General features: G+C 33.7%; 3 protein-coding genes and 3 long non-coding RNA genes across 8 annotated transcripts in view; 3 read left to right on the top strand and 3 right to left on the bottom strand.

The window, feature by feature from the left end:
* Nucleotides 1-19,611: 19,611 nt before the first annotated feature.
* LOC107929634 (uncharacterized) lies at nt 19,612-21,401 on the top strand. The gene is made up of 3 exons (XR_001692868.2): nt 19,612-19,749; nt 20,370-20,562; nt 20,812-21,401. It is a non-coding gene; the product is annotated as an uncharacterized lncRNA (long non-coding RNA).
* Nucleotides 21,402-22,661: 1,260 nt separating this feature from the next.
* Nucleotides 22,662-23,603, top strand: LOC107929649 (UPF0496 protein 4). Its single transcript, XM_016861140.1, has one exon. It carries the CDS (start codon nt 22,662-22,664, stop codon nt 23,601-23,603), a length of 942 nt encoding a protein of 313 aa, XP_016716629.1.
* A 471-nt stretch (nt 23,604-24,074) lies between these two features.
* LOC107929682 (agamous-like MADS-box protein AGL15) lies at nt 24,075-26,988 on the bottom strand. Its single transcript, NM_001327305.1, is given in 8 exon segments — nt 24,075-24,141; nt 24,287-24,459; nt 24,543-24,584; nt 25,103-25,144; nt 25,256-25,355; nt 25,461-25,525; nt 25,750-25,828; nt 26,807-26,988. Coding segments are annotated over 8 exon segments (750 nt in total).
* A 1,425-nt stretch (nt 26,989-28,413) lies between these two features.
* On the bottom strand, nt 28,414-31,424 carry LOC107929632 (EEF1A lysine methyltransferase 4). 2 transcript variants are annotated; one of them, XM_016861129.2, is made up of 9 exons: nt 31,032-31,424; nt 30,587-30,700; nt 30,386-30,454; nt 30,242-30,261; nt 30,105-30,157; nt 29,905-29,935; nt 29,715-29,796; nt 29,130-29,207; nt 28,717-28,852 (listed from the first exon to the last, which is right to left on the bottom strand). In XM_016861129.2, the coding sequence occupies exons 1-8, from the start codon at nt 31,216-31,218 to the stop codon at nt 29,155-29,157; spliced, it is 609 nt and encodes a 202-aa protein (XP_016716618.1). In that variant the 5' UTR covers nt 31,219-31,424; the 3' UTR covers nt 28,717-28,852; nt 29,130-29,154. The 2 variants fall into 2 exon arrangements, with proteins under 2 accessions (XP_016716615.1, XP_016716618.1); XM_016861126.2 differs by lacking the exon at nt 29,130-29,207 and having other exon boundaries at nt 28,414-28,852.
* A 16,678-nt stretch (nt 31,425-48,102) lies between these two features.
* LOC107929639 (uncharacterized) lies at nt 48,103-49,444 on the top strand. The gene is made up of 3 exons (XR_001692872.2): nt 48,103-48,359; nt 48,598-48,987; nt 49,069-49,444. It is a non-coding gene; the product is annotated as an uncharacterized lncRNA (long non-coding RNA).
* A 10,625-nt stretch (nt 49,445-60,069) lies between these two features.
* Nucleotides 60,070-60,948, bottom strand: part of LOC121204495 (uncharacterized) — a 5,431-nt gene continuing 4,552 nt past the window's right edge. For both annotated transcript variants that reach the window (XR_005899413.1, XR_005899412.1), the window contains one exon: nt 60,070-60,269. This is a non-coding gene — a long non-coding RNA (uncharacterized lncRNA). The remainder of the gene's footprint in view (nt 60,270-60,948) is intronic.

Below are 60,948 nucleotides of genomic sequence, written 5' to 3'. Positions count from 1 at the left end.
TCGAAAAAAAAAGAAAAACGAAGGGAATGAGGAAAAAGAGAAAGGGAATTTTGGCAGTAAAGGGAAATTGGGAAAAAGAAACGGTAAAGAAAAACTTTTGTTAAAAAGAAGGGAATAACCTTAATTTTCCCTATACCCTAACTCAAATTTCTGATAAAGCCTATCTCTTACCCAAAACTTATAGCAAAAATAATCCCAATGCTACTACAGGGAATCGAACTCCAGACCTCCAACACACCAATACACATCTTAACCACTAGACCAGAAGACCCATTCTGTTACATATTTACTATCAATTCCTTAAAAGCCCACTGACCTAGAGTCAGGCTTACTCAAATAAAGACCAAATTTTAGCCCAAGTTAAAACTTGAACTTGGGACCTCCTAAACACACCCTAGAGCACTTAATCACTTAAACCAAAATATATATTTTTTAAGCAAAAAATAACACCAAGCAAAATTTCCAATATTTTCAAGTCCAACAAGCACATAAACGAAAACCATAGAAATTTGGGGCATTACACACAATGTCATCCTATTTAAAAGCTTCAACTTAGAAGTAAAATCAGAGACTAGTTTATACTGCCAGACGTTGAAAGGATTGAGACACATTTGGCATCAATGAAGGTACTCTTACGATCTATTCTAATCGTAACTTGCATTGATTGAGAATTAGTTTTTCTAAAAGTTTGTTGTTAATAGTGTATCTATGAAATTGAGAATTTAGGAATAAGGAAGTCATTAGCAATTTTTCTATAGATAGCCCCTTCATACAATCTTTTTAAGTAGATAGGAAATCCATTGGAGATTTAAGGTGAAGTATTGGAACTACATTGGAAACAGAGTTGCGCAACGGAAGTATGATGGTTAGTTTAGAAAGAAGAGTTATAAATTTTTTGGATAAGCGAATTAGCTTGACAATAGAATTTCAAGGACAAAATTATTTTTAAGGAAGGGAGAATTGTCACATCCCAAAAACTAAGTTAGTAGATATTGGGTTAATGAATCGAGACCGGTCAGGCCCAATTTTTTTTTAGTGATTGAGAAATGGTAGAGCTGTCATTGATGATGAATGTTTAATTCCTTCCCTCTCATTATTTTCTATAGGGTGCAATTTTATTTCCAACCTTAACAAAGGTCACATCATATGTTTTATTTATTTTCTTGCTAAAATGAAAACGAAAGAAGTGAATGGTAGAGTGGTTAAAAGCTTTAATTAATTTATTTAGGTCCTAGGTTTAATTTTCCTCACCAACACCCTTTTTATTTAATTTTTGTGATTTACCCTAAGTGCTTAAAGCCTCATTGCTGCCCAACCTTACTTGCCAAAAAAATAAAAGATTCTTTATTTCTTTTGGTCCACATACCTTATCTATGGAGACCATGATTTCTTTTCACTCCTCTGTCCCCCTAACTTACTATTCTCGCCATTTTTTCCATACGAATGGTTCATTGAACCTAGACAAGGTTTACCGCACTTTTGTCATCCATTCTCTCACTTTTCCCTCTCATTGCCGCACCAACCTTTACTCCTCCTTATTTTCTATCACTGGATCACCATCGTCATCGTTGTAGCACAATCGCCAACAGTTGTGATTTATTCTTCCTTTCTTCTTTAAATTTCAACCTTTGTTATTCTTTTTAATCATAAAAAATTATGCATTATTTATTTTAAATTAGTTCTTAATCTTTAACTCTTTCATGGACTTATTTTAAATAGTTCTCCTATTTAGATCTTCATTTCCTCTCCAATTCGTGTTCAAGATGATCTATTGATCTTTATTATAACACCCTATACTCGGCCTCGACGTAATGGCCAAATCCAGATATGTCATAAAGGATGGGTTTTGAAAACGGAGTTGTCTCATCAAATTATTCACATTTCATAATTCACATGCACTCACAATTTTGCTGGAAACACCATTTATTTAGTTCATTTTCCAAAACTTATCACAACGGAAGCCTTAAAACCGTTATATTTCGAAAATACAATCAGATTTTTAGAAAACCTTTGTCTGCATAAAATCATTGTTTTAAAATAATTACGTTTAGTTAAAGCATGCAGATTACCGAATGAACAAAACCAAAACCAACAGTTAAAAATACATACAGTCCAAAGAGTCCCAAAAATTACAAACTCCCAATTGGAAACCAAAAACCTTAATAAAACCATAAATGAGCTAGTTCTAACAGTTTACAATCGAGTGGTCACTGCTGAGTCTTTGCCGCACCAATTCGCCTAAATCTGTAGATTACCTGAACCGGACAGACAAGTAGATGTGAGTTTTTGTAAACTCAGTGTGTAACCCAACAGATTTAAGCATGCAAACATACATTAATCATATATATAATCAGATACAGATGTGGACTCATGTCCATCTTGGATACAGAAACGAATAAATATACAGATCAGATAATCAGAATCTTACCCCCATCCTCTATACACCATCTCCAACCATCCTATCATACCATGTGGGGTTAAAAACACATACCCAACACTACACACCATATCATACCATTACGACACATATTAGATAATACGCAACTAAATTGCAAGAATATGGGCGATGATCACCATACAAAACACTTCCTCCTCAAACAAATCCCACCCCAATAACAGATACAGATATAACAGATTAAACATGTTCAACATGCTTATAAAAAAATATAGATAAACATATTGTAGTACAGTCAGACATACATTTAGTATCCTACTCAATTCAGTCTATCAGAATATCATAACACACAAAAAATAGGATTAAATTAGCCATTATCGACCCTACAGTAAACAGTCGATCGGAGCGACCCATGTGACCCTAGGAAAAATTTCAAAAATATTGGCCCACATATCCGTCTAGCTTGCCCATGTGAGCCCACACGTCCAGATTGGCCTTACCCGTGTAGCCCACACGACCTGGTTCAAAAACTCACACGCTAGTGTGGAATGCCCGTGTGGCTCATACGCCCAACTTGGCCTAGCCCGTGTGACCCACACAGCCACACTCTGGCTGACACACGGCTGTGCCCTGCCCACGACCATGCCTTTGTCGACCATACGGCCAGGCACACGCTCGTGTGGCATCGACAATGGGGTTTTTCGGCTCTCGTCGAAGCTCATTTTTTTCATTCCAGGTACACACCTAGTATGATTTCAATGCAACAACAATCCCGAGGCCACCAGAACCTAAAAATAGAATACCCAATACCAAATTTAGAAGTTTGGTTAACGATTTGCCCATAAAAATCCAACCACAAAACTAACTTACCACCAACGATAATCCACTACCCATACTACTCAATTTGTCGGAGCGAAACCACCTCTCTCGTAGCTTTCTTCTATATGACAACAACAAAACGTCAACAATTACTCAACGCTAAGATATTTCAGCAAAACTTCTTCAAACACTTACAAACCAAAAATTAACACGAACCAAATCAACACACCACTTACCAATTCGAGAAGGAGTACCAAAAATTGAGACACGACGAATTGCCTGACAAGGAAAAAGTGACAGAATCATAAAAGAATAGGACAAAGAAACAAAAGAAATTGACAGGGCCAAAAGAAGAAGAAAAAATGTCAGAAACCTTTCTAGAAGAGAGAGAAATATTTTTCAAACAAAATAGAAATTAAAACAATATGATAAATCCTAACTCCACACTAACTCCTCAATCTCAACCGCATCAGAATCCAACTCCATCAAGACTCTATCAGGAAACTGAGCAAAAATATAATATCCACGCTCACACAAGGATTCGAACACAGGATCTCTAACATACTAACTCACTTACCACTCAAACCAACAGGCTCATTTTGATATGATTTTACAGACAATTTTATGTAAGCCCACTCAACAAGGGTAAGGCTTGGATAAAAAAGAACAAAATTAACAAAGGTGAGACTTGAACCCAAGACCTCTCACACACACCCAGAACACTTAGTCACTAAAACATATACACATTTGTGTCACATAATTACAGAATCAAAAATAAATTATTCAAGGCGATACACTTATGTTCCAGTCATAATAGAGTAAGTGTAAGGGTTGTGTAGAAATATTTTTCTCCTACCTATTTTCTTCTCTTGGCCGAATGCTTTTGAGAGCCTTAATGGTTTATTTTCTCAAATATTAACATCTTGTATGTCATGTTTACTGAAGGGTTGATCGACACCAACTCGAGAGATCATTAGCATTGGAATCGAAATCACTAATCTAAATTATTATTTTTCTATGGGGAAGTATTAATAGAAATCAATAACAACTATCATATCAGCCTTAATTACAATCATTATTAACGTAAGATCACTATTTATTGATTGATTAGGTAATCTAATTGTTAGATCCACATGTGGGCTCTTTTAGAGGGCTGTTACACATCGGATCTGCGATCAGGTATGGGTTTTAACATTGAACAAAATTAAGTGTATGTTTTATATTGATAAAAACGTTATTATTTAAATTATATTTTTTATTAGGATACTTTATGTGTCCATTAAGAGAGATAAAACCCATCGTTATGGATTATGACAAGTGATTCCAAACAATATATGTTGTGAAAAGCATATTTTGTGATATTGATGATTATTATTGATTTGAAAAGCATGTAAATCTCACTCTCATGTTATGTGATCTTATGGCATATGTGATTTTCACATAATTTATAAAATGTGAAATTTTGGTATCATGTGTACATATGTGATTTGCATATTAAACATGCCTATGTGATTCTAAATGATTTTGGTCATATCACATGCATGGGGTGAGATATGTGAAAGGTGGAAGTTATTGGTAGTTTATCTGCGATTTTGGTGGCTTCTCCACAATTTTGATTATTGACAGTATATCTACGATTTTGGTAGCTTGTCCACAATTTTGATTATTGACAGTTTATCTGTATTACTGTGACATTGTTCATAATTTGGTGTGATATTGGATGGACGAGTTCTTGAGAACTCATTTATGGTGTGCAGCGGAGTTAGGTAAGATCGTTTTATAAAAATCTGCATCGTTTTATGAAATGTGCATTGACATGATCATGTATCATATAAGTATGAAATACTGAATTATATAATTATCATGATTGTATAACGTATATATTTATAAGCATGTGATTGAGTTTATGTTAATCTCATATTGGGCTTAGAAAGCTCACCCCATTAATGTTTTAGACATTTCAAGTAACACTCAGACATAAGACTTGGATTCAAATTCAGTGGATCCTCTAGGGTGAATTTATATTATGGTTATTTATTGGATTTTAAAACTATTTGGGCTTTGGACTTTACTTTTGTTTTCGGTCGTGATTTATTTTTATAACTTTAGAACTATCATGCATGCATGAAAATTATGGGATTTCAAGTAATTTTTATTATGGAATCTATCTAAATTAACTATGTTTTTACTTGATTTTTAAATAAAATAATAAATCGTAAATTTTCTATATAATTTTATGAAAATCTGTTGCAAATTCTTTATAAATTATTTTTATAAAAATAATGCAAAGTTCTTTGTTTTAAGTAAGTTAAAACGATATTATTATAAAAATGATTTCTTTTTCAAAATAAATATTCTAATAAGTGCTTTTCAAAGAAATAAAAATCAATCAATCTTTAAAAATGTAAGTTTTTACAAAAACAACTCCAATCTAAATATTTTCAAGAAGTAAATATTTTTTAGCAACATTAATGTAACCTCTGAGATAAAGCTATAACATCTAGGTCGGATTTAGGGTGTTACAAATTAATTTAGTTAATTTTAGTTATTAATAAATCACTCAAATTTATCAGTCAAATAATAAAAAATAGTAAATACTAGTACTTTTAGTCTTCGTAGGAACAATATCTTTGCTCACTATAACTATACTATTAATTGATAGGTGCACTTGCCTTAGTCAGATTTTTAGTTGGTTTCATGGATATCATATGAATTAGGTTAAGGTTTATTGCTATAAATATCATAAACAGGGTCGGTTTTCAAAATTTTAATTTTTCGCTTTGCAAGAAAATCGTTTTCAAATTGAATTTTTTCCAATAGCTTTTTGATGAGTTGGCAACATATGTTGATTATGAACATCAAGTGTGTGTATTGTGACCTACATGAACAAGTCATGTCATCCATCAAACACATTGCATAAGAAAAGTAAAGTAATAAAGCCAAGGCAGATGACTTATTGGAGGGCTTTGGTCGATTTCCCCGTGGCCAAATTTCTTACATTTATTGAACTTCATTTGCACCCGTTTCTTGGTCAGATTTGTTGTTGTTTGTGGTTCATCAACTTCTTTCCTTCTCATAATAGTAGGTCGGCCAGGTGGCCTTTTTATCAAAGGAGGGAGTATTAGCAGCATGTCTGGCACGGGCTCCCATTGCTTAAGACCCCTTACTAGCTTGATGAAGTTGAAGTAATTGGAAAATTAGGTTTCCTTGGTGTAGAAGTTATCTACATAAGTTTTAGGGTTCTTATCTTTTAGATGAAAGAAAATCACCGCATGAATACAAGGGATGCCAGTGATCTCTCAATTCTTACAGGAGCAGGAATTTTCAACTAGGTCCATCACATGCTGGCTGCCTGGACCACATTCAACCTGATACCTCTCCCCACCAGCGTGTGATGGAAACACCTAAAAATAGTTTAACATATCAAGAGCAGAGGAAAGTTAGCATGTGATGGGCACCATTAGCAAGTGATGGGAAACACTGGCATGTGATGGTAGAATAAAGGCATACATGGAGCAATCAATGACAAATAATAATCTATTTACCTCATTGAATCTTTGATATTGGCATCGAACTTTTTCTTGATCTTTGGACACAAGTTTCCTTTAATTTTTTAGCTTTTTCTTTCTTGTACAATCAACAGCATAATTTTGGTCCTAATTGTTTTCATCATTGTTAGAATGAGCTTCCCTCTTGCTTTCAGTATCAACTTATGTAAGTAACAAAAAGGAATATCAATTACAAAAGCATAAAACAGTTCACAAATAACAAAATTAATTGCATATAAAAAAACAGTATAAGGATTTACCTTGTTAAAACATTCACACAAATTATTCACCAGCATGTCAAAATTTCTCTTAATGAGAAGTGGGACCTTGACCAGTGAGCAGAGTTCTTTCCCTTTAACCAATCATAAGCATCTTTATTGATATTCTTCAGTTCAGTCATGCCATCCTCAAAATCCCTTATAGTACTTGCTCTAGCAATTTTCCTAAACAAGTCTTTTAAAGCCTTTTTTTTTTAAAAAAAAAAGCTTTCCTGAAATTTTGATGTAGGTATCTAACAAGTGTCTTGTTTATGCATTAAGAAGCATCATGGATATTGCTTCTACAATTCCTTAAAAACAAAACAAAAATAGTTTAATTTTTTAACATCTTGGCAAAAATAGAAAAAAAAAAGAAAACAAATTGTGTTTTACCTTCTGTTTGTCAGACATGAAAGATATCTGATATGAGCTCACAATTTCCAAGTCCTATGAGAGAAACTCCAGGAACCAGCACCATGATGCTTGGTTTCCACTTTCAATCGCAACATATGCAATAGGATAGATTTCATTATTTGCATCTATCCCAACAATTACCAATAGCTAACCACCAAAGTAGCCCTTCAAGAAACATCCATCTAAACCTATTATCCTTCTACAACCAACCTTCTACCCATATTTGCATGCCTGCAAATAGACATATATCATTTGAAATAACTTGTTATCTAGATAATAAATTCTTGTTGTTCCAACATTTTAGGTCCTAACCTCTAACAAATACTCATAAATCTTCTCATGTTATGCCTCATACCCTCATTCAATTAATTCAGTGCCCTAAGTTTAGCTATCCTACATTTGGTTAGTGAGACAAGGCAAATGAAATTTGTTTTGACTTCTTGCTGCAAATGATGTCAAAGAATAATTAAGATTAACAATGAACTGTTCTTTATAATTTTGAGCTAGCAAGCTAAGGTTATATTCCTATTTTTAAAGACTTAGATCAAGTATGGTTAGTGTTTAAACTCCTAATTTCCTTCATTCTAAAAGCCCATATGTACGATGAACAATGTGACTTGCAAACTTCCTTTAACCTCTTGTGATAATTTTTTGGGAACTTCAGATAGTGATTAACCCTACCATACTGCCTAGTAGCTTCTTTTAAACTATCTTTGTTGGGAAATAACAATCCAACCTCAAGTTTTTTATTATTTATGTTACTTTCTATGTTGAACTCAAGCCAAGTTTTGCCATCGAGTCAAATTCGTGTGCACTATTTAATATTTTAGAATCATTACTATCAGAAAATTCCCCTACTTCTGTTGGATTTGGTGCCCTACGTGTAGTATTTTCATCTAAGTACACTTGTAATTTTTTTGAATCGAACGGTTAATAAAAATAAATTTATTGATTACATGAATATACTTTTTATAATTATCCTCACATGGTTTTTGCACGCAAAGCAAAATAGAAGCAAATGTTGCTCATCGGTTGCTTATTATTTAAACTAATACTAAGTGGTATTGTGTGGCTAAATCGTAGTACATAAACACAACTTGTATTAGTAGACGAACCTAAACATGCCATTAGTCTAATCGAAAATGACCAAATCGATTGAAAGACTTTATGTCGTCTATCAACTCTAACTAGGAAGATGTCTTATCTTGGGCATTGGAGCGGATGACTCCTAGAAGATAGAAACATAGATGTGATTGACTGGACTGACAGTACATCAGACAGAACCCAAGCGGAATAGATCCTGAATCTATTTATGAATTTATTCACTTGTGACATTCATAGTGTGGCATACCTAAATCCTGAATGGATGGTGAATATATATGCGTGACTCGTATACTTTGATATAAGTAAAAGCCTGAGTTCGAAAAAATAAGGAACCAAAAGTTGGTGCATTGGGTGTGCGGCTTTTGCAATACGTAGCGTCATTCAAAACAGTGAAATTCATGGCTCGAAACATGGGTAAATCATATCCTCTCATTGGCATTACATGGTTGATGAAAAGTAAACATAGTAATGGGTCTTTTGACTTTGTGATGAATGACTTAATTGCTATTCGATAGTAAAAGATGTAATGGTTACCATGAGATAAAATAGGATCATATTGGGAGAACAAATACTATCCTAAAAAGATCAATAATATCCTATGAGGGTAACACACTTATGACAAGGTCATTGGACGAGCACTGAATAGCTGCTTTCATAATGGTATGTCGTTGGGGAGAGCTCAATCACGATACTATAGTGGAATGACTTCATGACTAAATGAGTTTATAATTAATAGGTGAAAAGTCAAAACCAATTATAAATCATTTAAGCCTCAACTACATATGTCCAATCGATCCCTTCACTAGCTCATTAAAACCAGAAATGAATTGTGTGTTTGAATAGAAATAAACAACATGAATAGGAAAAATGAAATGGGGAATATTCAGGAATGACTATTGTTTCCTTCGAAATGTAAAAATGGGAAACATTTTAGGAATTATTATTGTTTTCTCTGAAATGGAGAAATGGAATCATTTGGAAATGAATTTAAGTTTCCAAAAATAAAAATAATCCATTTGCAATCTTATATGGATTACTTAGAAAATGGTTCAAATAGCGAAGAAGATTGTTTGATTGAAAGTCGGGAACAACGAATCCCCGTTAAGCCAAAAACACAAGTACAAATTCGATTAAGGTTTATTGCTATAAATATCACAAACTGGTTGGTTTTCAAAATTTTAATTTTCCGCTATGCAAGAAAACTGTTTTCAAATCAGGATTTTTTCATCAACTTCTACATCATTCATGTTTAAGCCATCCAAGTTAACCCTAACCTTATCACATACTCTCATTTCAGTATTATTAAACACATCATCACCTATTTCACTATCAGATATATCAAAATCACTTAGTTCTCTTCACTTTCATTAAATTCATTAAGTAAACTTGCCAAAAAAATTTAACATCAATGGAAAACAATTCCAAATGCCTGTTTCATAACACAAAACAAAGGACATCACACAATACAAACATACACAATGCACTCCTATTGAATTCAAATAGCTTATAACTCTAAATAATTTTTTAAAACAAATTCCAATAAAAAATCATAACCCATTAAATACAAACATACATAGTGCATAACCCCAAGCGAATACAACATATTTGAACAAAGAAATTCAAACCTACCAAACAAATTTAATATCAATGGAAAACAATAATCAATCACAATAAATGTAACAGCCCGATTTTGGGCCTAGTCGGAACAGTGGTTTCGGGACCACTATTTCGAGGCCAGAGAAAATTATTTTAGTATTATTTTATGTTTTATAATATAATTTTATAAGTGCATGTAAATTTTGGTAAGTTAATTTTAGCAATTTCTAGTCCAATTTCGAAAAGGACTAAATCGCGTAAAAGGTAAAAGTTGTGTTTTAATACCTAAAGGTGTTAAATTGCCTTGTATCTTAAATTGGGGGTCTTTAAAGTGAAATTAGGCAATTGAAAGTGTGATGGCAGGCCATGGGAGACAAAATTGTTGAAAAGTCAAATTAGGTGAAATTTGGTCACCAATTTTGACTAGTTTTATTATTAACAAATCAAAAAGAAAAAGCTATCATTTTTCTTTTCTCCTTCACCGAAATATGCAGCAAAGAAAGGGCTTTGAAGCTATAAAATTTCAGCAACATATTTCCCTTGCTTGTAAGTGATTTTAATGTCTTTGCTTGATGATTTTTACATTTTTGGAACCCCTAAAGCATGAGCTTTCATGAGGGGTCTATTTTGCAAAATGATGAAGAGTCTAGGGTTTTTCCATGAGAGTAAATGTGTTGTTTGCTGTGTTTTTATGGAAGATTATGAGTCCTAGTTGTCTAATAAACAACTTTTGTGAAAGAAATTGCATGAAAACACCTTAAAAAGGGCTAGATTGCTAAGTTGTAAAATGAGTTGTAAATGTGTGAAATAGCTGAAATTATGAGTTGCTATAGTTATGAAAATGGTTCATCTAGACTCAAGGAGTAAATAAATGTGATAAAAATTATTTTACGAGCCTAGGGGTAATTTGGTAATTTTGGCAAAATATAGGGGCAAAATTGTAAAAATTGCCCAAGTGTGTCAAGGGACTAATTTGATCAATAAATTGTTTTAATAAGTTGAATGTGATATTTTAGATGATAAAAATCGATATTTGGACCTAGAACGGAAAGAAATCGATTAAGGGATAATTACGTCTTTTTTTCACCTTTGTGGTATCGAGGTAAGTTCATGTGTAAATAATGTAGCATAATTGTTATTTTTAAGTTATTGATGTTAAATATATGATATGCTGATTTTTATCATGAAATATATGCTTTGTGGTTATTTTCGAATAAAATGCAAGTTATGTGTATTATCTGTTAAATATAAAGTGCTACCGAGTATTGGTTTCGGTATTTTACGGAAGATGGCAAGGATATGTGTTCGAGGAAATCCCGTTTGAACCTTAGGAATAGATTAGGATACAAGTGACATGTAACTAAGATGGTTGAGCATCCGAACTCGTTGAGTTGAGTCCGAGTTCACTTATGGATGCGAATGTTCGAACTCGTTGAGTTGAGTCCGAGTTCACTTATGGATGTGAATGTTCGAACTCGTTGAGTTGAATCCAAGTTCGTGAGATGTAACTAGGCATCCGAGCTCGTTGAGTTGAGTCCGAGTTCACTTATGGATGCGAACGCCCGAGCTCGTTGAGTTGAGTCCGAGTTCACTTATGGGCGGGTTACATGGTAGCTTGGCTACATATGTGGCACTTATGTGCAAACTTTCAATGTATCCGAATTATATTCTGATGTGTTCAACGGGTAAAATTCTACTCAAATGGAGGAATACTCGAGATGAAAGGGACGTATTGGTAAATGTTGTGAAATGGATACCTTGAACAGGTATGTACTTAACCCTTGGGTTGAAAACTTGACATAACAACAATATGGTAAGATGATAAATGAAAATGTGATATGAATGTCTTGGTGATGATTATACAAACGATGTTGTATTAATTTTGTGAACAATGATCATGAATGAGTAATTTAGCCTTGACAGATTTGAGTTACTGCAGTAGTGTAACTTTGAAAATACACTAAAAATAGTGGAAAATGAGTTAGAGGCAGAATAAAATATGGGATTAAAGCTTAATGAGTCTATTTTCACATGAAAGAAACAGGGGAAGAAAAAGAATTTCATATTGTGTGATATTTGAATTCTTGTGAAATAGGGTCTGAATGAATTTGAGATCCCCTGTTTTGACTTTAGAAATTCACCAAAAATTGTGAAAAAATTATTAAGAGTCATACCTTACATGAATGGATTCCTTATTGAGTCTGTTTTTAGGAGAAATAAATGTCATGGTCGTTGGAATTTTTTACAGGGAGAAATTTGGTTTTCAATGCATAGGGGTCAGAGTGGTCATATCCTGAAACAGGGGAGAATTTAACTAATAAACTGTACTAATTGGCCCAACCAAAAATTCTAGAAAAAAATTAGTAAGTATACATATGAATCTAGTTTCAAGAGAAATAGACGAAAACATTATTCAAGTCTTGTACTATGAGATAATTGAACTTTAGTACAGAAGGGTCGGAACTGTCAAACAGTGAATCAGAGGTAACTTTGATGAATAAACTGTACTATTCGGCTTAACCAAAAATTCTGAAAATTTTATGAAAGAAATGAAAATAAGTCTAGTTTCAGGAAAAATTAACAAAACTTAATTCGGAGTTTCGTAGCTCCAGATATAAATAATTTAGTGACCATTGCTCAGAAAGACAGCTTGTAGTGAACTTGAGAATATGTTGTAAACATTGATAAAACAAGTTAATGAGTGCTTATTGTTTTCATATGAACTTACTAAGTGAAAGCTTACCCCCCTCTTCTTTCCCATGTTTTCTAGAGTTTCTAGGTTAGCTCGGGTTGGAGGCCGTCAGAGATATTATCACACTGTCAAGCTAATGCTATTGGTGTAGTGATTTCAAGTACTTTGAGCCTATGACATGTATAGGAGTTTAAATATTAGAGTATGTGATATGGCTTTAACAATATGTGTTGGCCTATTTTGATTATGGGGTTGTAAATCTATTTTAATTATGCATGCATGTGCTATGGTATTATGTGATGAGTTTATAATGATTATAGTATGAATGTGGTAAAGATGTGAGTAAAATCTATGATATCTATTGCATGTGAAATTGCCATAATCATGACATGTTAGGAATGTTTAAGTACCTAATTTTGCCATGTTGTATGTTATTGTATAAGTATGCGTGTATCTATTGTGAGTGTGACAAAATGGCTTGGAAAATAGCCTTGTATTTGTCCAGGTTTTTGGACACGGGTTTGGGACACGGGCGTGTCCCTAGCACACGGGCGTGTGCTCTATACCCACACGGGCGTATGAAGCCTTGATGCAAGAGATTTTCTAAGTTTTCATGAGTTCTCGGTTGGGTCCCGAACCACTCCGGATGTATGTTTTGGGCCTCGTAAGCCCGTATATGGGACAGATTGTATGTGAAAATAAAAGTTTTTAATTATTTGAGATTTCATGGCCCTGTTTAGTATGAAAGTGTTAGTAAAAGTCAGGTAGCACCTCGAACCCCGTCCCGGCGTCGGATGCGGGCGAGGGGTGTTACATAAAGGCAGTAAGGTCTTTGACATACACAACTTAGGTCCACATGCCAAATAATTTAATACAAATAAATCCAGTTCTATCATGCACATGACAGACAATAACCAAGCAAAGGACATCATACAATACAATACAAGCTATACAAATCTAAGTCTGTCATAAACCTTAAACAAATTTTTTTTTAAATTCCAATAAAAATCATACACCAATTGAATACAAACATACATAATGCATAACCCCATACGAATGCAACATATTTCAACAAAAAAATCCAAAAAATCATAAACCTAAATCTCCCTAAATCCAAAAAATCATAAACCCAAATTGACAATAGATAGAACACCTTCGGCTGGTTCTCTTCTATTAACCATCCCAACAATGTTCTCCCGGTCTCTTTTTCTCCTGAAAGAAATTGACAATGGTTATCCCTTTACCTTCATTCTCTTCAATCTTACTCCATCACTTTTCTCTAAAAAGTTCAATTAATTCTCCCTTTCCCTAATTTTTAATCATCCCTTTTTCTTTTTCTTTTTTTTTCTGTTCATCCCTTCAGTTGTCCTTTTTCCCTGAAAAGATAAGTCCTTTTGATTGTCATGTCCAATACGGTAAGTTAACGGGCCATATCAGCGAGTTAAGGACCTACATCAACAGTCTCGTTAGAACTGTAATGGAAAATGGGCTTAGGTGACTAATTTGTCACTTTTTGAAAATGTTAGTGACTGATTTGTAATTTTTGTAAAGTTTAATGATTGAGTTCACTTTTGAAAGTTTAGTGAATGAAATGTTAAATTTGAGTGACTGTCGGTTTACTTTTTCCTTAAATAAATTATTAAAAATTTATAAATATTAAAAAAATTATAAAATTCGATTCAATCGTCAACTCAAACAGTTTTTTTATCTCAATTCATATTGATTCATAGATCAAACAACTCTCTTCCTTACTTCAAACTGGTATACCGGTCAATTTCAAGTCCAACTAAATGATTTCGTTAGGTTTCAATAACTATGGCACTTGTCATAGTTTAAAAGGTAGTATTGAACAAAAAGGTTAGAGGCACAGTCTTGTATGCAAGGCCGAAGATATCTACTCCAGCTAATCATATACAAGAAGTAACTGGATCTTCACGCATCTCATGCAATCAACAATCCCAATGAAAAAAAAGAGCTTCGATATAAATACTATCAACAACCCCAATGTAAAAGAAAAGAGCTTGGATATAAATGCTTACGTATATTTATTTTCAATCCAAGTCTTGTGACACGATTAGTTTAGTAGAATAGAATAGTCATTTGAAAAGATTGAAATAAAAAAATAAAGTGTTAATATGTTGGTTGAATGAAATAAATAATTAATAATATTATATTGTTTAGTTGAATAAATTAATGATAAAAAATATCATAGGATGTTAAGAGTTAAACCAGAATGTAGAAATTTGCAAAAATAATGTTAAGAGGAAGAAAAGAAGAGAGAGGGAGAAAAAACTTAGAAGATGAGAGGAAAATGTATAAATTGTACTGCTCGTCATTCCCCTTACATCCAGACTATTTAAAAGGAAATAAAACAAACAATTGACAATTTTCCTGCCAAAATAACTAATCGTCCGTTACTTAAAAGATTAAAACGCATCGTTTTCATTAAGGTTGAAACACTCCGTTTTTCTCCAAGCTAAATATGTACCATTTTGTTTTGCCTAGATTTTAGCTCTTAGCATCCACTCCCTTCCTGCAAAATATGCTTATCCTCAAGGACTAAAATGAGGAAACATGTTCTTAATCTAGTAAAAAAACTCCCAAGTTGCATCTTTTGGAAATGAGTTTGCCTATTCAACCAGGATCCTCGTAACTATGTTGTGGCCCCTCTTTACAATATGTCTGTCCAAAACTTAAATTGGTTCCTTAGTCTAAACTCCCTCAGCATCAATGACAGGTAAGGCTACCAAAATTGGTGTGGACCTAACGTGCTTCTTAAGCTGAGACATATGAAATGGGGTGTACTCTCGAACTAGAAGGAAGGGTCCAACTTAGAAGGGTCCAAAGTACCTGGGGGAAAGTTTCTAATTGAGTATTTTTCTAACTAAGTGTGCCTAAATGGCTGAAGTCTCAAGTAGACCAAATCACCTACCTTGAATTCTCTATAACTTCTATGCTTATCCGTTTATTATTTCATTCGATTCTGAGCTTACTTCAAATGGAATTGGAGCATCTTTCAGGCTGTTTATCTTTGTTGTAGGCTTCGGTCCACACTAGGCACCAAAGAATAACCAACCAAGTAAGGAATATGATGAGAAGGAGGTTGGCCATGCAAGGCCTCGTAAGGTGTAGTGCCAAGGGCTGAATGGTGAGTAGAATTATAACATCATTTTGCTATTGGAAGCCAATTCACCCATTCATTCAGAAGCTCCCCTGTTATGCACCTAAGCTACCCTTCAAGACACCTATTCAAAACCTCAGTTTTACCATCCGATACGGGATGGTATGCAGTGGATTGTTGCACTTTTGTACTAACATAGTGGAAAAGGTCTTGCCAAAAATAACTGATAAACACCCTATCTCTATCTGAAATGATTGAATTAGGCAGTCCATGGAGCTTAATTATATGAGTAATGTATTTCTTAGCCACAATCAAAATGGTATATGGATGATATAAAGCCAAAAAGTGTATTGTCTTGGTAAGCCTATCCACCATTACCCAGATGACGGACTTACCCTTCGACTTGCGAAGTCCTTCAATAAAATCCATACTGATAGATGACCAAGCTCTCTTTGGTATAAGTAATGGCTGCAGCAGACCCGATTTTGCTACTGTTTCATTTTTGCACTTCTGGCAAAAAATGCACTCTTTAACCCAACTTTTGATGTCTCTAGTCAGCCCCTTCTAGTACAATACTAATGACATTCTTTTTCTTGTAGTCTGAATACTCGAATGACCCCTTATGACACTTGTATGTTGAAATAGTCCCATTCTGATTACTTCATCTTTCCCTACCACTATCTTCTCCTTTCTTCTTAAAAACTGCCCATCCCATACATATTTAGGATGTTGAGAAGATGGTTGTTGAACCTCTTCACACAGTTTCTGCAGTCAGTTATCAGATAAATAAGGTTCTTGGATTTTATTCAACAATTTGGACACTATTGTGGAACCATTTAACTGCCATATTTGACCTACTAGAAGAGACTTGTTTCTAGAATGGGAGTCAGCTACAACATTACTGCATCATTTCTTATAAATGATTTCATAGTCGTATCCCAGAATTTTGGCCTCCCATTTTTGCTGAAATAGAATAATAGCCAGTTGATCTGACAAAAACCTCAAGCTTTAGTGGTCTTTTCTAATCTTGAAATGTTTCCTAACCAAATAAGCATGCCATTTTCTTATTACCAATAGTACTGCAAGTATTTTTTCGTAGATCGACAATGCTTGATGCCTCACACCCAGACCTTTACTAAAATATGCTACTGGTTTCCCTTGTTGCTGAAGTACAGCTCCCATACTGAAACCTGAAGCATCTGTATCAATGTAAAATTCTATCTAGAAGTCTAGAAGGGTAAGCACAGGTGCTGAGCAAAGGGCTTCCTTGAGCAGTTGGAATGCTTTAAGCATTGGATATTTCCAATTCCAAGTGTTCTTTTTCAAGAAATCGGTAAGGGGTCGAGCTAGTAGCCCATAGTTCTTAATGAAACGTCTGTAATAACCAGTCAGCCCCAAAAATCCCCTTAACTCCTTAGTACAGGTTGGCATAGGCCTGTTCATTACAGATTCAATTTTGGCTTGGTTCATGGCTACTGTTCCTTTGGATATAACATGGCCTAAGTATTCCATTCATTTTGTCCCAAAAGTACATTTACTTTCCTTTACAAAAAGTGTTAGTTGCCTCAAAATTTCAAAGACTATCCTAATGTGTGATAGATGCTCTTTCCATGACGTTGAGGACACCAAGATGTCATCAAAGATAACTAAAATTGGTTTTCTTAGTAATGGTCTAAAAATAGCATTCATGAGGGATTGGAAGTTTGAAGGGGCATTAATGAGGCTAAATGGCATCACTAAAAATTTGTACTAGCCTTCAAGGGACTTGAAGGTCGTTATATGGAAGTCTGATTCATCCATTTTGATTTGGTGATATCCGAATCTAAGGTCCAACTTAGAAAAGACCCTAGTATGACTTAGTTCATCCAACAGCTCTTCAATAATAGAGATAGGAAACCTATCCTTAATGGTCAACTGATTGAGTTGCTAGTAGTTCACATAGAGCCTCTAACTACAGTCTTTTTTCTTCACTATTACTATGGGAGATGCAAAAGAACTCGTGCTATCTCTTATGATACCAGCAACTAATATATCTTGAATTACTTTCTCCGTTTTAGTCTTTAGGACTATTGGATATTTATAGGGTCGAAGCTTAACTATCACATTCTCTTCTTTCAAAGGGATCTTGTGGTCTTGTGCTCTTTTCAGTGGTAAACCAATAGAAGTGCTAAAGATATCAGCAAACTTATCAAGATGTGCCTTTAAGCCCAAATGTGTTACTAAAGGAGCTACAATCAGGCAAACATGAGTTGTGGAGGTCATAATCATAGTGCAAGGATTCAAAGTTTGACCATTTTAAGCTAGACATTTAGAGGACTGGCTCGCAGATAAGATTCAGATGCTCCCAGGTAAAATCTCTTTCCAAGTGGACTCTTTCTAGTCCAACAAAAATCTCATTGTCAGAAACTCAAAGTTCCAAGTAATTGACCCCAAAAATGGTAGCCACTATACTCCTAGGACCATGTCACGCCCCTTCACCGATAATACTATAAAATCTGTCACAAAACTAAATCTCTGAGATTCTCAATTCACTTTTCTACAAGTTCCTCTAGTCATCAAGTTTCTATTGTCTGCCACTGTTACATTAAGCTGCTCCTGATTACGCAAAGGAAAATATAGTCTATTCACCATATTTGCATCCATAAAGTTATGGGTGCTGCTCAAGTCAATTAGCACAATCGTCTTGTAGGTTCTTCAGTAGTTATGATTTTCATGGTATGAGGGCCTTGAGACCCTTTTTGGGTATGTAATGACAGAACAGGCTCCTGGGGTTGTTCTATATCTCCTGAAAGTTCCTCTAGTTGCTCTCCGTATTCATGTAAATCTTTTCCTTCATCCTCAGACTGAAAGTCTTTCAACATTTGATAAAGTTGGCCCTTGACACACTTATGACCCACATAGTATTTGTTTCCATACCAAAAGCACAAACCTTTTTGCTCTTGTTCAACTATCAATAATAGGCTAATTCCCCTATACGGGGCTCTAGAAGAATTGGAAGTATTAACAAAACCATAGGCTAAAATAGTTCTTGTTCTAGTATGTGGAGGAGTGACAGGTTTAACAGAACCAACAAATAGTGTCCCTGAAGATCCAAAATGAGTTACCGGACTAGAGGCTACAAGAAAAACTCTCTTTGGAGTGCCACTCACAATAGGCCTTCGACCAATGTTTGAGGTTCAAATAATTACAAATATTAACTTACCTCATGCTTCAAGTTGCTATCAAAAATATCTAGGGCATAAGATTCAGAAGGCTTACAAAAGAGTTGTGGTAACTCTCAACCGAGCATTGTTGCTTTAATGAGACCAACTTTGACATGGGGTTCCTGAATGTGTTGGACCCAATCCTTTCTTTCAAAACTTCAGCATAGTTGGTCCAATTTAAAGCCTGCATTTCCCCCTATTTGTGCATAAAAATAGTGCCATTCTAGAGCCCTTCCCTTGAGATTTAACAACACAATCTTGATCTTGTCACCTTCAACCACAGCTTCAGCTTCGAAATACTATCTTAGTTTGAACCACCACACCCTGAAGTCCGAACCATTGAAATGAGGACAAGTTATTCTGTAATTTCTTCTTGACAACACCTCTGGTTGGGCATGATTTAGGTCTCTTTCCACTAGTGATGGTGTTTCGTGGTGAGAACTTCCTATTGTCTCTTTAGGAGGAAAACTAAGGGGAGGTTCTCTTAGGATCCTTTTTTCCTTTTTCTCGAGCAGCTTCGTTGTTGGCAAAGCCCCGACGAACCAAAGTACTATTCAAATAATCCGAGGAGTTCAGATCTAAACTCTTCCTTGAACCCAAGTAAGCGAGCTTCAAACTTGGCATCCAATCTTGACTCTATTTGTGATAGTTCTCCTTGCACCTTTACCATCTCTTGTTGCAGAACATTGACTTCCTTTTGAACACGAGTAGTTGCACCTTCCCCGACCATCAGAATCCATAACTCTGATACCCTATTAAGAGTTAAACCAGAATGTAGAAATTTGCAGAAACAAGATTCAGAGGAAGAAAAAAAAAGAGAAAAAAACTTAAAAGAGGAAAGGAAAATGTATAAACTGTACTGCTCGTTATTCTCCTTACATCTAGATAATATTTAAAAAGAAATAAAACAAATAATTGACAATTGTTCTGCCAAAATAACTAATCATCCGTTACTTGAAAGATTAAAACGCATCATTTTCACTAAGGTTGGAATGCTCTGTTTTGCTCCAAGCCAATTACGCACCATTTTATTTTGCTCAAATTTTAGCTCATATCGATCTGTCGATGATGGGAATAAAATTCAATGTTGGAAAGACCAGTGGATTCCTAACGTTGGTCCTTTGGTTAATTATTTACCTGCCTATGCTAATGTTAATACTGATTTTTTGTTTAGTGATTTGGTCACAGGAGAAGGCAACTGAAACCTTAATTTTTTGCAGGTTTGGTTACCAGAAGAGATTATTACTCACATTATGGGAATTCCTCCTTCTCACCCAGTTGAAGGACTTGATAGACTGTATTGGCGCCATAGTTCAACTGGCACTTTCTCTATTAAAAACGCATACAAGGTGTTGAAAGAGGATTCTTGGAGTTCTAATGACGAGTTATGGAAGAGAGCATGGAAATTTTCGGGTCCGTACAGAGTCCGTTTCTTTTTTTAGACAGTTCTTAAGTAGAGACTTCTCACCAATGTGAAAAGAGTTTGGCATGGCATAGCTGTAGATTCTTCTTGTTCAATTTGTGGACATGATTTTAAGGACATTTTGCACATTATTCGAGATTACACATTGGCTAAGGAAGTCTGGAAATAGGTAGTCTTGGAAAACCAACAAACTTTTTTTTTCTAACTCTCTATACAAATGGATCTTTTTTAATTTGCAGGATACTTTGATTCTTCTTGATGGGGAAATCAGTTGGGCTTGCCTCTTCGGATTATTAGCTTGGCGCTTATGGAAGAATTGAAATCTTTTCATCTTTCAAAGGAAATCATGGAGTTCTAGCGAGATCATTAAGGTTTCCATGTATTGGGCCAAACAATCTTCTTTAGCTCCTAGAGATGGTTCGATTAATAATATAAGCTTACCTTATGAGGAGCTTTTACCCAGGGATTGGACCTTTCTTAATACCGATGGTAATGTTCAAGTAACATCAAGAAGAGCAACTGTTGGAGGAGTGGTACAAGATGGTACAGGTGACTGGATGAATGGGTGATTGGTTGTAACATATTCCTAGGGAATTGTTCAATTTTTGACCCAAAACTTTGGGGCATTCTAGATGGCTTAAAACTCATCTAACGTAAAGGTCATAGCAATGTAGTTATTCACTCTGATAGCTTGGAGGTAGTCAAAGCTATTCATGACAATGTTTCGAAGATCTCAAACTCTATCCTAATCAGAAGAATACACCGTATTTTGTCTTAAGAAAGTCAATGGATTTTAAGATACATTTCCAGGGAGGAGAATCAATGTGCTGACTATCTTGCCAAATTGGCCTTTGAAACGGAAAAGGATTTACAACTGGTAGAGACCCCTCTAAATGTAGTGTTAGATTTCCTTAAAGTTAATAAAAGAGGAATTTTAGTTCCTCTCGAATAGTTCATATAATTTAATTTTGTTATGTTTGTTTTCAACAAAAAGAAATTAGCTCATATCATAGGAGTTTAATTTTCATTGGCCCAACTACTTTATGATGGGATTCAGAAGCAGCAAGCCACGAATGGAGTTTTAGTACATCGCGACAGAATGGGTCGGCCACCAAACAAGTTGGGGGCAATCGAAACGAACCCATCGTTGTTCTCTTTGTATCTATTCTTCTTTCAAAAGTTGTTTAGGATATTTTGGGAAATTTTCCTTTTTTTGGTTTTTGTATTTATTCAATGATGCTGAATAATAATGACTCCACGAAATGATCCAAACGCAGGATTCAGTATGGCGTGTTGAATGAGGTTTACCATCTTTATTCCACAATTTCCCCATGTCTTGACGTTCCACTAATTTCCTCAACCCCAAAAACAACATCCACCCCATCTTTCATTAAAATAGAGTATTAAAGAATTATAAAACCCGTGGAATTCATCCAACACGACTGCCGCCATACAAGTTGCGATGATAAAGCCCAGTAGAAAGCCTTTATAAAAACGTTTCAAGTGCAATTGTCTTGAAACCCTATTGGTCAATGGTCCCTACACAAGGCTGTGCAATCAATCACTTTACTTACCGTGTAAGAACAGAAACCTACAGCTAAGTCCTACTTGTCCTTTTTAATCAACTAGATCAACGGACAATATTAGTTGCCACTTTATTGCATGCATCACCCATCATCAACATACACCCCTTTAATTAATTCATGTGTCTAATCCTTAACAAAAAGATTATCGAAAGTAATCAACAACTAGAAATATTTGTTAAATTCAAGGACTAATATGAATAAAAAATTATTTAAAGACCAAATTAAAAAAATATCATACCTGCCCTCTCCCCCAAATTGTGCTTACAAAACCGTGTTTCGCATACACTAAAATAAAAACAGGATAAGAACATTTGACTACAACTAATATGGTGGCCTATTGTTTTGCAACATGTTGCTGTTTTATGTTGAGCTGAAGCAACACCAACCTCTTGACTTTCCTTCTTTCTATAAATAAAACAAATTTCAAACAATCTTACCCAAACTCAAACGAAACCTTATCAACAAAACTAAACCCAAAAAACCTTCTCTTTTTGTTGTCTTCAATGGTACTCTTGGTACAAAGGCTTAGTAAATTATACCACAAGCTGGAAAATCACTACCACCACCACCACCACCACCAAGCAGAGGTTGATGCTTTGTCAGCCTCTCTACAGGCTTTTCGGTCTGATGTTTCGAATTGTGTGAATCAGTTGTTGCATCCAGAACCTGGTTCAGAAATCTTGTCTTTTTCATGGATTCAGCGATGTTTTGAGTTACTTCCTGTTATCAACAAGGCGTTTTTGAAGCTGGTTGGGGATATAGACTACCCCATGAGCTGCTGGGATGTTGCTTCCCTCGATGAGTATCTTAACTACGGCTTGCATTTACTGGAGCTTCTCAACTGTGTTACTTCTTCTCTTTCTCACTTGGCACAGGCTCGGCTTTCCTTTGCTCATGCTTTGAACCTTGTGGAGAGTTCACCTTCTACGGCGATTGAACATCTCAAAGCAATCCAGTCCCAAAGTTCAAGCAAGGACTTAAAGGAACTGGTGAGAAACAAGGAAGGTGGTGAGGGGAAATTGTCTTCTTGCAAGGAAAGGGTAGTCCATGAAGCTTTGATGGAGGTAAAGAGTGTTGGGTTATGGGTATTTGGGGTTGTTTTGGCTACCTTGTCTGGAGAGACCAAACCATACTTGGAGATCAAACAAGTGATTGTCAGGTTCAATTCTGCTTTGTTAATTGATGTAGATTCATGTGTTTTTAAGGTTATGGTGGAGAAAGGTGAGACATTAAAAGAGGTTAAGGAGCTGAACAGTGCAGCAAATTCCCTAGTATCAGCAATCCTTTCTGGTAAAACCAGTGTTGCAGCCATGGATTTCGGTGGAAAGTTAGGTGTTTTCGAGAAGGAGATGGATGCTTTAGAAAAGCAAGTGGATGCCCTGTTTTCGAGTGTATTGGCAGCCAGAAATGAACTGCTTAACGGTGTTCGGCAACGCAAGCAATAACATCAAATCCCCAGTTTCTTATGTAAATAGAAGAAAAAATATGCACATACAGATTTGTGTGACATTTTTTTTATATATTGTATCTTCAAAATTATTAATGGAAATAGAACAGTTTTTCTTGCTAAAGTCCGAAAATAGAACAAAATTTTCTGAGTCACCAAATGAAACCTGAACTGCAACCTCACTAATTCATGTTGGTAATGGGAAATTGCAATGGAAAGCAAAACTAGGACCATTTAGATACAAAAAGGAAAGCCTATTTGCGAATATCCTCGCTCTTTCACCTAAAGTGTATCCATTACCTGAAAAGAAACATCTATAACTTCACTGTGTTTACTTCTGTAATTTGGACAAATGGTTCTTTAAAAAACTACCAAACTAGAGTCACTTGTAGCATATCCATATCTTGGTTTTGTCATCCCCAATAGAGAGGCAAAGGGAACAGTATTAAGGAAAGAATCATATTGGCCCCTATTGGCTCTCTGAGTCATTGGAATGGCTTTCAGGTTTCTTTATCTTGTGATGATCACTAGGCAACCTGATATCAAAGAGAGACATTGTATGGGACTAAACAATACAGTAAAAGATTTGACTAAAATAGTATGATAAGGGCAATACTTTGATAATAGTATAACTCAGTTCTTATTGTTTCCCAAGTGTTCCGAAACGTAAGAAATACATACCCCAAATACAAGGTCGTGTCTGAATCTCCCTTTTCAAGGTTGCAAGCACAGGTCACATCTGGACCGCGAATGTTATGGCTCATCAGAGAATTCTTCCTTTCAACAGGATAGTACTCAAGATAGGATCGGACCAGGTGATCAGTTGATGGAAAGAAACCTCTTAGCTCCTCAAGCTGCATTGTTCGGCAAAAATAAAAATAGGTTCAGGTGACCATAATGAATGATTTCCAGGTTTGTAAAGGGAAATATAACTTGCCTGCCTGCGTAAAGTTTCATTCTCAAGCATCACCCGCTGCTCCTGGAAACAGAAATTCAATTGGACTAATAATTAACTTGAAGGTTTAGAAAAAAACAATCGTTTTTAAATGAATAGATATTAATCCACTTCATTGTCTAATACACAACAGGAAAGATGCATGGAACTGTAACTTTTAGCCATTCTCAGTGTGAGATATTTCACAAATGTAACTACTTTCCATAAACTTTTCATTTCCCACTTTCGTCCTGTCCTTCTGGTTCCAACCATTTCCATACTGCCATCCTTAATATTCTCACTTTAGAGTAACTTCAGGTGTTTATAGCCAATGTGTTACAAGTTTCATTAGACCTTGCCTCCTCCACACAAGTATAAACAAGCATTCTCCAAAAGTGATCAGGATCTGATTTTCTTTGAAAAATGAACTTATAATTGGAGATAACTTGAGCACCATCTTAATTGCTCAAAAATATGATTTTTTTTTAAACAAAACAAAGACATGAAAAGTTAACTCTCTCTCTATATATATAACAGGACATGCAGAGTGGGACCTGGCATACCTGTAATCTCGATCGCTCTAGTTGTTCCATGAGCAATTGTTCCTGAAATGGTAGGATTCCTATTAAGTCCTCTAAAGGTAACAGACTGTTTCTAGAAATGAGTGTCCAATTAACTTAATTGATCTGTTGAATTTGGAGAAAATGTCATACAACCTTCTTCTCCTTCACAGATGACAACCCTTCACTTAGCTGCTGCTCCAGGACCTCAAGCTCTTTCAAGCTCACGCTGGTCAAGTTCTTACCCAGCAGCTGTCTACAAAATCAGAAAAAAGAAACAATTATTTTAAGGAAAAGTAATATATCTGTATTGGAGAAAAATGTAACACTTAAAACAAAACAGATAATTAAGATAACATACAACTGTTTCATTTGCAGCTTTGCAACTTCATCCTTCAGATTATCCGCCTCCTTACAGACTTGTTTCTGCAAACAAGTGTACACTTGAAATCATCCATATGTATTCTTTCAGCATAAAACCATTGCAAGGAAAAAAAAATAAATGAAACAGAAACATATTTGGAAAAGAAAATTTAGTCAACTTATGTTTCAACTGGTAGTAACCACATACAGATGATGAAATTGAAATATGTTGTCTCAAGACCAAAGGAAACCGGATTTGTGTATGTAAAGCATAAAATGCAGATTACCTCCGCTTTATGTTCGACTAGAGCCATCTCGATAGAACCTTGCAAACACTTGTTGTATCTAGAAAATGTTTTCTTCATGCTGCACAAGGAACAAATGAATAAGACAATACCTTTTTCTCTACAATGAAGAAGTTAGTTGCATAGTCTTTATATTACAACATTCATCCCTCCCATTACATAAAGTTAGACTATGAGCCCAATCAACACACTGAAATAAACAATCCTTAAGAAAGCTGAGCACTTTCTAATCTCCTATAGCAGGGTGCCTCCCCTATCTCACTAATCTGCTATCCCTGGGGCTAACATGTAGACACACACATTGATTAACATGTGCTTGTCATCAAAGGCCAACACTTCAAAGATACCAAGTTTCTATTGAAATCTCAATGAGAAACTCAGCTGAGATATAAAAGGAATATAGCTTCTCATGATGTAGGTAGAAAAGCAAGCAAACAAACGAATGTTAAGAATTTTGAAAATATTCTATCCTTGCAATCCCAAACAAAACCTCACAGTAACAATAAATAAATTTAATGTGTCCCAGAAAAAAGTGAAATGTTTAAATTTACATGAACAATTGCAATCCAAACATGCAAAGCAACAATTAAGGAACAAAAGGTAAAATAAAAACACAATTCTACAAAAAGTTGTTTCTTCCTCAAACCCATTTTTTTCCCAGTTAAAAAGTTCATTGAACAGAATTTAGCCTTTTTTTCCCGGTTAAAACGTACTGTGGATCATCAAATATAACAATTTTGAAAAGGGCGAAGAATGGCAGGGCTGAAAATTTCATAACAAAATGACAGAAAATAACAGAAAGTCGAAAGTATCAGCAGAAACAAATTCAAACAAACATGCAGGAATTCAAACAAATCAAAATTCCCAAAACCCACTAAACTACACCATTCTGATTATCAAAAGTAATGAAAAATGTCATAAATAATAAAGGGTAAGCCTCAGTTATAATCCAACCAAAAAAAAAAAACAATTCATGCAATGATAAGAACATAAAAAAAATAAAAAAGAAAATTCATTTTTTAAATATATAAATGCATACCCAGAACTGGAAAACTCAAATAGCTTGCCAGTATTGGAGAAAATGATGACAGCAACCTCAGCATCACATAGAATAGCCAGTTCCTTAGCCTTCTTAAGCAACCCGGCACGCCTCTTGGAGAATGTAACTTGCCTGCTATTAGCATTCTCTATTCTCTTTATCTCTATTTTCCCCCTACCCATTTTTTTTTCTCTTCTCTGTTTCTTCTAGAAAAAAACAGAAAACAAGAGGCAAAAAAATTCAATTCAATGTTTGAGAGACAAAAGAAGAAAGACCAACAACTATTCGCCTTGAGTTTAAATTTTGCTTTTGATCATTAAAAAGAAAAAAAGGAATGCTAATTTTAGTGAAAAGAGAAGATTTAAAAAAAAACTGAAAAAGGAAAGGCGTTTTTTAGAGACTGGAAACGACAAGTTCTTGCATGGCGCTCTGTAATTCTATTTGGAGTGCCTCGCATGATTTCCCTTTGCCACATTTGGAGAGATTTTACATTTTTAGGTACTGGTGCTGGACCCCACCTTTGTATATACCACTTAGAAAGTATCAATTTTCCATTTATGTATAGTAGTTGATTTGGGAGTTTTAATGGTTGAATTTGAATCTTTGATTTTTGCTATATATATAGTAATGCTAAATCTTTGAGAAGGGGGGATTTTGGTTGCTATAAATTGCATCTTTGGATTTGCCATATCTGCTAAAATCTACCACTACATATATCTATCGGATTTTGGTAATATGTATGTACCAAATTTGGAGAAGAATCATAATGTTTTAAATTTTCCCTTTTTTGCCACTACTGCTACAATTTTACAACAATGCTTTTTTTAAGCTTTATTTCCCAAATTCCTTCTTTCTCTCCCTAAAATATTTTATATTTTTGGTTATTAGCAAGCATTATTATCCAAATCTAAATTCAATATCATTATTCATTTGATATTCAAATCTGAAAAAAATTAATTTTAAAATTCTCAATCATTTTTTCATGCATCCAACCCCACAAAAGTTCAAATTCAAAGGCAATAAAATTCTTTTTATATGTATAATCAAAATTTTAAACATTTTGTAACTATTGAATTCGGATGTTCAAATCAAAATTTACATCTATTACATCAATAAACAATGTAAATTCTGAATAATTGATATCCGAGTAACTATCGCATTTGAATATATATGCTATCCAAATTTGCAGAATATGAATCTACAAAAACAAATAATAATTTTTATAAATATCCGAATCCGCAATCTAAATGTAATTCCTATTAAAATTCATAAATAAATTGATTTGTTTATTTTAATATATAAAATAAATTGATTTATCCAACTGGATTCAATTAAAACCAATCTTAGTCGATTATAATTAAAAATTGATGAATTACTAAATAAAACTAATCAAACCCACCGATTTAACCAATTAATCACTGACCTCATTCTCCATATAAATGAAAATTTATCCCACAGTCGAATTTAAGTGTTTTAACAGCTAATAAGGAAGAAATCTCCCTGGTGGATAAAAGCAAGTAATAAACCTTTATTTGGACCTTTTGACAAAATGTGAGTTTGAGCTTTGTCCTTACCGTGCGAGTATTAATCCACTAAAAACATAATTATAAGCTGAATGTTTTGCATTTTATTTTTGTACAACAGCAGAATTAATATTTCAAACCACAAAAAAAAAATACAGAATTCCTTTTTTTGGGTTACAAACAATAGTTTTTTTCCCTACTAAAATGTCCTAAGTGGTAACAATAATTATACAAATGCTTATGAATCCAAATGTGATGTTGAAGCTTCTGAAAGCAGTATAAAATGCTACCTCAGCACTTCATTCATTTTACTCTTTTCACTATAAAATCTCAGATGTTAATGGATAGGTGGGTATGTTCCTTAGCTCTGTGTCATCCATCTTTTTGCAAACATATATGAAGTGAGAATCCGGGTCTTCCAAAACAAAGTCCGCAGGAAGTAATCCCTTTTCCGTGATTGGAATTGGCTCCAAGTACGACTTTGTCGATGAACAACCTCCAGGCCTCTTAAAATCCGGTCTGGCTGCAGATGAAACAAAAAGTGCGTTAAGAAAACAGTTTGAAACACGCTAAAACTAAGGTTCCTTCTTCCTTGTGACCAATGGACTTGCTGGTAAAGATGCAGAAATTACGTAACCTTTTGAATTTTTTATATGCAAACAATTAAATGAATGGAGCCAGTACACCTTTTTTTCTTACACATACAACATAGGATGTTAAGGATGATCATATGAGACAAAGAGTATCTTGGTTCTTTGGGGGGAAATGAACAAAGTTCGGTAATGTCCTAACTGACTTACCCTATCTGAATCTCCCCGATAGACATCACCATTGTGTTTGGCACCCCATTGCATGCAAGGGTAGGACAGCGTTGGTTTCTAGAAAGAACATCAGAATGTTTGGATTACAATGAAAAGACCTTTTATTTGGTCATCTTATTTAGATAGCTTCTTGGAAGAATCTCCGGCTTTAGAGTGTCTAGAAGTAATTGTGGGAAGAGCAGCAAAGGAGAAATGCTAGCACCATTTAACTTCCTAAACAAGTAACGTCCTCTGATCCGTGTTTCCTCAAATCAAGAAAGCCAGGCAAAGTGGGGATTCAAATTCCAACAAAAGAACAAGGCGGAGGGATAAAGCAAAGAGAGTACAAAATGGGCTTTAGGTGGTTCTATTAATGAATAGAGAAACATAATCCAATCGAGCAAAATCGTGCAAGATTAACATAGTCACAAAAGAAGGAAATCCTAACTAGCATTTGTAATTCCCAGTCCCACGACTAAAATATTTGCATAATTCCAGAATTTTTTTCAGAAGAAACAACAGTAATCTGAAACCATATGATATGAAAGATAGCCAAACATATAAATGAGAAGAAATAGAACTTACGTAGGTTGTACAAAAATATATTCCAACCATACGTTGGCCGGTTCAAATGAGGCATCCTTGCTGAAGGATCACCATAAGTTATCTGGTAAAGGCACATTTAATTACAAACATGTCATCCATTTTGAAGTTTCAGAGTAAAAAAAAGGGGAACATTGCTAGAATGGAGTTTTCAGATTTGGGAAATGGTTACCAGCATATAGGTCCCTCCAGGTTTGAGAAGTCTACCAAGAAGAAAACAAAAGGGCATTTAGCTAGCAATTCCAAAAATGAGTGCATTAACAATTGAGGCAACTCCTATTTGACAATACTATATGTCTCTAGGGAAAACAAACAACAGGTTCACATTACAAAATAAGGGATCTATGTAACAAAGACCATTAAGTTTAGAACCTGCTCACTTCGCCTAACATCCGAGAAGCACTTATTGGAGCATCGGTGCCACACTGAAACACATAAAAAGAAAAAACCTTTAGAGTTTATAAAGCAAACAAAAGAAACAGTTCAAGCATTTGAAAAACTTATCATACCATCAAAGAATCAAGAGTTCCTAAATCAAATTTCGAGCAGCTCATGAGTAGCGATTCAGAAACAACAAAAAAATTAAGTTGCATTAGCATTTGAAGCAGAAAGCCAGCAACTTTTGACAAACTAATGGAAACATGATGCCATACCTTTATCCATAACACTGTCAAAAGATTCATCTGGGAAAAAACTCATATCCCTGACATCCATTTGCATGTCTATTTAGGGTCCATCAAGGAAACCACAGAAACAGGTATAGCCAATGGAACACGATGCAAGAATCACCAAAAACAATAGTAAAATGTTGAGAGGCTTTCCCCGCATTCTCTCATGGTTAAAAAGAAGGATACATTTCAGCTGAGGAACAAACTCATATTTCCTTCCCATCATTTCAATAGCCACTGAGGAAATATCAATGTTCATAATGTCTTCATATCCATCCTTGACCATATCCTCCGACATAACTGCCAAAAAAAATAGAAGCATTTTTTCTCACAAAAGTGATCCCCTTGACATATATGAAAAATGCATTCTTTGATTTTCTTTTACGACATTTCCCAAACTTAGCATGCAAGCAAAACCCTAGATTTGAAGTTGCAAACCCATAGGCCTAAAAAACCAAATCCGTCAAAATTCAATATTTCATCCATTACCCTTTTTCCCACACTTGCTCAGCAAACACAATATCATGCAGTTAGTTAACTGAATCAGAAAACACCAACCAAGAATGACATTTAAAAGTAGTTATTTAGAAATGGTAATTAAAAAAAAAAGAGGGGGTGAGGAGAAAATTACGGGCATTTCCACAGCCGACCATGAGAACACGAGAGGAAGTAGGGACATAGCGACGAACAAAAGGGCGAAGAGAAGAGTAACGTTGGTACCAGTCAAAGGCACCACCAGCTTCTTGAATATAACGGGAGTCCCAATACAAGGCATCGCCATAGTTGTAGGTGTTGCAGCTTGAAACATCACGGAACATCTTCTTCTTCTTCTTCGTCGTCGTTTTATTTATTTATTTATTTATTTATTTTCCTGAGTTGTTTCCAGAACAGGGTTTTTTTAGAGGGGGAAGTGTGTGGGGGGGGGGGAGGGCGCGTTTGGTCAGGGAAACGGGATGGGAAGCAAGAAGAGGTAAAGAGTGTGGGAGCGTGTGGGTGGACGTGATTTGGGGGTTTGGTGGTGGGGTCAATGGGGGCACAAGGTGTGGTTTAGTTTTTGCTTTAACGGAGGCTTATGCCTCTAATCCCAAACATCATCTTACTCTTACAAGGAACCTCCCTTTTTTTTTTCTTTCTTTCTCCCGTCTTTTTCAAGGTCTTTAGATACGGAGGAATTGGTCAAATCATTAATTCTCTTTACGTAAATTATTTTAAAATTTATAAAATAAAAATTGTTTTAATCAATATTTTTCTATTTGTATAAATTTTCGAGTCAACTGCCTTGGTTCAAACAACCATGGTCCTTTTTCTCTGTTCACCAAATTTATTTTTGGATAAAAAAGTTAAAATATGTGTATTTTTTTATAATTTTGGAATTTAATTCTTATATTTTTTGTTTTTAAAAATTTAATTTCTTTATTTTTTAGATTTTAAATTTAAGTTTAACGAATTGTTTGACATCGTTAATTTTTTACTACCCATTTGGTGTCAATGTAACTAGGGTTGGCAATGAAAAATTTACCTTTAATCCTTTATAATTTTAAAAATTTTAAATTAATATATAATAAAAATGGTAAAATTTTACTTTTACTATCATAAAAATATACAATTTTATTCCGGCCCTCCTTAAAAAAATTTCTGGCTCCACCCCTGAATATAACTAAAAAAATTACATTGTATTGAACTTGATGTTAAAAAATAATTTTAACAATGTTAATAGTTGAATTTAAATTTTGAAAATTAAAAAATGAAAAGATTAAATTCCTATAAATAAAAATAAAAATAATAATTTTTAAATTTACATAAATATAAAGACTTATGACATATTTTAATCTACATTATCAATGCTTATTTAAAAAATATCATAATTTTATTACATATTAAAAGCATGAGTTTACCATTATTGTATTGAGGTAACTGTTGATAATGACTGATTAGCCGCTATATGCTTACATGACAATTTCATAAAAAAATTAAAAAATATAATTTCTAAAATAAGAAATATTTAAAATGTTAAATTATTAAAGTTTTGTTAAAATTTAAAAGAAATTATAAAAAATTCTAATAATTATTGAAATTAACAAAAAATTTTAAAATTTATAAACAACTCGATTATTTTTTCTCTTAATCATTAAATTGAATTAAGAATTCTATTACACGTGTATTTGCATGGAAATTACAGATTTAGAATAAATATGTGTCTTTAAAAAGAACACACAATAAACAATGAAATTTAAAGTTTAAAACTAATTAATCATAAAAACGCATGAAATATGTATAATATTAAAATAAAAGATAGATTAAATTATGAGTAAAACAAAAATTTAAACACATAAATACATCATATTAATAATATTAAATGTAGTATAATTTGTGCTGTCATCAATTTTTGAGTTAGTGTCGAGTTGACTTGTGATACTAACTCAATTAACAATTTTATTAACGTGTACAATAGATGGAGAAAATAAATTAAATATATTAAAAGAAAAATGTATAAAACACATCAAATAAAAGCTTTCATCGAGCATTAATTTAATTAGTGTGAATTTAAATTTTATCATATACATATTTTAATTTATTTTTATTAAGATAAAAAGATTAAAATGCTTTCAATTAATATAATTTAATTTAATTATAAAAAATATTTTCATAATTTTTCTAGCTAAATGAATAACCTAGATGAGGATAATGCCAACACAAACTAAAATTTGTCTATGTCAGTATCACAACGCACTTAAAGTAAAAATAGAGAGAAAGAGAGATGGTTTAGTTAAGGTTTTTTTTAGCGTATAGGTTTTTTATAATAGCTTTTTAATGAATCTTTAGCCATCATATCCGACTTCCCTTTTTATGCTAGGATAATATCATATATGATCCCTGAAAATGCATCAGATTTTCAATTTAGTCCATTCACTTCAGAATTATATTTAAAATTTTAGTTTCATCTTAATTTTTTTTAATGTAGTCCTCAAATTTAGAGTTATATTTAAAATTTGTTATTTTTTAATTAAAATTGTTAAAATATACTTTTTAAAAATTACAAATTAAAGTATTGAAATACAATTATTTATAAAATCTGAAAGTTTAAGAATTACTGATGAAAGAGGTAATTTTTTAAGAAGAATGTTATGATTCACTTTTGAATCTACAAAATGGATGGACTATATTGAAATTTTAATGAGCTTTCCAGGACTATTTATGATATTATTCCATCTTAAAAGTCATGTGAAAAGTGAAGTTGGCTTGTGGCGGTGCGGACTTCCCTATATGGGTGCGACTTTAAAGTTTAGTAAATAATTTCTTAAAACTAATATATATTAAAGAAATAAGCCTAATAGATTTTCTAATAAAAGCAATATTCATTTTTATTATTCTTACTTTTTAATGTGGTTTTCAATTTTTTTAAAGCTTTTTTTTTTACATCAAAGTCGATTAATGCTTATAAATTTAATAAAAAAATCTAAACCAATAAAAATAAACAAGTTAACAATTAATTCATATTTTTAATTATTTTAAACAACGTGAGCGAAAATAGATAGTCCAATTCAAGGGGCAAAAAATGAGATGATAATATTAGGGATCGACTCATATAAGCAACGAACAAGTAAAATAGAAAAGATCAAACATACAAATATTAACGTGGAAAATTCCTCTGAAGATGATAAAAATCATAAGCAAAGAAGACTTCAATTTTTCACTAAATGAGTAAACAAATGATAATACAATATGGAGAAAATAAACTTAAAATGTACTAAACATAAAAAAAAACCCCGAAAAAAGGTTCTAACTTGCTAACAAAATTCTCTCCATAATTACCACAAAAGCTCTCACCAAAACTCATCCGCAACTACATTTGTAACCTTTAAAGAAAAACTCTTACTAATTGGTGTGTCTAAATCAGGGTTGTAAAGGCCCTTTAAATAGGCTCAATACTAAGGGTTAAAATGACTAAAATAACCCTGAAGTAATCAGAGTCCAACTAGAAGAAGAAGTCATGTTAGCCCTTCTTTGATTGCTCGTTAATTCCCATCTAAGGTGTCTGCAACTTGTCCGATAAATGCAAGGCACACCCCACAAATCTCCACATTGACTTGAATTTTGTAGCATCTCAACCAAATCTAAATCATGCTCGAACTTGGAAACTAAAAGACTCTTAGACTTCAAATCAAAGTTGTATAATGCAATAAAGGATATTAATACCCGAACAGAAGAGAAAACATCAACTCTTTCCACCTGACTGTAACCTTCTACAACCAACCTTGCCTCAAACGCTCTGTAAACCGTTCGAGTCTTAAAGACCAAAAGGGGATGAGATTCTTCTCTAAATCAGACATATGCTTAACATCTGACAAGACTCCATCTTCAACTAGATTATATGTGGAGAACAACGAATCATCATCCTTGTACTCGGCCACATCAACTACCTCCGTACTTATCAGAAATTGCTAAAAACTAAAATTTGTGATCCCGTCAAACTTCTTGATATCCAAATTCGTTGTTGTGTCACTGAATGAGTAAATCTACGAAAGCCAAACCTGGCTTTAATACCAATTTGTTAGGGATCGACCCTTATAAACAACAAACACGTAACACCCTATACTCAGTCCAATCGCCTGACCCGAGCTATAAGGTATTACAACTATAAAACATTAACACTGTTCACTAACCAATCATAAATAACTAAATAAATCATTTCATAAATAAATTACAATCATTTTCATGCTAATCGATCATATCCAGATTGTAACACCCCAAACTCGGCCTAGACGCTATGGCCGAATCTGGAGATGTCACATAGAAGTGTGTACAGAATTTGCTAAAAATCATTTTTTCATTTAGAATTCGCCATTATCTTCCATTAAATCTAAAATCATGATTTTATTTCAGCCGTTAGTTTGCAAAATATTATACGTTGCAGAAGCTTTTAAAAACAGTTCGCTTCCTTTTAGGTATTTTGTTAAAACATGCATTTCCTTTAAAAACTCGAATTTTTACCTACTACTAGCAGTCATAATCATAAAAAAGTATAAAACCCAAATTTAATCCAAAATGAGTAGAGGCCATATTACATAAAAATTACCCAAAATAAAATTTAAAGCCATAGATAAGTACAAGATAAAGTCAATGGGTCGTGTGGCCACCATCGAGTCCTCTGCTGTACAAATCCATCTATGTCTGAGGATTAACTGTACGGGTAAAATAGAAAAGTGAGTTTACGAAAACTTAGTGTGATCCCCAGCATACAAATAGACAAACACAGTCTAGGCTTAAGCCATTTTTAGTACAGAATCAATCATGCAGTAGGGCATTGGCCCATTACAGTATCAATAATCAGTACAGTCACAGATATGCAATATTAGATCCTACCCAACTAGCCTCTACACTCTATCTCCGTCCAACCTTACACTCCATGTGGGGATATAATTAACCCACCCAACCCTATACTCCAAAAAGTACAGAATACGACACTACCAGTGGTTTGCAGCTGAGCTGCCAATATTAGGCTCGAAGCCATCAGTAAGTCTCAGCTGTGCTGCTAGTATATTAAGCTTAAAGCATTTCAGTACACTTCTTCCACATATATCATCCCATCCCCATGCAATGCAACATACATCATGGCATACTACCACATAGTGTCATACATATAATCAGTACGGTATTACAATCATGCTCAGTAAACAGTTATGCATACATCATTCAGTCAATTAGGGATTAAATCATTGCTTACCGACCCCACAAAGGTTCACAGTCGTCTCGGGTGACCCGTGCAACCTTAGCAAACAAATTAGTAAATTGGGCTCACACGCCCTAACGATCTACCCTTGTGGGCCCACACCCCCGTATAGCCCACAAGGCCCAATTTGGCCTTGGCCGTGTGGATCACACGGCTTGGCCCAGAATCCCACACGTCTGTGTGGCCCACATGGCCCAAATTGGTCGAGCCCATGTGTCACACACGGCCCACCTAGCCATCACACGGTCGTGTCATGCACACACGGCTTGGCTCGTCGACCACACACCCGTGTGGCGTAAACATAATGGTTTTTGGCTTTCACCAAAACCTTATTTTCTATGCTTCCGAGTATACATCTGGTTAGATTTCGACGCGTAATCACTTCCGAGCACTCCAGAACCTATAATCGACCAAACGAACCCCAAGGTAAGTGCTTGGAATGACATTAATTCGAATCAAAAGTGATAGACAACCCTCTTGAAATAACTAAAACTTTTACCTTAAGACAAGTTACTAAGATACAATTGTTACAACACCGATAAAACAACTCCAGCACCCTGTTCTTCTCCTAAACATAGCATATATTGTTAACTACCATAAACCAACATCACTAGGCCTCAATTCCAACCGAAGAAGAACGAAAAGATTACTTACCAGATGAAATTAACCACAACTGCAAAAACGATCGATCAAGTGAACCAACAGGAATGCACCAAATGAGGAACGAAAAAAAATGAAAAGGGAAGAAAGAAAGTTGGCGTCAGGAACTTGCAGAGGAAGAGAAAATAGAAATTTTTTAAAAATAGAATTCAGATAAACTATCAAAACTACCTAAATCCCCCAAAACACTCCCACTACCCCTCAAATTCCCTAACAACTGTCCACCACACTTCACTAAACAGAATTTCAACTTTACTTAAATACTTCCAGTCAACCGAGGCAAAAATAAATTCTATCGCTTACACAAAGACTTGAACACCAGACCTAAATCACACCAACACACATCTTAACCATCAGACCAGCAGACCCATTCTCATATATTCTTACTAGCAATTAAACTTAAGCCTACTAAGCCAGGTTAAGGCTTTACTTAGAAAAATACAAAAATTTTCTAGGACAAGGCTTGAACTTAGAACCTCACACACAAACCCAGAATACTTAATCACTGAAGCAAATATAGATTTATGTGTCACACATACGAAAATAAATATATGAGATTTTGGAGCATTACAACTCTACCCCCTAAAAGAAAATTTCGGCCTCAAAATTTATCTAATCAAAATAGGTGAGGGTATTGCTGACGCATCGTATCTTTAGGCTCCCACGTAACCTTCTCAGTGCTATGATTATGCCAGAGAACCTTAACCAGTAGAATCGACTTCCTCCTCAGAACTTTTACATTCCTATCCAATATCTGTACCGGCTCCTCCTCGAAGGTCAGGTCTGACCTAACCTCAATCTCCTCAACTGGAATAATATGTGATAGATCAGAACAGTAGCGCCTTAACATAGAGACGTGAAACACATCATGAATCCGATCCAACTCTAGGGGTAGCTCCAACTGGTAGGCAACTGGTCTCACTCGTTTCAGTATATGGTATGGCCCAATAAACCTAGGGCTCACCTTGCCCTTCCAACCAAATCTCAGTACCTTCTTTCATAGTGAGACCTTAAGAAACATAAAGTCTCCTACAAAATACTCGATCTCATATCGCTTTAAGTCTGTATACGACTTTTTCCTATCAGAAACCGCCTTTAGACAGTCCCTAATCAGTCGAACCTTATCATCAGTCTTGGAAACCAACTCAGGACCCAACACTTTTCGCTCACCCAATTCAGTCCAGCACAAAGGAGTACGACACTTACGACCATATAGAGCCTCATAAGGTGCCATCTGTATACTCGACTAGAAGTTGTTATTATAAGCAAACTTTGCAAGCGACAAGCACTCCTCCCAACTGCCATGGACATCAATTACACAGCTTTGTAACATATCCTTCAGTATCTGAAATACTGATGTACGTCAAATACGCTTTACATCCCTTACGAACCAACATTTCATCTCTTAATGCAGAAATCATATTCGACAAGTAGTTTTGACGTTCCCCGATTACAACTACCTTGTGTCCTCTTCAGTTCATAGTACAACCCGTTGAGTGGCATAATCTAAGCTCACTCGGTGGTGGTGCAGTACCAATACCCAGAGCTTGTATCTAATCAGACCTCTGTGGACACTCTCTAATACAGTGCTCTAATGAACCGCACTTCAAACAAGCCCCAGTTCTTTTCCAATACTCATCCAGATGGCATCTACCACAATCAATACATGATGATTGTCTAGTAGTAGAAACAGGAGCCCCAACTCTGCTCGGTCTATCAGCTCTGGCCTTTTTCTTAAGCCTCTGTACGGAACTCAAAGGCTCCAACACCCTCTTGTTCCTACCTCTATCTTTGTCGCAGTTTTGGCGTTCAACGCGCTTAACCTTCTTAGCAATCTTGGCATTCTCAACCAAGGCAGAAAAATCCCGCTCCCTCTGCGGAGCTAACAGAACCCTCAAATTAGCTTTGAGGCCATCCCCGAAGTGGACACACCGCTCATACTCAGTCGCCACCATACCTCGTGTATAGCGACTCAGTCGTAGAAATTCGGCCTCATACTCAGCCACAGATAGGTCCTCCTGAGTCAAATTCAGAAACTCCCTCCTACGAGAATCCACATAACTGGCTCCCATATATTTCCCCTGAAAGGCAGTCTTAATGTACTCCCAGGTCAACCGTTCGGGCTAAGTGCCCTCCTTTACAGTAAGCCACCACTGATATGCCTCATCATGTAGTAGCGATACAACACCATTTAATTTCTGCTCGAGGGTACAGTCCAAGTCATCTATAATTTGATCTGTGGCCTCTATCTGGTACTCAGCCACATTAGAGGCGACCCCAGCAACACCTCTGAATATCTCAGCTCCATTAGACCAGAGTCAATCTGTAATCGACCCTCGGCCTCCAGCTCTAGTATTGGGCTCAGCGACTCTCTCCAGAATCCGTAACATGGCTTGGGACAGTGTGTCGTCCCCAGCCTCACGATCATGAGACCCAAATCCTGTCTCAGTCACCGATGAAATATGTCTCTCACTAGTATTCAAATTAGGCATGCTGTCTGACGATAAGGACCCAGCTCGAGCCCCTCTACGGCCTCTACCACGGCCTCTAGTACCTTGTCCGCAGTACCTCTCGTGCTCATTATCTAAGCGAGTTTATCTGGTTTAACAGTTTTATGTATCAGTTTACAGTTCCAGTAGTTATTAACAAAGTTTTATACAAAACAGTATTAGTAGTTCAGAATTCATATTCGTAAAGCGTAGTGTTTATCAATTTTACTACAGTCTCAGTATACACTACTAACATATTTGCAATACAGTTTATTACCTACAGTAGTCTCAGTATTTACTACCTATAATAGTTTCAGTTTGAAACAAATAATAGTTTCAGAGGACTTACAAGATCGGTGCCGGGGACTCGATGTACCACACGTTCAGTGAAATATTCCAATGTTCAAAAATCAGTTAAAAATAAAATTTTCTTTTTAAAACCCAAATACACAGTCGAGTTTTGCAACCTACTCTTATACAACTAAACGTAACACCCCAAACCCGACCTGGACTTTATGGCCGAATGTGGTGATGTCACATAGAAGTGTGTACGAAATCAGTCTCGTTTGCTAAAAATCATTTTTCCATTTAGAATTCACCATTATCTTCCATTAAATCTAAAATCATGATTTTCTTTCAGCCGTTAGTTTGCAAAACATTATACATTATGGAAGCTTTTAAAAATAGTTCGCTTCCTCTTGTGTATTTTGTTAAAACATGCATTTCTTTTGAAAACCTGAATTTTTACCTACTACTAACAGCCATAATCATAAACAGTATAAAACCTAAGTTTAATCCAAAATCCATAGAGGCCATATTACATAAAAATTACCCAAAATAAAATTTAAAGCCATAGATAAGTACGAGACAAAGTCAAAAGGGTCGTGTGGCCACTATCGAGTCCTCCGTTACACCAATCCACCTATGCCTAAGGATTACCTGTATGGGTAAAACAAAATGGTGAGTTTACAAAAACTCAGTGTGATCCCCAACATACTAATAGACAAAGACAGTCTAGGCTTAAGCCCTTTTTAGTACAGAATCAGTCATGCAGTAGGGCCTTGGCCTATTACAGAATCAATAATCAGTACAGTCACAAATATACAATATTAGATCCTACCCAGCCAGCCTCTACACTCCATCTCCGTCCAACCCTACACTCTATGTAGGGGTATAATCAACCCACCTAACCCTACACTCCAAAAAGTACCGAATGCGGCACTAACAGTGGTTTGCAGCTGAGCTGCCAGTATTAAGCTCCAAGCCATCAGTAAGTCGCAGCTGTGCTGCTAGTATATTAGGCTTAAAGCCTTTCAGTACACTTCCTCCACATATATCATCGCATCCCCATGCAATGCAACATATATCATGGCATGCTATTACATAGTGTCATGCATATAATCAGTACGGTACTATAATCATGCTCCGTAAACAGTTATGCATACATCATTCAGTCAATTAGGGATCAAAGCATTGCTTAATTGCTTACCAACCCTACGAAAGTTTACAGTTGCCTTGGGTGACCCTTGCAACTTTAGCAAACGAATCAGTAAATTGGGCTCACACGTCCCAGTGATCTGTCCGTGTGGGCCGACACGATAGTGTAGATCACACACCCTGGCCCAGAATCCCACACGCCCGTGTGGTGCACTCGTGTTGGCCCACAAGCCTGTGTAGCCCACACGGCCCAAATTATCGAGCTCGTGTGTCAAACACGACTTACCTAGCCATCACACGCCAGTGTTCAATCACACTGCCTACCACACGGGCGACCACACACCCGTGTGGCATCGACAGAATAGTTTTTGGCTTTCGTCGAAACCTTGTTTTCTGCACTTTCAGGTACACACCTGGTTCAATTTCGACACGTAATCACTCCTAAGCACTCCAAAACCTATAATCGACTAAACGAACCCCAAGGTAAGCCCTTGGAATGACATTAATCCGAATCAAAAGTGATAGACAACCCTCTTGAAACAACTAAAACCTTTACCTTAAGACAAGTTGCGAAGATTCAATCGTTACAACGCCAATAAAACGACTCCAGCACCCCGCTCTTCTCCTAAACACATCATACATTGCCAACTACCATAAACCAACATCACTAGGCCTCAATTCCAACTGAAGAAGAACGAAAAGATTACTTACCAGATGAAATTAACCACAATCGCAAAAAGCGATCGATCGAGTGAACCAACAGGAAGACACCAAACGATGAACGAAAAAAATGAAAAGGGAAGAAAAAAAGTTGGCATCAGGAACTTGCTGAAGAAGAGAAAACATAAATTTTTTGAAAATAGAATTCAGATAGACTATCAAAACTACCCAAATCCTCTAAAACATTCCCACTACCCCTCAAATTCCCTAAAAATAGTGCACCACACTCCACTAAACAGAATTTGAACTTCACTTAAACACTTCCAGTCAAGTTAGGCAAAAATAAATTCTATCGCTTACACAAAGACTCGAACACCAGACCTCAATCACACCAACACACATCTTAACCACCAGACTAACAGGCTCATTCTGATATATTATTACTAACAATTATACTTAAGCCTACTGAGCGAGGTTAAGGCTTTACTTAGAAAAATACAAAAATTTCCCAAAACAAGGCTTAAACTTGGGACCTCACACACACACACCTAGAACACTTAATCACTGAAGCAGATACAGATTTCTGTGTCACATATATAAAAATATATGGGATTTTGGAGTGTTACACAGACCTAAATTGAGCATACAAAGCATTTAAAACAAACCAGGAACAATTATGGGTTAAAATGAAACTTTTACAAAAAAAGATTTGAGTAAAAGTGCAAACAAGGGTCACACAGTAGTGTGACAGAGCTCTACCCATATGGCTCAAGAACATGTCCGTGTGGCTAAACCGTGTAACAACCTATACCCGTGTAACTCTGGGTCACACGACCTTGTCGCAAGGCCGAGTAACTCTTTGAGGCCGTTTGAATAAACCTGCACCAAAAATCAAAGAGGCCAAATGGCCGTGTCATGCAACCAATTTTCTTTTTGAATATTTTCCCCATTAACTTTGCCCCAAAAATTTTATTCCCTTAACCCTCAAAACTTTTTATTTTTCCCTAAACTTTTACTTTTCACCATTTACCCCAAATAAAAAATTATAAAAAAATCTAAACCTAAATAGTAATAATTTTAATTATATATACTACTTATATTATTAAATTAAATTTCACATTTTTTACTATTTATATTATTGATTTGTTTAATCATATTAAATCTAAAATTGAATTATTGATGATGTCATAAAATATTCGTATTAAAATTTTATGTTGGTATCGATTTCACATTTTATCTTTAAGATAATTTTTATTAAAAAATCACATTATTTTATATTTAATATATTTTTTAATTTCAAAATATAAAATGACAGAAATCAAAAGATAATTGAAGCAACTAAGCAAACAAAGAAGTTAATTTTATATAAAATATTAATAAATTAATTATGAGATGAAAGTTAATAACAAATTTGATTACGGTGGGCAAATTTAATTACAGTAGTGATTACAAGGACCCAAAGTTATTTTTTTTAAATTTAACTCGAACAAATATATTTGGTTTGATTCGATTCGAATTTCATCTTGCTCGACTCGATTCTAGAAAATTTCAAATCGAGTTAGGATGATAAAATAAGATTCATCAACTCGATTAACTCGAAATCTTTTCATTCGATTCGATTCGATCGAATGCTCGCCTCTAATTAAAACAATTCAACTATGCCTTAACCATATACCACCATAAACCCTTAAATACATAACATATAACCATGCAAAACTCAAACCACAATCAAGAACCAAAATACCAATATTCAAGATTGACTAAAAATGAATCACCTATATACATGCTACAAAACCAAGTTTTAAACTATATAAATACTATTGAATCAATACCAGGATAGTGCAAGCTTCTCGACGATCCACCTGACATTACAAGGAAAAAGGAAACAAGGTAGTAAGGATTACAAATGCTTAGTAAGTTCATAGGTATTAAAACCAAGTAACTTACCTCAATTTATTATCAATCAACATCTCAATTCACATATATTTTCACATATATATCATCTAATCATCATATCATCTCATTTCACAAATAGACATTTCATTTCACATTTTTCTTCCATTTCTTATTCATTTACCATCTCAATATCATATACCACATCTCATGTTCAATTTTCCAATTTCATGGATTTCAAATGCTTATTCATTATCATACTTTTTTTATTTTTTATCTCCCTATTAATGCGACTTGGATGGATACACGGATCCAACCAACACACCAGTTCGGCACTCAGTGCCTCATCAGATAAATCTGAAGCAAATAATTACGCCCAGTGCTTATAAATAGTTTGACACCCAGTGTCTAATCGGTATAACCGAAGCAATTTGGCACCCAGTGCCTCATTGGCTCGTAGTCAAAGTAACCCTGAACTCTTCCTATCCTATGACATGCCAACTATATCCGACTCTACCCGAACAATTAATAGGGTATTCGTTACTCAATTTATTATCAATCAACATCTCAATTCACATATATTTTCATCATTAAATCATTCATCCATACTCATGACAACATCAATCATCTCTATATGCATTCAATTACACATTTATATATATACACATTTTTCACATATATTCATTTCGTTCATTATCACTATCAATACGTCTAAATTGAATCAATTTAGTTAATTACATCAAATCATCACTTTATCATATAAAAAATCTTAGTTCCAGTCCAATTTAGGGTCAAGTATTTAATTATTTCAATTTGTAATTCATCGTATTAATTTAATCATTTAACTTACTTTTTTATATCTAATTGTAAATAATCAAAATTATAATTAAACATAATTACAACTATAATTCTAAGTGCATAAAAATTTAACTCAAACATACCACATGAACTTACTTGGTCAAGACAACAAACAAACAACTCTCTAAGGACTAATACGTAATTTTTGTTATTTCCCCAATTATCTTTAATTTGGTCCAATTTTCGATCTATTCAATAATTAAATTCAATTTATTAATTCAAACTCTCTTATTTCAACCAATTATAAACAAGTATAAACTCAATTTAATTATTTGGTTGTCCTTAAATTTTAGCATTTTATTTAATTTAGTCCCTAAAACCGAACTTACTACATCTTCCAAATTTAACTCCAAATTTTAAATCCACTTCAATTATGTCTATATACATCCTCTTATTATCACAATTTACAAATATTTCATACCAATTTTAATATATTCACAATTTAGTCTATAACTCAAAACTAACAAAATTTACTTAACAAATTAATCTTATTTCATTTCTAAGCTTCAAAATTTACCATATACATTAAAAAACTTCAAATAATATTAATTGAAACTTTTTAAATCTTTGACAGTTTTGAAAATGAAGATACGAGTTAGCTGGACCTAATTGCAACGATATTAAAAACATAAAAATTATGAAAAACCGGATTTGAAAAGCTTAGCATGTAAGAAGAATTCCTTGGCCGAAATGGAGAAGCTCCAAAAATGGCCATTCGGTTGGAAAAAAAAGTGAAGAAGATGACTTCATTTGTTTATGTTTTTAATCTTTTACTTTATTTATTTTAACTTAATTTAACAAATATTTAATTATAAATATTCAACTATCTCATACTTTAACAGGTCACTAAGATCAAAATGGTTTAATTGACATATAAGAAATTAAATAAATTTTAATTATGCCTTTTAACGAATAATAACTAATACTGATTAATTTTTATAATTTTTACGATTTAGTCTTTTTTTCCTTAATTACTTAATTAATCATCAAAATTACCGGACCAAACCTCAATTCACCTATATAAAAGCTCATGAATATTTAATAAAAATATTCATGGGCTCGATTTACAGAAACAATGCTCCGATATCTCATTTTTTAAAACCACTTAACTTTCGAAACGCACAACTTGTACCTTGACTAACTAACCAATTAATAAAATCCATTAAATCACTGTTTGCTATTATACTATATTTAACTCATAAATATTAATTAAATATATCTATGGACTCTCTCGTCAGAATTGTGGTCCTGAAACTATTGTTTCCGACACCACTGAAAAACAGGTTGTTACAAAACAAGTAAAATAGAGAAGATCAAATACACAAATATTTACGTGGAAAACTTCTCTGAAGAGGATAAAAAACACAGGTAAAGGAGGCTTCGACTTTTCACTAAATGAGTAAACAAACAAGAGTACATTATGGAGAAAATAACTTAAATGTATTAAACGTACAAAACTAAACCCCAAAAAACAAAGTCCTAACTCGGGAACAAAATTCTTTTCATAGTTACCACGAAACTCTCACCAAAACTCATATGTGACTACATCTTATTGTCCTCAAGAAAAACCCTTGTTAATTGACATGTCTAAATCAGGCTTACAAAGGCCTTCTAAATAGGCTTAATACTAAGGGCTAAAATGACTAAAATAACCCTGTAGTAATCAGAGTCCAATTGGGATAACAAGTCCTTTTGAGTTGTACAAAACATGGCTGCATAACATTAGGAATCTTCGTGACGCGTGATGTGCTGGCTTTCCTCCTCACAACGTCGTCACCACATCCATTGCCCAAAAAATTGTGTCGCCCCGACATCGGGAAGTATAAAAAATAGTAAATAATAAAATAGGTGAAGGACTTATAACATACAAATGAAATAAAGGTACAAAACAAAATCTCTAAAAAAACTTCACGAGTATAGCTTTATGTGTATAAAACTTCCATCTTATAGATTAATATGAGATGATTTTATTGTAGATACACATTATTCAATATATAGATTTTTTATTGTTTATTTTGAATTTGTTTAATGTAAAGGAATTTTTATTTATGAAATATATTGATGGGTATTTTATATACTTGATAAATATTTATATTTAAATTATTTATTAAATTTCATTCATTTAATATTTATAAACATATTTTCAAAAATATCAATAAATCTATAACTATACATCCAAACAAATCAATACAATTTCTATAAGAAAACACTATGCACTTTGATAAGATGGTGATACACTGGAGAGCAAGCAAGTAAGAGTAGGGATTCAACCCCTTATATGTGTAGATACTCAATTTTGGCTACTAACTTTTTATCCTTAAAATAAAGAATATTATGCTTCAGGAAATTATACTACCAAGCGTATCTCTTTTAGAGCAATAACTCTTGCTTAAAATAGTTGTTGTTCAGAGCAAATGTTGTTCGAGAATAACTATGTTCAGAACAAGAGTTTAATTAAAACAATTGTTATCCAGTGTAGTTGATATTTGAGAACAACTAAAGTTTGAAATAACTTTTATTTAGAATAATAGCATTTTAGGAATAGTTACGTTTAGAACAACTATTATTTGGAACAACTTGGATTTAGAAGAATCGTGTTTTTTTGGAAGAGTCATTATTCATAACAAAATTTTCCAAGAAAAGTATTACCACAAGACAACTCTTATTCAGAACAACCTCTACATTGAGAACAACTATGTCGAGAACAACTTACATTTGGAACACGTCAAAATAATCATTACTCAAGAACATCCCATCTAAGAACAACTATCGTCTTACGTTTCAAGATATGTTCCACGAAAAATGTTTCACGTAGTACCACTTCACCACAGTAGAAGAAATGAAAGTAGCCCCATAATATGGCAGGGTTCTTAGGTTATCTTCACTTTTGAGATGTTCCGAGAGCTTAACTTGGTGGATCATATATGGAGGTAGTTAAGAGTTCTCCTCTTAACCTTTTTTTGTAACATTGAGTGTTTTTCTCTCCTTTCAAAAACACAATGAATTCTTCTTCACTGTTCACCATCACTAACAAAAACTTTCACAATCCCTTATTAATAATTAATGTAATGTTAACTGAAAATTAATTACATTATTCATATTAATTACCATCATTTTAACTCTTATTCTTGAAACACTATAAATAGAAGTCTTTCAAAACAAGTGAAAAAACTCGAAACTTTTGGCATTTTCAGTATTTGAACTCTGAAAGGGTTCTCTCTAAAATTCTCTCAATTTACTTGTTTGTTAAGCCTGATTGTTAGCTATGTTTAACTTTTTGTACCTCACCATCTGTGATGTGCTCAATGTTACCAAATCTACTTGAGTCTTCTCCTCTACCTTCTTCCAGTACATCATATTCACTTGTTTGTAACACTTTTTCTCTCCATCAAAAGAACCCTTTGGAATATGCAAGCACCTTTTATACCTTTGTCAATCTTATAATCATATTCAATAACTTGTGTTTGTGTTATTTTCTTTTTCTCCTTTTTGTTTATAATATAATTATAATTTAATTTACTTACAACTTAAGCATGAGGTTATAAAGTAGGTAAAAAATCTTAGTCATGCCGTAGTATTTCTTAGAAACGTTTCACGATTTCATATCATATATAAATATCAGTCATGCCATTTAATTTCTATAACTTAAAAAAATATTTTATAACTTTCTAATTAAAAAAATATTTTATAACTTTCTAATTAAACTATCCTTTCAAAATATTTAATTCTAAAATATCTTTATTTTTGTAAATTGATATATATATTCCAATTAAAATTTTAATTTTAATTTTTTAAATTACTCCTTAAATTCTTTTTTAGATAAATATTACCTTTTTTAAAATTAATAATCGGATTGGGCTTATATAATAATTAAAATATAAAACAAAGTTCAAAATTTATCAAAACATTACTGAAGGTCAACACTCAAAATGGCCCGTTAAATAAAAATTCTTAGATACTAAAAAAATAAACACAAAATTCTAGAAGTGTAATTATTCCCATCGTCTTAATGCCCAATTAGAAAAATTCTGACGCTGTCTTTCCATCATTCTGTCATTTCAATTTTAATGGCGTTACCGTTTTCAAAGGAAGCTTTATTCCTTATGACTTTTGATTTGTTCATTTTGAAACTTCCTTACTTTCTCTCCATCTCCTTTCTTCTTCAATCCGATTCTCTCATGCTGTCATTTTCCATTTGGTTTTTGGCATATCTGGGGACACTCTCGACCGGGTACATCTCCTCCTTCCTCTTCAAAGTTTCTGTTGCTAAAATATGGGCTAAAACATTTGCTGTTCTTGGGATATATTCGAACCTTAGATTTTTGGATCTAGTCTTTAACTGATGAATGCCATGTATATAAGCCCCTATCTGCTATTTATCATACCCTTTAGCCTTGCATTTCTTTATTATCGATAAAGAATCACCCTCAATGAAAATTTCTGGCCATTGCATGTCGATTCCGAACTAGGTTGCTTTACGGCAAGCAAGGGCTTCAGCAGCGAAGGCGGAGGACACTCTTTAATGAATCTCCGAGCATGATAGGAGGATGAGCCCTTCACTGTCTCTGACAACTATTCCAGATGCCGACTGATGATTCCTCTCGTCGTAGGCTCCATTGAAATTAATTTTTACTGTTTGGCCAGGTGGGCGTTTCCATTTTATTTCCTCCTTTAAACCTTTGGATGTTCTTTTTTCAACACCATTTAACTCTGTTATGTAGTTGTGGACAAATTTTGCTATCTCCTGACCAGATTTGTTTGTCTTTTTATGAATACGAGCATTTCTGTCTCCCTAGATGGCCCATAGCGCACAGCAAAATATTCTGCAGTGACTGGAAGGATGTTGAACGAAAACCCTGGTAAGCCACTGTTCAAATGCTATATTAGAGTCCTATATAAAATTCGAGGTTGATAAGCTCTCCAAGCTGACACTGATACAGGACATTCGTGGAAGAGGTAAATTCGAGGTTGATAAGCTCTCCAAACTGACACTGATACAGGACATTCGTGGAAGAGGTGGTCTATTGTTTCTTCTCTTTCACCACAACGGGGGCATGCGGAACTGTTTACTAGTTTTCTGTATACCATGTTAGCCCGTGTAGGCAAATAGTTCCATGAGATCTTCCGAATTGTAACTTTAATTTTGGTAGGTAGATCTAGGAGCCAAAGTTTTTTGTAAAAATCCTTGAAGTCGGTTTGTAAAGCATAAGCTCTAGGACTAGAAATTTGTAATAGTTTGTAGGCACTTCAAACCGAGTATTCTCCCGAAGGTTCCCCGCTCCACGTCAGAATATCAGCATGAGGTTCTTTCACCAACAGGATGCTAAGGATCTTTCCAGCTTCTACTTCTGTTAAGGTATTGACAATCAGCTCTCTCTTCCATTTCCTTTTATTAGAATCAATTAACTCAGCAACTTTAAAATCTGGCAAATTAAAATTACTTGATGATAGTCTAAAATTTCTTGAATCTGGAATCCAATTGTCATTAATAACTAAAATGCTCGGGCTCGAACCTACCTTCCAGCAACATCCTTCTTCCAAAATACCCTTAGTCGCCCATATACTCCTCCATACAAAAGAGTTGTTATTTCCTAATCGCGAGTTTAAAAAAACATCTTCTGGAAAATATTTTGCTTTAAATACTTGCGCAACTAAAGAATTTGGGTAATTTATGAATCTCCATCCTTGTTTTGCTAGTAATGCGATATTAAATTGGGTCATACTCCTAAACCCCATTCCACATTCCTCTTTAGGGCGACACAAATGTTTCCACTGGCACCAATGTATTCCTCTTTTCCCATGGCCTTTTTGCCACCAAAATCTAGCACAAATATTTTCAATCTCTCCACATAATGAATTTGGTAGAAGAAAGCAAGACATAGCATAAGTAGGTATTGCCTGTAGTATTGATTTAATGAAGACCTCATTTCCTTTTTGCGATGGAAGCCTAGTGCTCCAGTTTTCAATTTGCACAAAGACCCTTTCTTTTAAATTCTGAAAAGATTCTTTTTTTCGTCTACCTACAACATTAGGGAGACCCAAATATTTTTCAAGATTTGTTGAGCTTCCTATTCCTAGCCGTTTCGAGACTTCTTTTTTATTTTCTGTTGTATTTGAGCTGTAGAAGATCATTGATTTATTAAAGTTCACACATTGCCTGAACAACTTTCATATTCCTTGAGTATCCCTTCAAAATTGTTGAACCCCTGATTGTTGCTTCACCAAACAAAATGCAATCATCCGCAAAAAGTAAGTGAGATATCTATGGCCCTCTTCTGCTTGCTTTTGCACCTTTTATCAAACCCTCTCCCATTGCTAATCTCATCAATGATGAAAATACCTCGCTGCATATTAGAAAAAAAAATGGACTAAGGGGATCGCCTTGTCTAAGCCCCCTAGTAGGTTGAAAAGTTCCTCCCCTCCTTCTGTTGATATTTACTACATAAGAGACTGGTAATGCATTTCATAATTAATCCCACCCATTCCTTTGCGAAGCCCCTCTGTAACATTACTTTCTTTAAAAAAATCTCACTCAACTCTATCATAAGCTTTACTTATATTTAGCTTCACTGCCATATATCTTTTTTCCCGTCCGCTTTTGTTAAAACATGTGTAGAATTTCGTATGCTAAAAGCACATTATCAGAAATAAGTCTCCCTGGTACAAAAGCGTTTTGTGCTTTATCAATGCAGCTGCCAATAACTTCTTGTAAACGATTTGCTATTGTTTTTGCTACAATTTTATAATGACCATGCACAAATTAATAGGTCTAAAGCTAACTAATTTTGTGGGACTTTGGACTTTTGGAATAAGCACTATATCTGTTATATTAAAAGAGTCGAAATTCTAGTCCCTATTCAAGATGCCTAAGCAAAAATTTTCAACATCTTTACCTATCATGTGCCGGTATCTTTGAAAAATTAATGCTGGGAAGCCATCAGGTCCTAGTGCTTTTGTAGGCCCCATTCCTCTTAAAGCTGTCAGAACTTCTTTTACCGTAAAAGGATATAATAAAGCTGAATTCAACTAGGTAGAAATTTTTTTTTCAATGCCCATAAGAACATGAGAAGGGTCTTCAACTCCATTTGTTGTAAAAAGCTCCTGAAAGAATGAAGTAGCAGCCTTTTTAATCTCTGAATCGTCAGTAATTTCCTTTCCTTCATCCAATTCCAGCCTGTAAATCATGTTAGATCATCTACGAATTGAGGCGCATTTGTGAAAAAAGGTTGAATTTTTATCCCCAAGCCGAAGCCAATTTGCTTTTACCCTTTGTTCCCAGTACATTTCATCTTTATCAATCTCCATATTAAGATGAATTTTAGAATCAATAATTTTAGCCATTGTTTTATCATCCTTTTCTTTTTCTAACAGAATTGTGAGTTCCTTGGTTAACTTTCTTTTTAGTCCCTCTCTGCATCTTTTGATTGTGTTTGCCTATCTCTTCAAAAAAACTGCAAAATTTCAATTTTCTCTATTAACATGTCTGTTGATGATTCCCATTAAAGCTTTACTTCTTGTTCAAAAGTCTCCTCCATGGTCCACCACGCCTTAAATTTAATTTTTGGACTCCTTGTATACATGATTCCATTGTTTGTATTTAAAAAGAGAGGACAATAATCTGACATTGAATAAGGTAGATGTTGAATACTTCCTAATGGAGACAAATTAATCCATTTTTCGTTTGCAACTCCCCTATCAAGTCTCTCTTTTATGTTTGTTTTTTGTCAAGTTCCCCCTTTCTCATGTGAACCAAACCCCCGAGTAACCTATATCCGTCAGCTGGCATTCCTCTAAAACCTCTTGAAAGGCTTCCATTCTCCTCTGCTCCCTTTGAATTCCTCCCCTTTTTTCAAAGGAGTACATAATCTCGTTAAAATCACCACTTACTAGCCAAAGATGGTTTTGTTCTTGACCCAATTTTCTTAGTAGATTCCATGAAAAATTCTTCTTGTTCGAATAAAGTGAACCATAAAACCCCGTAGACCGCCAATATTCTTTAATAGAATCCTCTTTTATCATTACATTAATGTGGTTTTTGGATAAACTTCTCAAATTAATCGTGATATCACCTTTCCATGTTAAATACAGTCCACCACGAGACCCTTCAGCTTCAATGTCAATCCCAATTCATAAATCTACAACTCCTTCTAACCTGTTCTATACATTTTTTTATCAATTTTAGTCTCCATTAAGAAGACCATATGGGGATTATGCTGCTTTAACAAATGTCGCAGCCTCTGTACCGACCGTGGACTCCCTAACCCACGGACATTCCAATATATGTTTTTCATTGCGCCCGGTCGGCTTGCCATTTGGCAGCCGCCGATCCAAAACTGTTGGGAACGTCATTTTGTTCTGAATTTTCATTCATCATACCTATAGGAACTTCTGCTCAGTCAATTATTCCTTCTTGTTTTAATCTTTTTTCTTCATCTTCATATGAAAATTTTGTGAAGTTATCTCCATCAAATTTGGGAAATATTAACTTCCCCATAATGCTTTCATCCTTTCATTTATCTATCAAAATCCCTGGAGCTATTCTCCTCCAGCTTGATTTTTTCATTAAAGTTGAATTTTGCCCCAGCTCATTGGATATTCCATTCTTCTCACCAGTTTGCATCATAGTAGAGCCTTCCTCCTGATTCTTTAATACTGCCTCCAACCCATCACTTGAAGTATATCTTTGGGTCCCCTATACGTATTTCCTTCAACAGATTTATTAATTCCATTGTGCTTTATTTCCATGTTTCCTGTATAAGAGCATTGAACCCCCATCTTCCTTGAGAAAGCATTTAATTTTATACTCTCCTTTCCAATTAAATTTGATTCAGCTTTTAGTGCTAAAGTATATTGTGGATCATCTCTAATTTTATTTATTTCTGCAGGATCTAGCACAAGACAATCATTAATGCTATGCCCCATTCTTCCACATCTAAAACAAAAAATCGGTAACTTCTCATATTTAAAAGAAATCCATGATTTAAAACTATTGTTGCTTGAAACAAAAATACCTCTTCGAAGAGGTTTCTACACATCCAGGTTTATTCTTAACCGACATAAATCACCAATAATTTCAGATCTAATTACTCCTCCAAAAGTAACACCAATAGCATGCAAAAGATCTTTTTTGTCGAATTCTGGTAGACACGAGCCTATTTTGATCCAGAACGAAGAAGAGAATAGCCTAATCTGATTTCACTCTATCTGTTTACTTAGCCGATCAAATAAAACTAGGTATTTCCGAAACAACCATGGACGTCCCTCCATATTGTCTCCAAATCTTTTAAATCAAACACAATTAAAAAGAGATTCTGACTTGCCATTGACCACAAATTTTTTATTTTTTCTTTATCTGCTATTTCTGGTTTACTTTTTCCTATGACATAAGTATTCATCTCGAGCACTTAACTGATAATTGGATGAGTTCTTCCACCAGTTGAGAGATCTCATCTCTCCCCTCCCTGTCATCGCCACCGCTCTCCTCCATCCCAAGCTGCAGCAGTTACTGCTTTCTCTAAGACTCTTTGGAAAGCACTCTTGGTTTATTAATTCTGTTAGATAAATATTACTTAAAAAATTAGTATATTTTAATTTTATTTTCCTATTAAATTTTGATAGGAAATTTCTTATTAAAATATTATTATCTTTTACATGAAATTTATTATTATAATAATTATTAAAAATTAATAGATAATAATAACTATTTTAAAATTTAAGAGATAATTATAATTTTTAAATTTAAAAACCGTCTTTCCCTAAATTGATTGCAACCTCGGGTTGTTTTATTATGTTAGGAATTGCAGATCTGCAGGGTTGCGTGGATGATATATGGTTTCTAAACGTTGATCATGTACTTCAAATCCTTTCATAAAATTCTAATAATAAGACATCAACAATTTGAAATGAGAAGATTTCATTTAAATGCTGACTATAAAACATAATTGCGAGTAAAATCCTTAAATATATTATACTTTGTTTAGTTTCAATAAACTTTTATTATATATCCAATTTAATTATTTTTTGTAAATTTATTTTTTACACGAGGAATTCACTATGTTAAAAAACACACAATACATAAAAAGTTCGACTACATCTATTTATGGGTTAAATAGCCTTGTTATAGTCAATGTCTAATATAAGAAGCATAGTCCTATACGGATTCAACTTGTGCAGCATCATCTGTACCACCTATTTTGTCTCTCTATTTTTTTTTTAATAAGTGAAGGGGTCACACAACTCTAACAATTTTAATTTTAAAATTGTATTAATGTTAAAATAATATTTAAATCAATTTACATATTTTAATTTTTAATTAAAACTGTAGTTAAATATATGATAAATAATGTTTTGGAATTATTTTAAATTTTAAAGATTTGAAAAACAATTTAGAAAAATTAAAATATATGATAAATAATTTCATTTGTTTTGTAAGCATAGTAATTCTAGAAAAGTAAAATTTTGAAAAAAATAAAATATTTTTTTCTTTATATTTAGATGCAAATACTTAATTTATTTCAAAATAATATTTGAAAAATAATAATACTCTTTAAAATATTTTTTGTTATTTATTAACTAATTAAAAGCTTTCAATAGCATTATTTTTCTAATGTTAAAAAAAATAAAACAATTGTATCAAAAAAAGTTTTGAAACATTTTTTTAAAACAATTCTTTAAAACAATTTTTAAAAATAGTTTTTGACAATTGTTGTAACACCCTTAACCCGTATTCGTTGCCGAAATAGGGTTTCGAGACATTACCGGGTAATCGTAATCTAATTATTCATTTAAAACATTTAAAAAATAATAAAATGATTCATCATTAACATGTATAGAGTCCCTTATTAAGCCTTTGAGAGTTTGAAAACACTTTAGAAACGATTTGAGACTAAATCGGGAACATTTGAAAATTTTTGAAAAAAGTAAGAAAATTTTTAACAGCAAGTTTACACGGCCCTGTGGTCAGGCCGTGTGACACACACGGCCAAGTCACACACCCGTGTGTCTAGCCATGTGGGCATTCGAAGTAGGGACACACGGTCGTGTCCCAGCCCGTGTCTGTGCTCGTGTAACTCTCTAACTTGAGTCACACGGCCAAACCACACGCCTGTGTGCCAAGCCGTCTACCTTTTAAAAGGCCTTGTACGCATGTGTGCTAACTGTGTGTCTCACATGACCAAGTTACACACCCATGCGTCTGGCCATGTGGACCTAAAATGTGCCTTTACCAACAAATTTACCAATTCCTACATGCTTGGACATTAAACAACTCAAAAATCATTCGTTTAACCTGTTCAAAACACGATTAAACACATTCAAAACATGTCAAAACAATCATCCTAGGTGCCTAACCAATGTATCCTCATTGGTACCACATTTATATCATCAAAACATATCATTAATGCATCATTCAAATTAAGATTATAAACATGCCAAAATTCATTAATTTGGCCTAGCTTATATCTACTTAAAACTTTAACATGAATTCATATGCACATACCAAGCTTTGGTTCAATTTACCATACCATACTATAGTTTCAAACACACACACATGTTTATATATATATACCAAACCAACATTACACTTATAACTTCATATACATTCCATCAATAAAATAACTATCATTTAGACATCCTAGGTACATTCCGACACAAAAGATAAACATCACCACATTTGAGTTCGGGATAATTGTTGGATGTTGAATCGGCAATCAAAAGAGAAGTACTTAATTTGCGCATGGAAAAACAAAACCATACGTTGAGTAAAACTCAATGGTATTTCAAAAATTTGAAAATTTAAAGACAAGATAATATAATATGCACAATTGAATTATAAGCACATATTAATGTCTAGTATCATATTTCATTTGTTAAACAATGTTCCAATTCACACAATTGCTATATAAATAGTTATTCACATATTAAACAACATTTATTTGTACAATGGCATTAGTCATTCAATACTCAATTCATGAATACATCATTTCATACCATAATCAATTATCATCACTTGCTATATACTAGCTTTTCACAATTTGATCCATATATCATTTAAACAATAACATTATCCATTCTATATCCAATTCATGAGTACATAACTCATGTATCTTATTTTCATGTTTCGAATCACTATCTCATTTTCAATTCACATACAATATTATCCAATATCAATCATAGTACCGTTTTATTTAATTACCCCTATTAACACGACTCAGACTCGGACAGATACACAAATCCAACCAACACACCAGTTTGGCACCTAGTGCCTCATCGGATAAATCCGAAGTAGTAATTGAGCCAGCACTATATAAATTTGACACCCAATGTCTCATCAGTTAAACCGAAGTAAATTGGCATCCAGTGCCTCATCGAATCGAATTCGAAGAAATCCCTGAACTCTTCCTATCCTATGGCATGCCATCTATATCCGACTCAACCCGATACAGTTAATAGGATTCCAATTCACTTTCCAAATGCAACCAATATCTAATTATCATATTTTCACATTATCACATTTACAAATATATATATATTCATTTCAATTCAAATAATCAATACATTCATAATATATATACCAATTCAATATCAAAGTGCCAAATACTCACCTCAACCACTTACCATATGCATTAAATCAAAATACAACAATTAGTAATTAGGTTCGGATTATAGAAATACATACCAGGAATTCCGAGCTATTTGACGTCGATTTTATCTTTCCCCTTTTTACTCGAGGATTCTGGTACAATGTTAGCTACGAAATTAAAACAATTAAAATTCATCAATAAAATAAATTTTCAATTTCAATTTCATATTGAATATTGAATATTTAAATTTTTACTCAATATTTGTCTAAATTTCAATTTATTTCCTAAACTATGACCAATTTTTATTCTTCACATTTAATTCTATTTTTTCATAAAAATTCCACTTTAAACTAAATTTAACTCTCTATTTCATTTAAACCCCTAAATTTTAAAATTTTCACAATTTAATCCTTAATACTGAAATTTTACAATTTGTTCTACAATTAATCCTTTTCCATTTCTAACTTAAAAAATCTATCAATTTAATCCCTAATACTAAAATGATTCAACATTGACAACACTTAAAAAAACTTAATAATTGCTAAAATTTCAACATGGGTCGGGTTGCCCTAGGTATCGGGATTCCAAAAACATAAAAATTATAAAAAAAAAACTAAATTGACTAACCAATTAAACTTTAAAACCCTAAAAGTCCCTAGGTTGCCGTCTGTGTCTTTCTCCCTTTCTTTCTTTTTCTTTCTTTCTTTTCTTTCTAATTTGTATGGCTTTATCTTTCTTTATTTCTTTTTTTTAATATACTAACTTTGTTTTATTATCCTTTAATTTATTATTATATAATATATATTTACTTAATTATTAAGATAACATATTTTAACATATTTTTATAATATAAGTATAATTATTACATTGGCCCTTTAATTTATTTTTAATCTATAATTCAACTTTTTCCTTATATACAATTTAGTCATTATATCTAATTAATTTTAATTCAAGTAAATTCACTTAATCGAAACCTAATTAACTACACAACTAGTTTTATAAATATTTATTAAAAATATTTACGAGTCCTATTTATGGGAACGGAGTCCCGAGAATGCACTTTCTGACACCCCTAACTATCAGGTTGTTACAATTGTAATTTTAATTACATATTTTAAGAACATATATTTTATTTAAATTTATAAATTTGATTATCTAAAAAAAATAAAAAACTAAATTTTAATTTTAAGAATATATTATTTTAAAATTTTAATATTCATAAATTAATAATTAAATTGTATTTAAAAATATTGAAAAATAAATATTTAAATTTGTTATATTCTACTTTACAATCTTTCTTATTTAAATTTTAAAATCTGTTAATGTATAATTTTTTAATTTTAATTTTAATTTTAAAAAATATATAAAAATCAAGTTTAAATTAATGTTCAAAGTAAAAAAGTACTTAAAAATATTTGTTCTGAATAAAATTAATTTATAACTTAATATTTTATTTTATTTTAAAAAAAATGCATTTTAAACTTATTTCATTTTTATGTATCCTTTAATTTAAATAAAAAAACTTAAACACATTTTTAATTATAATTATGTATTCAAATTTTCAAAAATATATAATATAATTAAATTTGAATATTCAATTTTTATATTAAATTATTTTTGTAAATTTTTATATTGAATTGTTAAAAATTAAATATAATATAACTTATTTAAATTCAAATGTACAAACAATCTAAATATATCCTAGTTCTCCTTTGGACAGATACTAAAATATAGTATCATAAATAAATGCCAATAACTTTATTGTACAAATAAATAATTTTCATTGAATATACACGATATTTTTGGACATTCAAATATATATCTAACAAAAAAAAAATTCAGTATTCATAGAATAAATAAGTTATTTGGGCAAATTTCAAAGTTGTAATGAGTAGTGAAAATCAACTATCCACTTTTCTATCATAAACATTTAATTAATTAATTACATGGATTTTGACAATTTACATGATTTAATTTACATCTATGAGAACTTTCTAATTTGGCTACTTTGATGACTAACAAATTATATATATCATACTGAAAGAGTATGGAAAATGCTCAGACCGATGTTTTAATTTTGATAAATCGACAATCTTCTATAGTTCGAATACTACAAATGAACAGAAGAAATTAGTCTCGGAAATATTGAGGGTACGAAGTTCAACAAACTTGGAAAAATATTTAGTTCTTCCTAATGGCAGATGGAAGAAGGAGTTTTTTCAACATCTCAAAGAGGTGTATACTCAAATTGAAGGGTGGAGTACCAGATTATTATCACAAAGAGGTAAGGAAGTCTTCATAAAGTCGGTGCTTCAAGCTATTCCAACCTATGCTATGTCTTGCTTCCTTTTACCAAATTCTCCTTATGGAGAATAGAAAGGATCTTTGCGAAATTTTGGCAGCAAAAAGCACATGGGAAACGAGGGATTCATTGGTGTCAGTGGAAGTATATGTGTTGGCCTAAAGAGGAGGGTGGTTTGGGTTTTAGGCGCATAGCTCAATTTAATGTCGCACTTCTAGCTAAGCAAGGTGGAGAATTTTAAACAATCCAAACTCTTTAGTTGCGAAAGTTTTTAAAGTAAAATATTTTCCAAGTGTGGATTTTTTAAATTCGCGATTGGGGAATAACAGTTCATATACATGGAAGAGTATTTGGACTACAAGGGGCATTTTAAAGGAGGGATTATGCTGGAAAGTTGGTACTGGTACCAATATTTTAGCTATTAATGATTTTTGGATTCCAGATGCAAAAAATACCAGATTATCGTCTTTAATTAATAATTTGAGCAATTTTAAAGTTGCTGAGCTAATTGAATCAAGTAGCAGAATATGGAAAAAGGAGTTGATAATGTCTACTTTTTCGGAGGAAGTAGCCGTATAACACCCCTTAACCTCAACCCGTTACCGGAACAGGGTTACAAAACATTACTAGAATTAAACACTAATAACGAACAACACCGAGTCATAAATCTATGTTTCAATTTAAAATTTCTCAAATTCCACCTTTAAGTCCCAAATATGGACCTACGAGACCCAACATATGCTTAGGAAGTGATTTGGGATTAAACTAGGAACTTCGGAAACTTTTCCTTGAAAATAGGGGCACACGCCCGTGTGGCATGGGACATGCCTGCGTGGCCTGCCAGGGAGGCTCCCATGGTCTTAGGGCCAACCCGTAGGCAAATCTGACTTGCTCACACGGCTGTGGGACTAACTTGTGGGCAATTCTGACTTTACCACACGGCCTGGGCACACGCCCATGTGACTTGGCCGTGTGAAAACATGATTTTTCACCATTTTAAAACTATTTTCACATATCAAACACACCTAATTCATGCCCAATACATTGACTTATAAATCTTGACCAAATAACATTCATCTATTCATTTCAAATACTTCTTAAAAATTACAAATTACTTACACCCAAAACATAAATATATTTAAGTGACTAAAACAAAACCTAATACATGCCACATTTCCAAAAGATAGATTCTTCACCAGAAATTAAGCTGAGGTTAGGATTGACTCAGATGCTGTACCAAACTTCAACTTTACCTAGCCTGCGCACGGAAACAAACCGTACGCTGAGTACTGAAAATACTCAGTGGTTTTACCATAATTCAAATTATAGGAAATATAAAATATTATAAACATGCATAGATAATTAACAAATCATACATATAATTCATTCTAAGTTATCATATTTCCATTGTATCATTTTCATTATTTGATTCAATATCTCATCAATAAGATTACCAACTATTCATGAACATTTCGTTCATCTCTCAATCACATATAAATATCCAATTCACATTCAAATATGAATAATTCATTAGCCTAGGTTTTATACCTTCAATCTCATAGCTCAAATTATATTTCTCATTTCATCTTATAATATCACTTTCTCATTTCATTCAATAATTTAATTTATCAATTTCATTTAATTTTTCTCTTCACATATATTTCCCATATTAACATAACTCGGACTTTAGAGGATACACGGATCCAACCAAACACACCAGAGTGGCGGTCAACGCCTCATCGGATAGTTCGAAGCAAATAAGTGACGACCAACGTCTCATCAGCTAAGCCAAAGCAAAGCGGCGACCAACGCCTCATCGAATCTATCCGAAGTAAATATGACACAACAAGTGTTTTATCGACTCGAGGTCGAAGAATCCCTGAATTCTTCCTATCCTATGACATGCCAACTATATCCACCCTACCCCGACTAGTTAA

This window comes from Gossypium hirsutum, chromosome A08, assembly GCF_007990345.1.
Source record: "Gossypium hirsutum isolate 1008001.06 chromosome A08, Gossypium_hirsutum_v2.1, whole genome shotgun sequence".
NCBI classification, from domain to species: Eukaryota; Viridiplantae; Streptophyta; class Magnoliopsida; order Malvales; family Malvaceae; genus Gossypium; species Gossypium hirsutum.
The sequence above is the reverse complement of the archived record's forward strand: the minus strand, read 5'-3'. Positions and strand labels throughout refer to the sequence as shown.

Coding starts and splice junctions, on each gene's coding strand:
- LOC107929649 (XM_016861140.1), top strand. CDS start 22,662: ATGGTACTCTTGGTACAAAGGCTTAGTAAATTATACCACAAGCTGGAA.
- LOC107929632 (XM_016861126.2), bottom strand. CDS start 31,218: ATGTTCCGTGATGTTTCAAGCTGCAACACCTACAACTATGGCGATGCC. Junction 29,936..30,104: donor ATGTTAGGCGAAGTGAGCAG/GTTCTAAACTTA, acceptor TCTTCTTGGTAG/ACTTCTCAAACCTGGAGGGA. Junction 28,853..29,714: donor TATATTTTTGTACAACCTAC/GTAAGTTCTATT, acceptor TTTCATCTGCAG/CCAGACCGGATTTTAAGAGG.